The sequence below is a fragment of the Uranotaenia lowii genome, chromosome 3 (assembly GCF_029784155.1).
Source record: "Uranotaenia lowii strain MFRU-FL chromosome 3, ASM2978415v1, whole genome shotgun sequence".
In the NCBI taxonomy this organism is placed as follows: Eukaryota; Metazoa; Arthropoda; class Insecta; order Diptera; family Culicidae; genus Uranotaenia; species Uranotaenia lowii.
Window position 1 is genome coordinate 132120310 of NC_073693.1, and position 72089 is coordinate 132192398.

General features: G+C 35.3%; 3 protein-coding genes across 5 annotated transcripts; 1 reads left to right on the forward strand and 2 right to left on the reverse strand.

Moving 5' to 3' along the window:
- Positions 1-581: 581 nt before the first annotated feature.
- LOC129752627 (uncharacterized protein K02A2.6-like) lies at positions 582-2187 on the reverse strand. The gene is made up of 2 exons (XM_055748403.1): positions 1035-2187; positions 582-769 (listed from the first exon to the last, which is right to left on the reverse strand). Exons 1-2 carry the CDS (start codon positions 2185-2187, stop codon positions 582-584), a joined length of 1341 nt encoding a protein of 446 aa, XP_055604378.1.
- A 10061-nt stretch (positions 2188-12248) lies between these two features.
- Positions 12249-17271, forward strand: LOC129756207 (xanthine dehydrogenase/oxidase-like). Its single transcript, XM_055753013.1, is given in 10 exon segments — positions 12249-12326; positions 12394-12566; positions 12633-13494; positions 13562-13772; positions 13774-14263; positions 14444-14657; positions 14731-15848; positions 15917-16505; positions 16568-16640; positions 16715-17271. Coding segments are annotated over 9 exon segments (3768 nt in total). The 5' UTR covers positions 12249-12286; the 3' UTR covers positions 16639-16640; positions 16715-17271.
- Positions 16661-57905, reverse strand: LOC129756208 (pre-mRNA splicing regulator USH1G). Of its 3 annotated transcripts, none has more exons than XM_055753015.1 (8): positions 57771-57905; positions 33644-33922; positions 30576-30719; positions 30295-30516; positions 29912-30234; positions 29500-29848; positions 17012-17251; positions 16661-16941 (listed from the first exon to the last, which is right to left on the reverse strand). In XM_055753015.1, the coding sequence occupies exons 2-8, from the start codon at positions 33664-33666 to the stop codon at positions 16776-16778; spliced, it is 1467 nt and encodes a 488-aa protein (XP_055608990.1). In that variant the 5' UTR covers positions 33667-33922; positions 57771-57905; the 3' UTR covers positions 16661-16775. The 3 variants fall into 3 exon arrangements, with proteins under 3 accessions (XP_055608990.1, XP_055608991.1, XP_055608989.1); XM_055753016.1 differs by having other exon boundaries at positions 57791-57877; XM_055753014.1 differs by lacking the exon at positions 57771-57905 and adding an exon at positions 57073-57112.
- Positions 57906-72089: the final 14184 nt, after the last annotated feature.

Consider the following 72089-nt stretch of genomic DNA (forward strand, 5'->3'; position numbering starts at 1 on the left):
CGTACTGAAGCGATCAAACTGAAGAAAAAGGGTCTTATTCACGCTGTACAAACGCGGAACGGAGTCATTTTTGTGAAAACTGCGGAAGCTTCTGCTTTTGAAGCTATCCATAGAGTAGAACAACTGGTCAACGAACAAAAAACCTTTCCTAACTAGCTTTTCTCTTCCTTCCCAATATTTCCTCCCCGATTCCTTTATTCCGTCCGCTCCTGAAAGTCTTAATAAAAAATCAAACCTATCCTTGTTATCTCATTTTTCCTTCCAAGCTAATCCTTTGAATCCGATCCCTAAGCTATCCCGTGTATCCATCCTTCCTTCCTGAAAGTCATGCTGGTGCGATGCTGCTGATGGATGTTACTGATGCGATGCTGCTGATGGAGGCTGCTGGTGCGATGCTGCTGATGGAGGCTGCTGGTGCGATGCTGTTCATGCGATGTGTCTGGTCCGAGGCCAGTGCTCTCGATGGTGACGGTGGCAGTCCCGGTGTTGGTAATGGTGCCAGCGCTCTTCCCCGTGTTCGTGATGCCGCTCCTTACGATGATGGTAACCATGAGGCAGCACGTTCTTGGTGGTGCTGATGATCATGGCTGATGCTGATAGTGCGAAGCTGATAGTACGATGCTGTTCATGCGATGTGACAGGTGCGATGTCATTATTGCTGATGGTGACGGTGACAATCCCGATGCTGTTAATGGTGCCAGCGTGGTTCTGCTCTCAATTCGCATGACGAGCAGTGGTTCCTGATTGCCGGTGATGTACTTTTGCGTTACTATTGGAAAAGTTAATTCGATTTTCGTTGGATAAGAGCATCTTAACATGAAGAAGGATATGAACCTTATAAAATCAAATTCGTTAAATTTAGTAAATTGCTCTTTGATTTTTCTATTAATCAAAGCTATTAGCTAAATATTATGTTTGAACTGCATAATTTTCAAATCGATTTTGTTACGGTCATTCTATTAGAATTTTGCATTTTATTTTTATGCATGCTCGTTTTGAGACGTTCCGGATGGTTACTCGTGCGCTGAATTCACCCAAAACGTCGAGCATATTTCCGGATGCACTGGTCGCAACGATGTTCGTCTTGTTGATTGTTGGTTTCCCGATGCAAGCCCAGGTTTCCGTCGAAATTATGGTGATGTCGGCCGCACAGTCGAGTTGGAGCTCTACATTGACACCGTTCAAATTTACCTCAGCAAATTTGCGCTTTTTGGAGATGTCAACATGTTTCACCAAACTGATGCTCTTCATCTTTCGGTTGCTCGGGTGACGCTTGTCATTTGGTTTCCGCTTTGATTCGGCTGAAGAACAGTAACCTTCCTTGTGACCCCTGCGTTTGCATTTTCCGCAGGTGGAATTCTGGAACGGGCACTCACGGACGAAATGGAAGTCCCCGCAGAGCCAGCAGGGCGTCTTCGGAATCGTCTTCTTCCCGGGAGGTTTGGGATGGAGGGACACAGCGTTGATTGAGGGGTCCTTCTTCTCAACCATTTGTGTGTCTTGTTTCAGGTTGATGAGCTTGTGGCACTCGTCTACCAGCTTGTCCAGGGTAAGCTGACAACCTTCGGCAGGTGGGGCGCTTTCTTCGGCTTTAAGCTTACTAATGAGCCGAGCTCGTATGTCAGCGTCCCGTGGCGATTGTAAGCCACATACGAAACGCAGAGCTTTGAACTGGTCACTAGTAAGCCGGTTGAGTTGAAACGCCTCGCAGTTTTTGTTGATGGAAGCTGCGTATGCGGTGAAATCGTCTGCGTCGTCCTTCCTGTACTGCAGGCACTGGTACCGTGCGTTGAACAGCGATTTTTGTCGACCGAAGAGACGCTTGAGCTTTGTCACTGTTGTTTCAAAGTCAAAGTCTCGGGGGTGACTCGGCAAAATGCTGTCCAGATACCGTTCGTGAAACTGCGTATCGACTTTCCGGAGGAGCAGCCTGACCTTGGCAGCGTCGTCCAAATGTTGCCCATCTTGCCTGAAGACGTCTTCGTACCGAGCGAACCAGGAGTCGAAGAAAATTCCGCCGTCTGGGTCGAACCGGAATTCTTGAATTCCCGTTGCCAGCGACTCGATTATTTTCTCGCTTCCAGCCTGGGGAACTGCGTTGTTCTGTAGGAGAACTGCAATCTGCTGCTGCTGGTTGGCCAGGATATCGGTGAGCCGGAGGAGAGCGTTTTTAATATCCATGTCCATGATCGGGATCCTTCGAGGTTCTCGTCGCCAATTGTCGTGTTCCCAGAAGAATAAAATACTTGACTAAGCTATAAGATATGTTTATTCAAGCAAGTGCGACAACTGAATGACAGATCTTTCACACAAGGGGTGGTATTTATACCAGTAAGTACTCCTAGCGTGATGATAGCATGCTGCGACATTCTAGTAGCTTCTGATTGATGGCCTACCACACGTATTAAATTCATATTAAGTTGCTTTCGATCATATTTTATTTTAGCTTTTTGAATCTTATGTAGGTCACTCAATTTCTTAGAGCTCTGAAAATGTTTCTATTTTCAAGAGACTTAGATCGTTTCCAAGCTCTATAAGCTAAATCTCTATTGAAAATAACTGTTGGAATTTCTTGAGTAAACCATTTTTTTCACTTGAGTATATTTAAGAGGAACAAAAGGTTCATTCAATTCGGTTAAAAATATATTTAATATTTCACGAAGTATATCAGAACTATTAATACTAAAAAACGGCGACCAATCAACGTTTTCGAGAAAGTTTTTTTTTCTTGTAGGGGAGAGCCCACTACGACCAGTAGTTGATCTATTGTGGTAATTACCCCGCGTTAATATATGCTATCAGGCTCACCTGCACTATGGGTTGAAGTGACAGTTGATTGCTGACTAAGCATTTTATCCCAATCGGGTATGATATCAAAAATGTATGATATAACCTTCTTAGGGCTGATATGCAACCATATTTCTTGTGCGCTTATTAACTTTGCCCCAAGTACACGCTCTCTCCTATTTAGGAGGGCGCAGCAGTTGCATAGAAGATGCTCTGCAGTTTCTTTTTCGAGCCCGCAGAACCGGCAGTCATCGTTTTGAATAATGTTTATCCGTTTGAGATGTTGTTTTGTTGGACAATGTCCGGTCAAGAGACCTGTGTAAGTACTTAACTCATGCTTACTTAGGTTCAACATGTTTTTGGAGAGCCGTGCGCTTGGTTCAATGAATCTTTTCGCCTGAGCTGCTCCCTCTGCTGTTCTCCAATTGGAGACAATAGTGGTGCTTTCCCAGTTCTTGAGTTCCATATTCAAGGCACTCCTCGATACTCTACAGAAAGGTTCAGGTCCAACTAACAGGCCCTGAGATCCTTCCCTAGCTAGCTGGTCTGCTTCTTCGTTCCCTAGGATACCGCAGTGGCCTGGAACCCAGAATAAAAATACTCTGTTCCGTATGGCCAGGTTTCTTAGTGCAACAATACACTCCCATACTAGCTTGGAGTAACATGTGAACATACTTAGTGCCCGGAGAGCGGCCTGGCTGTCAGCCAATAACCTAAAGCCAATAATTTCGAAACCCATAGATACAAGTTTGTTTAGGAGGTCGTCCACGATCAATGACCACAACAACGGTGATAGAACTCCACCTGTAGGAGGTCGTCCACGATCAATGACCACAACAACGGTGATAGAACTCCACCTTGGGGACATCCCTTTGTTGGAGTGGCTTTGATTGTAAGTCCTCCCAAACTTGCATAGATGGTTCTATTTATAAGCATGCTACTAGTCCAGTTAACAATTGCCGAGTGGCATCCTCGTCTTTTCATAGCTGTTTCGATTGAACTGTGAGATGCGTTGTCGAATGCCCCTTCAATGTCTAGAAAAGAAGCTAGTGCTATTTCTTTTGTCTCTAGGGTCTTTTCTAGTTTTTGTGTTAAAGTATGTAAGGCCGTAACCGTTGACATACCTTTTTTGTAAGCAAACTGAAAATTGTTCAGCTTACTTGAGCTAAGATACTGCGATTTAATGTGCTCGTCAAGTATTTTCTCCATTATTTTCAAGATAATGGATGTCAGACTGATAGGTCTGAATGCCTTTGGTTGGGTTTTATCTTTTTTCCCTTGTTTTGGGATGAAGATAACGCGCACCTTTCTCACTGTGTGGGAATATGACAAAGTGTCATACTGGCTACGAACATCTCAACCAAGGCAGGTGTTACCATTTGTTTTGCTTGCTGTATTTGGATAGGTATAATTCCATCTTCACCAGCAGCTTTGAATGACTCGAATGTACTTATTGCCCAGTTAACCATTGACGGTGTAAAGATTGCGCGCGATTTGCAGAGAGCTTCATCACGTCTGACATTCCGATTGGGTTGTTCAGCCGGAGTGTCCTTAATCTCTAAACCGATGGATTCTGGGAAATGCGTACTCAGTAGTAATTGCAGGGTTTCTTTCGGGTCTGTAGTGAACTCCCCGTTGTTTTTCTTCAATTGACCTAGTCCATTTGAGTGTTCTTTAGATAGAACTTTCTGGAGCCTGGCAGCTTCTGGCGTAGATTGAACGGTTTCACACATGTGCCTCCAACTACTCCTTTTAGCTTTTCTAATGTGTTTGTTGTACTCAGTTAGGGACTTACGATAGTCATCCCAGTTTGAGTCAGCTTTTGCTTTGTTGAAAAGTCTCCTTGTTGTTTTTCTTAACTTTTCGAGTTGTCTGTTCCACCAGGGAACTCTTCTATTAGAAACACGTTCCTTCAGTGGACAGCTCGCTTCAAAAGCGTATGGGGGCATCCATAAATTACGTAACGCTCCTAGGGAGGGGGAGGGAATAAGCTCGATCGTTACGAATTGTGACATAGGGGAGGGGGGGGAGGTATGCTCATCGTTACGTAACGATTTTTGTCTTGAAAATTTCAGTTTCATTGCAACTATTTTGATGTCATGCAATTTTAGCAGAATGATATGCAAACCAAAATCAGCTTAAAATTTGTGAGCATCAATATGATTAAACTGGATTGTAACCTTTCCTTTTTAAAGATTCTGAGATAGATTCCTTAAAATGTGTATTGAATATCCGAGAAATAACCGTTGGAAAACCGAATATAGGGTACATTTATCCCCAAGAACTCAATTCAACCTTAAAACGGAAATTTTACTATTTTTTCTAAATTGATTTAAAAAATGCAATTTTGATTATTCCGACGCATATTATAAGTGGAGTATATTTTGCGTAACAAGTTATGCTCTTTGAACTAAATAAAGTAAACAAGGTAGATCATCAGTTGACAATCACAGAGCAACTCGTAATAAGACATTCAATTTAATGAGTGCTAAGAAGCGATTCTGATCGATTTTAATTCCGTTTTAAAGAACGTTAAAAAAATTTAGTTTTAAACCCTTTTTTGACCTTCGAAAATCAGTATTTAAAACCATGACAAAATCGGAGGAGGGGGGGGGTAATTATCAGCGTTACGTAATTTTCATAGGGGGGTACATCGAAATGTTACGATTTGTGACATACGGGGGGGAGGGAGTATAAAAATTGCATTTTTTGCGTTACGTTATTTATGGATGCCGCCTATATGATTTTATTGGTAAAACAGTTTGAAGCTTCCTCTAGCTGCTTTGTTGTTCGTATTTTCACATCCAACAAAGGTTTGCAAACTTCAAGTGTGTGTATGTAGAGACTCCAGTTAGTGTTCCTGGGGTCTCTATAAACCCCAGGAGTTTTTAACTTTCGAGAAAGTTAAAAACTTCGTTGTTAAAATTTGAACAGGGTCCGGCAATTGAACTGCACGCTCATATTTTTTTAACCATTAATGACTTTTCTTGAACCATTTTATGAGATTTCTGATAGAACTGCGATTATTGTTGTTTTTTAAACATAGTGTACGGTTGAATTTTAAGCATTTTCGAAGTTCTGACGAAAGATGTTGAAAATGGTTGAATTTCAAACACAAATATGTGATAAAAACAGTTGCCATCTTTGGACGCGCAGAAAACTTGTTTGTTTTTAACTGCTGTGCGTCACATCGACTGATTGTTTTAGATATTTTTTCACTCCGGGGGAATTACTTGATCATAGAGCTGGTAAGTATCTGCTCGATTGAACAAAATCATCTTTGTATCATCCTCCAAATTTAACTATTTTTTTCTCAAACAGAACAATGAAAAAACTGTCCACCTTTGTACAAATGGAAACCGACTGCTACATATGGATCCGGATGAGGAGCTTCCAGTTGAAACCTGCAGACACAGGCAACAGCAAAACCAATGACAGCGATGCGGAAGGAGACAAATCTTCCGACAAGGGCGTTTCTAATTCCAATAGGGAGGTGGTCCTGAACTTCCATCCGGGATCATCTAAACACCGAAGGGGATATGAAAACGACGGTTGTTTTGCTTGAGACCAGTCTGCATAGGTTGGGGCATTTTCCACAAGGTAAGTTTTCATGTTATAATGGATTTCTCAAAATTTCGATAGAACTAACAGTTGTCAGTATTTTTTTTCCATTACAGCAATGATGAGATAAACACTTCCCTACGCTCAGTGGGCCTATCTGGTTCCTTAGTCACCGGAAAGCAGCAAGGCTTCATCCGTTCATGGCGGCAACAGAGGTAGACGAGGCCACCAGACCAAATTCTACAATGATTTTTGGATGGACGGTCATAATTGTATCACATTGGTAAACATGTAAATACTTAAATAAAGCTTCCATTTATTAAATTCATATTTGGCTCGTCGTTCTATATTCATTTAGATCAATTTTCCCTGAATTTCTGCTCATTTTCACTTTTTTTATTATGCCTGAAAAATAACCATAATCCAAGTTCTTCTCGAAATCTCATTTCCCTGAAAACTCATAAAACGACTTAACCCACAAAACTTCGATTATGGTTTTTTTTTTGTTTGCATAATACAATTGTAAAGTTTAACAATATTTCTTTTCTTCACTTTTCATAATTTTAATTTTTCAGTTTTTGGGTGGTGGTTAGCGGCATGTGGCGGTTGTGGAGGGTGGCGGCGGTGGTGGTTGTGGCGGAGGTGGCTGGTGGAGAGGGCGAGATAAAAATGGTTTGTGGCAATTAGTGACAGTAATCTTCCAAGTGAGGAACTGGACATTTTCTGAGCCTCCAGTGAGATTACTCTCTGTTAAGGAGGCTTTGGAGAATTGGTTGATCTGTAGCTGGTACAGCGATCGAGTTTGTTTTTAAAACTTTACACTAGAAAGTTAGGTAAATTAGTCCTCAGGTGGACTGTAACTTGTCGTTTGAAACTGGCTCTATTTTTTATGAGTTTAAGGTGTTGTGGTAGACTGTTGTATTTCATTTTGCTAAAATACTCAGGAGATCTCTTCATATGCTCGGTGTTCGCCCTTATTTGTGTTAGATTTCCTCTCGAACGTGTTGGAAACCTATGATCCTGGTACAAAAGTTGTTTGTTGTGGTGGAACAGCGGATTGTGCAGCAGGTTGTGGATCTGTACGATACTCTGAAGTTCTCTTAGTGCGGCTATAGGTAGAATAGACGGCGATGCATCTTGGAACAAGCTAAGCGTGCCGAAAAGTCTGGATTTTTTATAGACCGCCTTGAGACATCTATTTTGCATAGCTTGTAGTGATCTACATCTGTATTGAACGACCCCTCGACGCTTTGTTTACATTAAGTCTTAGCTATCAATGGATGTAAGTGTTACTTTTGTAATCAGGTGTTATCCGGAAAATGGATCTCAAATAGCGCTGTGGTTGCCTTGTTCCTAGCTGGCAAACGGCAGAAGGACATAGTTCGTGAGCTGTCCGATATAAGTGTGTGCAGAAGTGTTGTATACCGTACAGTTAAAAGATACCTGGAAATCGGGAGTGCCAAAAAACGGTATGGTGGGGACGCCGACCTACTGTCGTGACACCTGCCATGGCGAAGATCGTCAAGAGAAATCATCTTCGTAGTACCACTAAATTGGTAGAGGATCTCAACATATCGGATCAAAGTCTCCGTCGGATCCTGAAAGATAAACTTCAGACCAAGCCCTACAAGATCAAAAAGGTTCAAGACCTCACGGTTAAGCAGAAACAAGAACGCGTAAAAAGAGCGAAGGCGCTGCTGAAGAGGGCCGCTGAAGGAAGGTTGAAGAATATCGTGTTTACCGACGAGAAACTCTTCACCGTACAGCAGTTCGTGATTAAGCAGAACGACAGAGTTTGGTTGCCAGACAGACCACGAAGCCATGCCGACTTGCTGACTGCCATCCGGCGACAGAAACCAGCATCGGTGATGGTTTGGGCCGGAATCACCCGTGATGGCTGGACTCCGCTGGTTTTGGTCCCTGAAAGAGTAAAGACCAACCAAAATACATATCGGGAACTAGTTCTACAGAATTTCGTCGAACCGTGGGCACGTCGACATTTTGGTTCCAGGGATTGGGTTTCCCAACAGGACTCGGCGCCGGCTCACAAAGCGAAGAAAACCCAACTTTGGATTGCGCAACATTTTCCAGGGTTCATTTCGAGCTCCGAGTGGCCGGCGAGTTCGCCAGACCTGAACCCTATGGACTTCGATGTTTGGAGTATGTTGGAGGCCGAAGTCTGCTCCAAGAAATATGAAGGTGTGGAGGTCCTGAACCGATATCTCGTGGCAGCCTGGGATAAAATACCACAAGAACATCTGCCTGCCTCATACGATGCGTTCCTCGACCGTCTGCGGCGAGTGGTTGAACTCAAGGGCGAACAAGTTGAATTTTACCAGTGAATTTATAAAAAGTAATTTGTTTTCAAGAGAAATTGAATGAATTTGAAATAAAAAGTTGTTGTTTTGATCAATTCATATGTTGATTTCAATGTAACACTTCAATTGCCGGACCCTGTTCAATCACGTTGCCAAAAACCCTCAACCCCCAAAAAGTTCAACGAAGCAAAAATAAGATCATGTTTAGAAATTCCTGGTTGGTTGAAACGTTAAACTTCTCCAGGCGAATCAGTTATCAAAAGATCCAAAAGAGAACATCCTTGGTCGTAGAAAAAGGTAGGCTCGCTGTTTATAAAAGTTAAAGAAAGACTTGCAAGTATAACTTTGAACTGCTTGAGATTTTTCAACAAATCAGTGTTAGAATCACCAATATAAAAATCCACTTTTGTAATTAATTACAAACTGCTGAAAATGACTTGAAATAATTTTTGAGCAGTTTGTTTCTAGTGGATTATAATAAACGCCAAAAACCAATTTGTTGTCGTTGCAAATAACTTCAATTAATAAATATTCTGTTTCACCAAAACCAATGTTATTGTAACTATTCGAATTACTCAGTATTTTGAATTTTAGATAATTTTTAATATAAATACAAAGTCCTCCTCCATGTCTATTACAGTAATTACGAATCAGTTTATAGCGTTCAAAAGTTATAACTGAATCCCGGATGGATTCTTCAAGCCATGTCTCCGACATGCAGATAATATCAAGTTTACTACTCGAAAAGAGGTTCATTAGTTCCTGAACTTTAGATAGACGACGCGCGCATAAACTTTTTACATTAATGTGGCAAAAACTCAATTTATTACTTGGCAGGGCGGCACTTAATACAGCTCTATATGTATCGTTGCTCGAAGAGGCATTATTTCTTTGAGGATTAATCATTGGGATCTAAGCGCATTAATGAATCGAAAATCAAAAAGAAACTTCAGATCAAGCTCACAGTCGGAATAAAAATCAGCAATATTCTACTCTCATATAATAACATATTTTTCAATTCTATGGCTTCTAAACTAGTTCGAGCTTTGTAGAAGGGGAGCAAAGTAGTAGGGGAGAGTGGGGATACTTGATCCCCTTTTCTTATGTTCACCATATCTTTTTGGAAAAATTTAGCAACTCGCCATCTTTGACATTTTCTGACAGCTTGACAGCTTGACAAGTTTCTATGCTCCAAAAATTAGAACGATACTTGAACCCGTTGATGAACTAGAAGCATTTTCGTAGGAGTAAAAAAATAACGATTTTTCTGAAGTTAGGGAAGACTTGATCCCCTATTGAAGGAGACTTGATCTTTTATTCAGGAAGCCCTAATCCTTGTACAAAAATCAAACAAAACCCCAAGATAGAATGTTTATTGACTATTTTGGTCATGTTTGTTCTCATTTCACAATTCATAGCAGACATAAGAAAAAAATTCTAGAACTTTGTCTCAACGCTAAAAACATTGCATACTTAAAGGCGCTATTTTTTATAATTAAGAGAAAATTAATTATTTTTGCTCTTTTCTTCAGACAATTGTTTGATAAATATTAGTTTTTGGATAAATATTAGTAATTTTGTAATCAGCAATCATAACGATCAATTCAAAAGAAGAATATGCTGTTTGGTAGGGGGATCAATTGTACCCATAATCAACATTTTAGAAAACTTTTTCTGAAAAAAGTTGAGAGTTTTCCATTGCTTTGAAAATATGGCATTATGAAGTTCATTGTACGCTCGAACGATTGATACATTGGAACAAATATTTTTTTCATAATTTTCCCATGTAAGGAGTGATCAAAAAAGATCTTCAAGTTACATTTTGTGAAATTTTTCAAACAAACTTCAATTACTCAAACAATTATTTTGTTAAAAAATTTTAAACTACAAGCATTGTTATTTTGCTCATTTTGGCACATTTTTCTAGAACATTTGATCTTTGTAAGAAATTCCAGTTTCGAGATATAGCTAAGGAATCAAGTATCCCTAGGGATCAAGTATCCTCATTCTCCCCTATAGATAGGGGAGAGTGGGGATACTTGATCCCTTTTTCTTAATTTCACCTTATCTTTTTAGAAAAATTTAGCAACTCGCCGTCTTTGACTTTTTAAGACAGCTTGTAACTTCAAGTTTCTATGCTCCAAAAATTAGAACGATACTTGAACCCGTTGATGAACTAGAAGCATTTTCGTGGGAGTAAAAAAATTGCGATTTTTCTGAAGTTAGGGGAGACTTGATCCCCTATTGAAGGAGACTTGATCTTTTATTCAGGAAGCCCTAATCCTTGTATAAAAATCAAACAAAACCCCAAGATAGAATATCAATTGACTATTTTGGTCATGTTTGTTCTCATTTCACAATTTATAGCAGACATTAGAAGTAAATTCTATACCTTTGTCTCAACGCTAATATCATTGCATACTTAAAGGCGCTATTTTTTATAATTAAGAGAAAATTAATTATTTTTGCACTTTTCTTCAGACAAATGTTTGATAAATATTAGTTTTTGGATAAATATTAATAATTTCATAATCAGCAATCATAACGATCAATTCAGAAGAAGAATATGCCGTTTGGAAGGGGGATCAATTGTACCCAACTCTAGGGGATCAATTGTACCCATAATCAACATTTTAGAAAACTTTTTCTGAAAAAAGTTGAGAGTTTTTCATTGCTTTGAAAATATGGCATTATGAAGTTCATTTTACGCTCGAACGATGGATACATTGGAACAAATATTTTTTTCATAATTTTCCCATGTGAGGAACATTTTAAAGTGATGACAAAAGATCTTCAAGTTACATTTTGTGAAATTTTTCAAACAAAGTTCAATTACTCAAACAATTATTTTGTTAAAAATTTTTTAACTACAAGCATTGTTATTTTGCTCATTTTGGCACATTTTTCTAAAACATTTGATCTTTGTAAGACAATCCAGTTTCGAGATATAGCTAAGGAATCAAGTATCCCCAGGGATCAAGTATCCTCATTCTCCCCTACATTTATTAGATATTATTTATTCAAATCAGAACGAAATTGTAACTAAATTCAAAATATAATTTAAATAATAAATAAAAATATAAATCAAAATTCTTGTTCTCTTTTGATATTTGGAAAACTATTATCAAAATGTTGAAAATTCATATGATTTGTGAAAAAAAATGATTAAAATTTGATATGAAATGCCGAACCAAATTTGAACAAGGATTTCAAAGCAACTTTTCATTTTCATTTTCTGATTAACTGAAAATCAAGATTCTTAAACTGGATACAGAATAAGAAATACGAAAATAGAAATACAATTTTGTTAATGACAAAATTTTGAAAATTTTAAGTTTATTTTAAAGTGAACTTATAAGGATCGGGTGTTCTGTTCTGTCCCAAACTTAAGTTTCTTCGGCGTTCAAGTGAATAGAAATATCTTCAAGCCAGACATCCAAACACTAAAGTTGAATAATTTTCCACAGCAAAGTACGGCCTTCTTCCGCCGGCGTCTGTTAATAAATTGATAATTGGTTAGGCGGAAAAACTTAACTCATTCATACTGGGTAGCCCATCACACCAGCCTTCAGTGATCGGAGAGCCTTCGCTCGGTGTTGTCTTATCGTTGGATCTCCACCATGGATATTGAGTTCAGTATCAGTGGTGTGATCTACAAAAGTAAGAATAAAAATAAAGTTTAAAGCTCGAAAAATTACTAGGCTTTTTTACCATTCGAAAATTTCAGTCAATGCTCAAACCGTGCCAATCGAGACAACCTTGATCACATTCATTCGTGATTATGCTCAGCTCAAAGGAACCAAATTTATGTGCCTCGAGGGTGGTTGTGGAGCATGTGTCGTAAATCTCACAGAAGTGAATCCGGTGACAAATGAAATCATCACAAAATCAGTGAATTCGGTAAAAGAATTTTGAAAACGTTAAGAATCGTGTTTAATTTGATTTTTTTTTTTCATTTTCTATTAGTGTCTGCTTCCAGTATACGCTTGTCATGGCCGAGATATTCTGACAGGAGAAGGAATCGGTTGTAAAAAGTCTGGATATCACCCTGTCCAAAAACGTTTGGCAGCATTCAATGGATCTCAATGTGGGTTCTGTTCTACTGGTATGGTAATGTCCATGTATAGTATGCTGGAGGCCAATAAAGGTTCAGTTACCATGCAAGAGGTGGAAAATGCTCTCGACGGAAACATTTGCCGATGCACCGGTTATCGTCCGATCTTGGACGCATTTAAATCGTTCGCCACAGACGTCGGTGAAAATGTGAAACGTTTGTGTACGGACATTGAGGAGCTGAGCGTTGATGATTGCCTGGGAAAGGCTTGTAACACCGTATGCTCCAATGCATCCAAAGTAAACATGGATCCAAAACAGATTCTTCATATACCGTGCAAAAGCAACAAAGTTTGGTACAAGGTTTCGACAGTTAATCAAGTATTCGAAATATTTAATTCGATCAAATCACGTCCTTACATGCTTGTGGCCGGAAATACCGCTCATGGAGTCTACAGACAAAACGGACATCTGGAAGTGTTCATCGATATCAATTCGGTCGATGAACTCCATCGACGATCGATTGGACCGGAGCTTGTCGTTGGAGGCAATGTGACAATACATGATTGTATAACTTTTTTGGAAAATGTCTCGAGAGAAAGTATCAACTTTCAATATTTGAAAAATTTCACCGAACACTTGAGACTCGTAGCAAATCAACCGGTTAGGAACATTGGAACTCTTGCAGGGAATCTGATGATCAAGCATCAGCATCCAGAATTTCTATCGGATATTTTTCTGCTCCTGGAGACTGTTGAAGCCAAAGTGGAAATAGGTTAGTGTTATGGTTTTTATGTGCTAAACTAAGTATACCAGACCAAGAATTTTTGTCTGTCTTACAGCTTCGGAGAATACCAACGAGACAGTTTCTCCTCAACATTTCCTCAAAATGAATATGAACAAGAAAATGCTGCGCAAAATGATTCTGCCAGCGATGCCGCCTCAAAGCACGTTTTTCAGATTATATAAAATAATGCCGGTCGCACAAAATTCTCAAGCACATGTAAATGCCGGATTCCTGCTTCAATTTTCCAGGTCTAGAACTATATTGGACAATATGCTTTGGTGGGATCAATCCTTCGTTTACTCACGCTTCTAGAACGGAAAACTATCTTGTAGGAAAATCACCTTTCTCCAACGAAGTGCTGCACGAAGCTTTAGAAACACTTTTGTCAGAACTTCAACCGGATAACGCTCTTCAAGAGCCCTCACCTTTATACCGTAAAAAGTTGGCAGCATCTCTCCTGTACAAATTTCTGCTCAACATAGCTCCAAAACAGGAGATTACACTAAATCTAAAGTACCAATCAGGAGGATTTGCCTTGGATCGAGCACTTTCCAGTGGCAAGCTGGGTTACGATACCTACCCTACGAAATGGCCGCTTACACAGAACATTGCTAAGGTAGAAGGATTGCTGCAGACATCCGGTGAGGCGGAATATATCAACGATATGCCGAAGAGACCCAACGAGCTGTATGCTGCTTTTGTTCTGGCTACCCAGATTCGTAGTCGAATTACAATTATTGATGCCACCGAAGCTTTGGTAAGGGACTTTCTTTTTATCAATCTACGATTGTCTCCTGATGCCTTCAAGGCCATTTGAGTATTTTGTATGCCATAGAATTTAGAGGGTAATTACTTTTCGGATCATTCAGAATGGTCATTCAGAAAAATGTTGAAGAAAATTTTGTACATGAACGTTTTATCTGAGTTTACATTTTAGAAAACCAAAGGAGTGATAGCATTCTATTCTGCAAAGAACATACCCGGTATCAACAACTTCATGCCAATTGATCTCGGAACACCGAACGTGGAGGAAATATTCTGTAGCGGAGAGGTTACATACCATGGGCAACCAGTTGGAGTCATCATTGCAGAGTCCTTTGAAATCGCGAACCAAGCTACAAAGTTAGTCAAAATTTGTTACGAATGCATATGTATGTATTAGGTACCATAATAGTAAAAAAAAAATGATCGCCTTACTTATCGATTGTTTTCTACTCTGCTAAGCTTTGGAATCAGTTTTTACCAATGCGAAGGATGTAGTGACAAATGGAATCTCTGATCGTATCACCAACCAAGGATTTGATCGATACGGATCACAGTTCAGCACAGCTGCCGAGGGACCCATCAAAATTCAAGGGCATCTCGATCTACGCGGTCAGTACCATTATACCTTGGAAACGCAGACGTGTTTCTGTGTCCCAACAGAAGACGGCATGGAAGTTTATAGTGCTACGCAACATCCAAACATTGTTCATGCAGCTCTACATCAAGCTCTGAATGTGCCACAAAATAGTATCCACTTGATTGTGAAACGTGTTGGCGGAGCTTATGGAGCAAAGTCTTCTCGACCATCTCTGGTGGCTTGTGCGTGTGCGATTGCAGCCCTTCTGACCAGAAGACCCGTTCGAATGGTTCTTCCCATGGAGACCAATATGTCTGCGATCGGAAAAAGAATTGGTTCTTACAGCGAGTATGAAGTCTATGTGGATAAGTCTGGGAAGATCAATAAATTAAACCATAAGTTTACTCATGACGGAGGTATCATATACAACGAGCTGTTAGCGTATCTTACTACCGACATGTTCAGGAGCGCCTACGTTACCGATCGCACCGATACGCCAACCAATACGTGGTGTCGTTGTCCTGGATCATCCGAGGGTATTGCCATGATTGAAAACATTATGGAACATATTGCTCATATGACAGGTAAAGACCCTATTGAAGTGCGACTCCAAAACATGACTAAAGATTCAAAACTACGACAAATGCTTCCCAGCTTCCGAAAGGATATAGACTTCGACGAACGGAAAAAGGCTGTGGACAAGTTCAATATCCAAAACCGGTGGCACAAACGAGGGATAGCCATCATTTGTATGGAATATCCGATGGAGTACTCAGGCACTATGAATGCTTTGGTATCGATTTTTCACACCGATGGCACGATTGGGATAACTCATTCGGGTGTTGAGATGGGTCAGGGCATCAATACAAAAGTGATACAGGTGGCTGCGAGGACCTTGGGGTTGCCGATTGACATGATTTCCGTGAAACCCACTTCTAGTGTGACCTCTCCCAACTGTACGGCAACTGTTCATAGTCGAGGCAGCGAAACTGTGGCATATGTGAGTATTCAAGTATTGTAGTGGTAATGTGTAGAATCGTGGGACTGTCATCGCCTACTCTTTTACAGGCCGTTCAACGATGCTGCGAAATGTTGATGGAACGCTTGCGGCCATACCGTGAACAAAATCCTCAGGGTTCGTGGCAAGACGTCTTAAACCAAGCCTTTTTGGCAAACGTCGATCTAACGGCTCTCTACGGCTATGCTCCGTTCGATCTTGAAGGCTACGTCATATTTGCTACGGCCTGTGCCGAAGTTGAAGTAGATATCCTAACAGGACATTTGCAAGTCTCAAGAGTTGATATTCTCCAAGACGTCGGAGAAAGTATGAGTCCCGGAATCGATATCGGTCAGGTTGAAGGTTCATTCATCATGGGACTCGGTTATTATTTGACCGAGGCGTTAATCTACGATCCTTCGAGTGGAGCCTTGGTGAACAACCGTTCCTGGAACTATAAGGTACCGGGAACGAAGGATATCCCTGTCGATTTCAGAATAAAGTTTTTGAAGAACAGCTCAAATAAGGCCGGTGTTTTGGGTTCTAAAGCCACGGGTGAACCATCGTTCTGTATGAGCCCTGTACTCACTTATGCCCTCCGATATGCACTGAGATCAGCAAGGAAAGATGCTGGGTTGCCCGATGAATGGATTCCCATTGGTTTGTTTCCTATCACTACATATTTATAAAAATACAACTGAATAAATATTTTTAATCTTCAGGAACTGGAACAACTTCCGAAAAAATATTTTTGATGGCTGGAAATAGTATAGCTGATTACAAATTCTACTGAAGGTAGGAACTCCTTGGTAAAATTAGTTTTTTTAGATTCATTTTTATTTACATTTAAAAGTTCGTTCTTTTTACAGAGATGCAATGGTATTGATAGAACATGCAAATATAAACTTCTTATCATACATTCACATTGATTCAAAGGCGACTATCCAAGATCGTTCCCGGGCTGGCCAGAGCCTCTTTACGTTCCTGGATGGCATTGCATAATTTTCTGTACGGCCCTAGTGGAAGACCCAGTGACTTGATGTCACTTTCCGTGAGGAGCATCAGTGTTTCCATATCTATTTCGTTCTTTTGGAATCTGTAAAAAATAAAACAACCAATAAAAAATCATACAATCTAAGCCCTAAAAACCGTTCCAAAAGTCTTACGTCGGATAGTAATCTTCGAGCTTGAAGGCTGCCAGGAATCGCAACACCGCCAGCGATTCGTTTTCCTCGTTGTCTGAACTGTCCTCGTCCGTGTCCGAGTCCGATATGACCAGCTGAGATCGGGGTTTAATGGGTCCGTTTTTGGGTAGAGGTTTTCCGGACCGACCACCACCGTCCGATGATTCGTTTGCTGACTGGTCGTTGTTGCCCAGCTGGGCAAGTACCGTCGAAACGGATCGACTGGAATACAAAGAAAAATTAATAAGATAGTTGAGAAAGATTTCAGATACTAAAATAAGTAAAATAGATAATTTTTATATCAAAAGTGTATTTTCAATCAATCAAATCTCTACTAGTTCCACCGATTTCCCCGCTAATTTCAAATGGAAATGGTTCTGTTTACCATGAAAAATAATCACAAAAAAGGTGGTGTTGCGAAAATGTGCACTTTTCGATGGATGAGCCTTCCAAAATTGCCAATAAAATACACTAAATGCTTTCTATAGGGCTTCAGAAACTTCTAAACTCATCATAATGTATGAGATAATTGTAGATCGTGACTTCTTACAACTTTGTTTCAAAGACAGCGAACAATTTCATCCATTCTACAACGTGTCAGGCTCAAAAAACTGTTTTCTCAAGAGATTTTTTTTGCTTTGACTGTAACACCTGAGGGTGATGTGATAGGACTTTGACGTACCGTCAACTGGGGCAACATGCAACAATTTTCAACTTCAATAGCTTCTAAAAAACTTATGTTCACAGTTAATCATATTCTTTATGCATCAAAAGTTTTAAGGATGCTGGGGCATCAAATTGGCGTAGTTAAAAAAATTATTGGTTTCCTCAGTTATTTTTAATTTTCTAAAAACATGCGATTTTCACACTCCTTAGAAAATGGGGTAACTTGCAACAAACTTTGTTTTTAATGAAAAAGCTTATGAACACGTACGAAAATTCATAGTTTTTAATATATTTGCGATGCTTTAAAGACCATTACGCATGATAACACCAATTGCAGTAGTTTTTGGGTCTGTAAAAACAAATTTTCACATTTTTTCTGAAATTAAGGATGCTGCATACATTTAGGGGTTAAATAATACTACGAAAAATTCGACAAACTGAAATCATAAAAATAAATGCTTGGATGAATGAAATTTAAATGTTTACAAACGCGTGATGCAAAACATTCATATTCCAGCACATGGAAACGAGATTTACAAGGTATTTCTTTGATTTGCATTTTGTTGCATTTAACCCCAGACACCTAACTGAATTTTAAAAATATTCATTTAAAAAAATTGGGTGATTGTTCGAAAAATATTCTTACACCAACAATGTTGGTATAACATGAGGAAACCTGTAAAAAGTTTGTAGGTAATTTTATCAAGCCGATCCGTCATACTGGGTAAAGTTTTTTCGGCATCAAAAAATGTTAAAATTTGTACATTTATTGCTCGATTTTTCAAATTTTACATAAAAATAAAAAACTCAAGACAACTAGCTTAAGATGCGAGAAATTATGTCATCATCATTTTGTTATCATTAAAAGATAACTTTATTACAATATATTAAATTAAAAATTGATTCAATGTAGTGTTATATAAATGATGCATCGAACCCCGCTGTTGCATGATGCCCCGTTTGACGGTATTCAACAAACTTATGTATTTTGATCAGATAAACAACTTCGTCGGCCTTATTGTGAAAAACAAAAAAGCATTTTTATCTCGCTACCGGTGGACCCTTCGGCAAAACTTTTGATACTAGAATATGATCCATATAAAACTGAACAATGTTGCTCAAGACATTAAATGTCTATCTCTTCATCCCTGGGCGCTAGTAATTTTGTACAGCTAGAATGATGTTCTGCACCACTGTGCATTGCATTGATTTAACGTGCTTCAAGAACAGTTAACTGAATCCAAATCTTACTGTAATGCTAAGAACATTACAGTTATTCAGTATTGTCTTATATCTATATATATAAAAAGCAATTTCGGTGGGTTTGTTTGTTAGTTAGTTTGTTTGTTTGTCCTCTATAGACTCAGCCGTCTTAAGAGCTAGAGGTCTGAAATTTGGCATGGATGCTCATTAAGACCAGGAATGATGAAAAATGTTTTCAGATTTTCGGATGACCCCTTCTGAAGGGGGTCGTCCATACAAGGCAAATATTGTTTCCGCGATATTGACGTGGTTTTTTGTCGGATTGTGATGAAAATTTGCACGTAAGTGTTTTGAAAGACGAGCAATCGAGTTAAGGTATCAAATATTGTGCAAGGGGTCATCCAAAGGGGTCTTCCATATTAACTGTTCGATGTTTTTGCGATATTGACGTTATTATACATCGTATTAAGCTGAAAATTGGTACACGATAGTTTTGAATAACGAGCAATCGATTCGAAGTATCAAATTTAGTGTAAGGGGCCGGCAAAAGGGGTCATCCGTATTAACTTTTCAGTATTTTAGTTACATTGACATCGGATTGGGATGAAATTTGCACATAGGAGTTATTAGAGGCAAACAATCGATTTCACTTATCAAAATTTATGTCAAGGGTCTGCCAAAGGGGTCGTCCATATTAACTATTCACTGTTTTTTTTTGCGAAATTCCCGTTATTATACATCGGATTCAGATGAAAATTGGTACACGTTAGTTTTCAGGGACGAGCAATCGATTTCAGATGTTATTTTTTTCGCCAGGGGTCAACGAAAGGGGTCATCCATATTAATTAATTTCTCACTGTTTTTAGCAATATTGACGTTATTATGCAATGGATTGGTTTGAAAACTTGCACACTAGAGCCACCGAAAGGGGTTTAAACTTTTGGCAATAATTGCGTTGTTATGCAACGGTCGAAACGGGAGTTGGGGCTGTCAATTGATTTATGATTTCAATATTTGTATAAAGCGAAAAAACGGGATCATCGATATTAACTGTTAATGTTTTTTTTTTGCATTAACTGTTAAATTTATTTTTGTAATAATTTGGTGAGTTTATATCGCATAGGCACGGAAATTCATATATGGGGATTTTTTGGTCAATTGGTCAATTGATTCATGTTTTCAAATTTAGTAGCAGACGACATAAAAAGTGATCTTCCAACATTTTTGCTATTTTTGCTTAACAATGATTTCGGAAGTGCATCTGGAAAATGCTTGGTAATTGACTTTCATACAAACTGTTCATAACATATTCCAAGTTTTCGGCAGACACGAATGCCACAGGGATGGTAAAGTGTCGTAAATAAAAAAAAATATTCCAAGTTGAAAGCGAAACGGAGTTCGTATGGGATCAGCTAGTAATCTATAAATTATGCTGCATGATTTGAGAAAAAAATGCGAATTTGAAAGATTTTCTGTGTTGAACTAATTAATTCAAATTAAAGTTTAAGTTTGATATTTTCTAGTGTAAGTCAGTGAACTATGTAAATATTTTCAAAGAAAAAAAGGGCATTTGAGGAAAAAGCGGGACGGCGGGACATTCAACAAAAAAGCGGGACGGATGGTAACTCTAGTTTAAGGCATGAATGATAAGTTTGATAAATTCTTGAAAAATTCGAAAAATTTGCAACACTATAAATCAAACTGTAGAAGATAAAAACTGTTTAACCTTTTGTATTCGAGATTTTTAAAATTTTTGATCTAAAAAAAATCAATTTTTCGATTTTGGACAATGAAGATTGTATGCAAGTTTGTTGCATGCAAGCTTTTATTTAATTTATTGAAAATTTTGATTATTTTTTATTCGAGGTGTTCCAACTCCAAGTGACAAAAGAATGAAATCTGACAAAAATGTTAGAAAAGCACAAAATAGGTTCTAAATTATGCCCTTATAAAGATTCGCACCGTAATCGATTGGTTAGTATTGATACAATGTTTTGGTGAGTTCAGATCTACCTTCATAGTCGAAGGTGTCCAATTTTTATACCTTTTACAAATTTCCCGGTTTATCTGATGATTTTAATTTAATTTAGGGAAAATATGTGATATAATTCAACACAGTGATAATGCAAGGAATATTTAAATAACGCAGTGCCAAGGCAACCGTGCTCTAGAATTGGTAAAGGCTGCGACGTCACAATCACGAAAAATCTATCAATTTTCATGGAAACTTGCCTTTTTCGTAGATAGCTCGAAGAATATGCTGAAAATTTTCTACCTTGATAGCATGTTAAGTTTAAGCTCCTTATTACAAAAAGTAATAAAAAAACATTTTTTTTTCAGCAAAACCACAATTTTTATTGGTGTTTTAGTAAACTGAGTTTAAAATCTTTAATTGATGTGAATTGTTCTACGTAAGAATGGCCCGACTCTCACGGAAACCGGGAGACAAAAATAATAAGCGCCACCCCCGAATATGACGGCAGTAATGCAACTTAAAAACAGCGAACACTGTTAGCAGTCAAAACTTATGTTTTGTAGTTTTTATCACACGATGGAGAAATTGTGCCAGAAATCAGGGTGTGCATTATTTCATGCGCAGCGCACAAAATGATGCTGCGTACTTCATAACTGTGGATGTTGACTTTTATGCGACGCGACATGTCAAAACATAGTTTCATTCTGTGAACTCGCAGTTAACATATTGTGGACCAAATACGAGATGGTTATCTCGTATTTCGTTTTTGGCCTGTTGAGATTTTAAGTAAACCTCATGTTTATCAAATGAACAATGAAATAATCTTCTTTATAATTAATACGGCACTTGAAGTAACTTAAAATACCAAATTTGTAGTTTTTCTTCAGTAGTTTATATCATATCGCGCTTTGAATTTCGGATTTCTCTAACTGATTTCTTTGCGATCCTTCATGACTTTTTTATTTTTCGTTAAAAATCATTTTAAACAGTTGCAAATGATGTGTACATCAAGAAAAAAAATTAAAATAAAATACGATTTCTCACTTTTTCCATACATTAATTGTTGCAAATTTGTTGCTTTATGAAACAAAGGGTTAATGTTTTAAGCTAAGTTTTATTTTTAATATTCGTTAACGTGTTGAATTGCTATGAACAAATTTAATAGAGTTTATGACGAAAAGCTTTTCCAGGAAGAAATTATTATTGTAAATTTCTCAAATAGTTTTTTCTCAAATTATGATTATCCATATAAAGTTGCGTTCAAAAAAGAATGAAATCGCGTGAAGCTGAAATTTTAAGTCTTCACAATGACGGGAATCAAAGATACAGCTGTTTCCGTAAAAATGGATATTTGGAGTTGCTTCACTAAATTGTCTGTATCTTTGACAGTTTTTATTGAAAAATCTTGAAATTTGTCTAAAGATGTAAAAATGTTTGAACTAATACCTGGCCAAGTTTGGTCAAAATCGATGAACGTGATCAAAAATGGTGCTAAGTTGAAGATGAGGTTCATTATCGCCCAAAAGACGATTTCAATCTTTTTTGGACGGATGTTTGTATGGAAAACATCGTAATCCATGTATTGTTGGATTTTTCTTTCACAAAACCCAAATTTATCACAAAGAATGTTATAAAATGTTAAAAACTTCATTCGTGCTTTGTTTCGAAAGAGAAAATGTTTCAACAGGGTTAAATATAAGAAGAACAGAGTTTCAGAAATGACCAGCCAATTATACCGATAAACAAATTTGATCCACAATTAAAGCGAATATTCTATTCGCTCATGTGTTACAATACTACCTCTGTTGGAACAATTTCTATTTCTTATCAAAACAAGAATGATGTTCCTATAAATTTACAACATTTTTTGTAATACATGTTGGTTTGTGAAAAAAGACGAAGGATACATAGATTACGATGTTTTCCATACAAACATCCGTCCAAAAAAGAATGAAATCGTCTGCTGGGCGGAAATGAACCTCATATTCAACCCGGCACCATTTTTGATCACGTTCATCAATTTTGACGAAACTTGGTCAGGTATTAGATCAAACATTTTACATCTTTAGACCAAATTTCAAGATTTTTCAATGAAAATTGTCAAAGATACAGCAAATTCAGTGAAGCAACTCCAAATATCCCTTTTTTACGGGAATAGCTGTATCTTTGATTCCCGTCATTGTGAAGACTTCAAATTTTGTCGAGTGTTAGTTGGATAGTTTAATTAGATTGTGTGAATTTTTCATGAAAAAAATATAAACCGAGAGAGAAATGGCAGCTTGTCAAAGTTGGAAGTGAGTGCGCAGCTTCACGTGATTTCATTCTTTTTTGAACGCAACTGTAAGTACAAGATTTTTATTTTTGTTGAGATTCATTATCAACTTGATAACTTTTCGAACGTAAATGTTTGTATCATCATATTTACTTATTAAATTTAAGCTTTTTCACGATTGAGAAATCTGATTGCGAGTTGCTCAATTCAACGAGACAGTTGCATATTTTTCTTCAAAATTGCAAAGTTTTATATATAAAATGATTTAAAAAAAATCAGAGTATAACTTGAATTAAACGTCATTTGTCATACACGTTACAATCAATAAACACAATTTGTGAGAAATGTTGACCTTTTCCGTCAGTAGAGTGTGCTGTTGTTTGTAAAAAGAAATGTCTGTTACAGGGGCGGTCCTAGAGTCGGCTCTTGGGGGGGGTGATTTTCCAATTTTCAAAAATCAGTCAATATAAAGGAACGTTAATATCTGGTGAAAAAAACTATCATTTGAGTGAGCGGAAGGAGAAGGGAGAGGTTGCGGGGGGAGGGGGTGGTTGGAGGGCTATCCTTTTATAAAACAACCAGTGAATCTATAATAACCACTGCGGAAAAATGTTGATATTTTTTTTTTATTTGTAGGTAGTTATATCTGGTATTTTAGAATTGTCACTTTAAGAGCTCTTTTAAAAATTTCTCGTTATAAATGAAATTTTTCCAATGAAAATAATACACACGTTGTTGAGAGATGACACGTAGAAAAAATATTCAAGTTATTTTAATTTTTTTCCTGAGCTTCTAAATATTAGCGATCTGGTATTTTATAATTTATCGGAAGTATTTTAGTTTTCACCGATATGCCCGATAAACAAATAAACAAACATAACTAACGGGCATTGAATTCTTCATTGGAGTATTTTACTGAATCGTGATTTGGAAATTTAGTATTATAATTTTCAAATTTGGAAACACAATATATAAAATCAAGACTTTAAATATACACTAAGTAGAAAAAACGATTATCAAAATCAGATTCTAAATTCTGGAACCGAATTTTATTTTATTTGCTCTTGAATTTAAAGTTTTCATTCAAAATTTTCAATTTTAATTGTATAACAACAAATAAATTATAAAGAAAAGTGATATATCTTTGTTCACCTTCACATAATTACCAATTTTTTAAACAATTTTGAATTATAAAGCAAATTATGAAATAAAGGGTTAATTCTGATTGTTAATATTCTTCTTTAACAGTCTCATTAATTAGCAATTGAAATAGCCAAGCTTTCAGATTAAGAATATCAAACCTTAAGCTAAATTTTAAATTAAAATTTCAATATTGTTGTGTAGATGAGCTGAAAGGAGTATCGGTGACATAATTGGTGTAGATCTTGAAAGTGAGTGTTGGTTAAAAATCAATAACAGATCCTCTGACTGTTTTGCATGATAAAATGCCTTGTTGCCGAAAAAATTGTGGAATGATAAGGAGATACTTTTAATTCACATGGGAAAAATTAAAACCGTGGCAAACTGATTTTGAAAGCTTTTTGCGTCTCAAACTCGATTTTTTTGTCTGTTTATCCCTTCTAATTTTCTGGCATTGAGTAATTTTAAAACTTAGCAGCTCAGAGTGAAATCGATCAATGATAATTGATGAAGAAACTAACCTGAACAACAAAAAATATGTTAAATCTTTACATTATCCTTTAATTATTCAATGATGCAGGTCAGACGGAAAAATGCTAAAAAGTAACAAATTCCCGGGAAAAAAAAACAGATTTCGTCTAGATAATCTTCGTATTTTACAAATTGATTACTTCTATAATTTTTTCTCATGGTAAATTACTCAAAGTCTTTATGAAAATTGATCATTAAGTTAATATCTTTTTTCTATTTTTTTTTTGATATTTTACACTTTTGCTGAAAAGTGCACAAATTTCTCCAATGACCCTTGTATTTTCAAAATTTATTCAGAAAAAAGGAGCTGATAAAATAAATAAAATTTGCATTTAGAGCTCCTAAATAAGTGTAAATCAGTTTCAAATTCTTTGCACTTCGGAAAATGTAAATTTAGTTTTCTTGTATTATAGTTTTGAATGCAGATTTTGGGATCTAGAGATGAATTTGAATCTCTATCTCCAACACCATTTCCTGAAACAGCTGATATAAATACTTATTTGTTCATTTTTGGCACTAAAACTAATAGGAAACGCAAAAGCCATAAAACGTAATCTCTTTCTTCGATTGATTGTTGCTTAAATCTCTTGAGAAGATTTTTTTTAAATTTAAACCCTCACTATGAATATTTTATATTCGATTTCTGTTTGGCAGTACTTGTATTTTTTTCATAGTCATCCATGATATGAATGTTTGATGTGATACATTTCAAACAGAATTAAATAAAATCAGATCTAAAATTTAAATTTTTGTTTTTGAATTTCATAATATAGGTTATTAATTTTAAGTCTATAATTCATATTTGAATGGTGGTTTAATTGAAGGTGAAAAATTCTCGCGAAAGAGAATCTTTACTGTGATTCAGAACCTGATTTTTTATTTTGCAATTGAAGGCAATAAATGTATGATGAAAGCAGAACAAATATTTCAAGTATTTCAGTGTTATAACTATTTTCACCCCCCTATATGACTTTTCCAAATTTTTCATTTCATTAAATTCAAAACAAAATCAAGAATTCAGAAGCTCTGAATTTGAAGCAAATACTAAAATTTGATGCGATTTGCTCGTGATAATTAAGGCATATGAGAGAAATTTGTGACAATTTAAAAAAAAAAAAGTTGTCCCTGCATTTTATTAATAGCAAATTCCAAATCAACACTCAAAAACTTACTTTTGTTGAGAAACTTATCAACAAAAGTTATTTGGTATAATTCAATCTAAGCAATCCTAAGTTACAGCTGCTTGAGTTTGATTGACCGACTATTTTCAATATTGAGCCTTTTAAGTGATAAATTAACTTTTTTGTTGAAAAAACTCCCCCACGGAGTGGAAAAATTTTAAATTTGGAAGGCACATCTACTAAGAAAAGTTCCAACTTTTTATAAACATTAGAGCTTTTGCGAGTATTTTGTAACGGATTATTGCCGCTTGGGGGGGGGGGGGGGGTGATCACCCCGATCACCCCCCCCATAGGACCGCGCCTGGTCTGTTATAATTTATATGAAAAATGTAAAGAGTTGGGAATCTTTATATCTACTATTTTTGCATCTAGATCATGGGTGGCCAACATTTTCAACAAGCGGGCCAAATTTCAGAAATGAGATTGGCTGGCGGGCTTTAAAATACAAATTTTGCTGGAGTATTCAACAAAAAATTACAGTTTTTTGAAAATGCTATAAAAACATTTGCCTAGGTCACATCCAGTAAAGATTAAGCTTGCCAGGTTACTCGGTTCTATCCAGGTTTGCCTGGATATTTTAAACAAAATTTCGGAAAAGTTTGGTTCTTCCCCGATTGCATTAAAATGCTCGGAATTATTCATCATTTTAGCCAAATCGAACAAATAAAAAATAAATTGTGTTGAATTTTTATTTAATTTATGTATCTAAAACGAGAATTTTAAAGTGAGTTTTATAAAAATAATAGTGAAAGGTTTAGTGTGAACCTAAAATAAGATTTAAAATCTGCTGATAACTTTTGATGGACATTTTTTCAAGTTTTTTATGCTTTTGTCTGGAGTTCCTTTGAAAAATAGTAGCTATAAATATTTTGCAATACGAAATTAATTATCCCTACCAACACCCTACCAATACATAGGGGAACATGCCCTATTATGCGCCACCTAAGCGAATTGCTGATTTTCTATGAGTTCCACGTACAAAATGTGTTAAAAATTGGTGTAATCGTTGAAGAAAAGTGTTTTCTACAAATGCCTATGATTTTTTATTACTCAAATTGCTATAGTTGTTTCAAATACTTGATTTTTAAAAACCATATTCAAAGCCACAGAATAAAACTGTGTTGCAAATACGCGCCGCTATGTACAAAATTAAAAAAAATTAAAAGTAGAATTTTTGGGCTGAATTAACGCTCGAAATATGGTTTGAGACTTTTTGTTGATTTTCAATGAAAATTGGCCTTTTTGAAAAATTAACGTTATTTTCAGCCTACTACGATTGGCGCGTTATAACGAGCGCATGGGCCGTGATCAGGGGGGTGACAATCTGGTTCTTCTTGCGAACAAGAATCTTTTTCTTTTTTTTCTATCCATCGGGAGAAAACGTTTATTGTGTTTTCCTCTCAAAACAGTACAGAGTTGAAAAGTCAAACTTTCAACCAATGAGGAACCAGAATGATTGTTGTGTTAGTGTGCAATCATTCATAATTCTCTAGGATTTGACATCTAGTCCGGTTCCTTGACAGCAAAATGTCAGGTTTGTTATGGGCCCACAAAATCGTGGGCCCGTAATTTTGATGGTTGTCAAAATCAATGACAAAGGATAGGGATTTCACCCCCCTGGCCGTGATAGAACATACCCATAAAAAGCATACCTTAGGGAGTTCAGTATGATTTTTTAGCATAAAATCATAGTTTGGATTCTCCTCTATCGATGTGTCAGAGAATATTGTCTTATTCGTTTTTCTCTGCTTGGTGACACCTTATTGAAAGTGTTTTAAAATTTAGATCGAAATGAAGAAAAACCTAAACTGTGAAATTATTACGACACAGAGGCATTTTAAGAAAAAAATCATACTTACCATGATCAATCACAGCATTTTAAACAAATTGGTAATTGGTTGGTCTGAAACATTTTAAGACTACAAAAGTCTTAAAATGTTTCAGATTCTTTAAAACAAGGGTGGCGTGTATTAGCCACATGGGGCGTTATATGAACTTTTCCTACGTCAATCTTTTCAAGAAATTTAAAATCTCTTCCGTTCATTCATCCCTGAAATGTCAAATGATATGATCACAATGGACATGAAGTAAATTTTATGGTCTAAAATTCAATAAAAATGATCGCCCTTCTCCAAAGTTTTTAAGTTCACTGTTTTCTTTAGATAAATTTGATAAGCAAATAAAAAAAACGCAGGATGGTATTGTTGAAAAAAAATAGCGTTCACAAGCATTTGATATATATAGGATAATTTTTTCGAAGAACTTTAGTTATACCATAAATATTATTGATTTTTCAAAGTACGGACCTCAACCTCAAACGCGATCCAACTCTTTCCAAATTTTTCAATATCTCGATTTGACAAGTGAATTTGGAAAGCCTTCTATGAACAGGATGAATACGAATTTCGGTTTTTTTAAAGTCAAAATTTTACTAAAAAAAGTCGTACTTCTGAGAGAATTGAAGGTACCGGAATTTCGATGTTTTACAACTATATGAGGCCCGCAGAGCCAAATGGATATAGCGCAAAAATGATCAATTTTAGTAATTTAGTAATTAACAATTTTCCATGTTGATTTTTTTTAAATTTTTTAAATTATATTCGCATACTTCAACGCTCGAAATAAAAATTGCAAATTCAAGAAAAATGTATGGATAATGGCCAAACACAACAATTTAAAAGCGTGTTTTCTCTAAATTAGTTGAAATACACTTTTACCCCTTTGGCTTAAACAATTTCAAAGAAATTATCAGATCTTTGTTTTGAATTTAATTAGAGTAAATTGAGATATATTTTTCCATATGATATACACAGACGAAGAAAACCGATTAATACTTAGAACATGTAGGATGGCTCAAAAAACTGATCTGTGCAAATTTCAGCTCAATCGGATTTGATTTAGAGACCCAAGTAGCACCAAATTGGTTCGTTGTACTGATGCTGAGATTTCGGGTTCAAGTCCTGTCGGTGAACAGTTATATCTTTTCGAGAAATGTTCTTCCTTTTCTTTGGACCTCATGTTTCTCTCAAAATTTTCCGTCTCTTTGAAAATGCTCATGTATTTATCTTTCACTATGTTTTTTGAATTTTTATAAGAAATTCCTGGATTTTGGCCGGTTTTAACCGGATTTTGCCAGGTTTATTAATTGAAATTTGAAATTAAAAATTTTGAAATTCGGTTTACCCGGTTTTTGGTTAAAAATGCCAGTTTTTTCCGATCCGCATACCTTCAGAAAAAAAATCTTGTATTCTTATCATAACCTTTAGCAGCAAATATGAATTTCAGGCTGTACACTATCGAACAAAACGACTCTTTCAAATTATTCATCTCATCATCATCGTACGCATCTCATAATGTATTAAAAAGGGTTATGGGTTTCAACCTGATAAGTGATAGTGTTATATATCTAGTGTTTTATGTCGTCATCCCAGGAAATCTCTTCTGAGGAGAAAGTTAGTGAATTAGGCATCTCGAGTCCAAAATACTTTGTTGAGGAACTTACGTCATTGCCAGGTTTCCCGATGGCCTGTTGAAAATACTGGGTCGGCTTTGGAGCATCACATCGTTGGTGAGGTCGTCGTTTAGGTTGGCAAGAAAATCCGGCTGACTAACCGACCGGGATATGGTATTGAACTTCACGTTGGATCCGACACTTTCGTTGTCATCCTCCTCCTCCACCTCTTCGTAGTCATTGGAATCGATGTCAAACACATCCTTGATTTTCCCACGCTTTCCACCCTCGTCGGATGAATTGTACGTTCCCACGTACAAAATTTCCGAATCCCTCTGCACTCCCTGAATCGATCGAACGCTTCTCTTACCCGTAGCTTCCATTTCACCTATTTTGAATCCTATAAAAATTAAATAAACTGAAGTTTAACTCATATCACCATATAATTTTTAAACAATCTTACCACCATTCTCCATTTGTTGCCTCAACTTGGTAGCCTCTGCTCGCTTTTTCACAGCTCCTCTCGGTCCCGTAATAGTTCCCCCAACCAGGGCACTAAATTTGGTCGAGTTCATGTTATCCTTCTGGTGGGCAGCCTTCAAGTTACCCTGACTACCGGACCAAATTTTGTGCTTCAATATTTGCAACACATTGGATGGCCGATGCGGTCTAACGCGAATATCGTCTTCGTTTGCCAGGTCATTTTTCTGCTGCTTCTTGGAAAATTCCCGAGCACGCTTTTCCGACTTCTTTTTGGCTTGATCCTTCAAGTCTTTTACTTTTTTCCTAATAAAATACTTTTTTTAACAAAATATTCGAATAAAAAAAATGAAATCAGAAACATACTTATCGACAGCTTCCAAGTTTCCGGCAGCTGCATCCAAATATCGTAAAATATTATCCCGATTGTTGATGGCAGCCAGGTCCTGAGCAGTGTGATTGTCTATGTCCATGGCATATAGGTTTACCCCAAACTGAACCAGAAAATCGACACATTGCATGTGTCCTTTGGCAGAAGCTAGATGCAGAGCTGTATTTCCGAATTGATCTGATTTGTCCGGATCACCTCTGTAAAAATTAAATTACAGAAAATTTTGAAGATCGAATCTCACAAAACAAATACAAACCCTCGTCCAACAAGCAACTTGAGGGCCTCTAGGCGACCCTCGAAGGCTGCCCACAAAACTGGAGTCATCCCATCGGCATCTTTGGAATTTGCCTCAGCTCGTGTGGCCTCCTTCAGCACATCCAGCAAGCCGTCTTTGGCCGCTCTGAAAGTATCAAAGCAAAAACGAAACCTTTTATTAATCATTTTAAATAAGCTTAAGCCTAATTTTAATAATTAGTTGTAAGATTCGAAACTGATATCTAGGCCCATTTAGACCTTCTGAGCTTTGAGTTGCAACTTAATCTCTGAAAATAGATTTTAATAATGATTTCTGTTGTATTGTACCTACTGAAATTAATTTTTATTTTTTTCTGACGTTTTATTTTGAATAAAAGAGGTTTTAATTTAGAGTTTTACAAAGATTAGCGTGGCAGCCAAAATGGCCACGTCGAATTTCGAAAACAGATCATATACATTATGTAGCTTGGCCTAAAAAACTGATCTGTGCAAAATTTTATCTGAATTGGACTTGAAGAGCCTAAAAGTGTCGATTTGTTAACATAAAACAATCATAATCGGAGAAACCAAAGAAAATCGGAAAATTCTGAATGTCGTGTTTTTACGAATCTCGATTGAGAGATTCACTTAGACACGTCTGTCACTCACAAGAAAAGATCAATGACTGACTTTGTTTTGTTTGTTTGTCTAGTGGTGCCAAAATAGCAACCGTTGCCATAGAAATCTATTTTATTTTATTTACCTTCAGTGTTGCCGAATACAACTAGCATTTTATTTTATTTTTGATTAAATTTGATTTATTTTCTGCATATCCTTCATCTCATCCCTACATTCCTTATTACCTGTATTCTCAATTAAAACTTCTTTACTTTTGTTTTTTTTCCTTTAGAACAAAATTTAATTTACCAAATATCCTTAATTTTTATTTCATATTCCACACCTTTATTCTCCATTTTACAAATTTTATTTAATTTCTGTTTATCTTTCATCTCATCTCAACATTCCTTCTCAACTCTATTCTCAATAGAATCCTTAAATCACAGACTTTTGTTTTCCTAAAATACAAAATTTTATCAATGACCTCAATGACTGACTTTGTCTTGTTTGTTTTGCCTAGTGCTGCCAAATCAAAACAATCAGCAGCAGCAGCCTTAAATATCTGCGCTTTTAATGCCCATCCGTCTTATTCCACCGTGAGGCCAAATCAAAACAATCAGCAGTAGCAGCCTTAAATAACTGCGCTTTTAATGCCAGTCCGTCTTATTCCATCGGAAGGCCAAATCAAAACAATCAACAGCAGCAGCCTTAAAAATCTGCGCATTCAATGGCAATCCGTCTTATTCCACCGGAAGGCCAAATCAAAACAATCAGCAGCAGCAGCCTTAAAAATCTGCGCTTTCAATGCCAATTCCGTCTTATTCCACCGGAAGCCAAATCCAAACAATCAGCAGCAAAATGTCTTATTCCACCGGAAGGCCAAATCAAAACAATCAGTAGCAGCAGCCTTAAATAACTGCGCTTTTAACGCCAACTCCGTCAAACAAGCAGCAGCATCAGCCTTAAAAATCTGCGCTTTTAATGCCAATTCCGTCTTATTCCACCGAAAGGCCAAATCCAAACAATCAGCAGCAGCAGCCTTAAATATCTGCGCTATTTGTGATTATTCTACCAACCACGCCATTGACGTGATTTACGAATCTCAATTGAGAGATTCACTTAGACACGTCTGTCACTCACAAGAATAGATCAATGACTGACTTTATTTTGTTTGTTTGTCTAGTGTTGCCAAAATAGCATACGTTGCCATAGAAATTTGTTTTATTTAATTTACCTTCAGTGTTGCCGAATACAACTATCATTTTGTTTTATTTTTGATTTAATTTGATTTATTTTCTGCATATCCTTCATCTCATCCCTACATTTTTCATTTTTTTAAAAAAGACGAATTGAATGACAAAAATAACAAACAAGACATAAACGAAAAACACAGGCAAAAGCAGGCAAAAATGACAAACAAGATGAAAATTACAGAAAATAAAAAATATATAAAAATGCCACTCTGGACTCTGCTGTCTGAATATTTGAAAGTAAGAATAAAACATTAATATTTCAATTTATCTGGAAACAAAAATAGTTTTTGTGTTGGAGAGTAGAAATGTTTTGTAAAAAATGTCGAAAATGAAATGGTTTTTGAAAACTGATAAAGCAGAAGAGCGCGCAGAGCTCTAAATTCAAGACTATGAAGTCTGTACTCCACGTATTTTAATTTTATTTTTTTAAACTCAGCGAAACAGCGATCGATTTTTTTTATAACCTTTGATATTTTTTAGTTGAAAATATATTTGAATCAAGAGTTAAAATCACAAAATAAATATAATCATTTCTAAATTCAACAATAATATTCGGTGCGCTCTCAATATGAATTTAAAATAAATATTTTTTTTTGTATTTTGTTTTGTTTCTAAATTTCTACAGAATTTCAAATTTTGAAAACATTTTTACCTCAACTGAACGTTCAACGATGAATGAAACATCTTTTATCTTAATCATTCAATCAGCATTTTTAATCCTTGGACAGCTTTTTGTTGAATTTTCTGCTAATAGACTGTAGGTGACGAATATGCAAAAAAAAAGTATCCAAATTTTCTTCTTAGAGTCATGAAAAACGTCCAATCTGAAAGAAAAACAACTTTTGAAAACTATAATTCACCTCGGTACAAAAATGACCACTTTCGGGTTATCCTAATGAACTGAAAAATTGAGCCTTTTTTCATAATTTTTACTCTCCTCGGGACAAAATTATTTTTTCAGAATTGTGTGATGTTCACTTGAATATATCCAAAAAATGAATTGAATGAATGAATGTAATTGCATATAATCTTTAGATGTTCTTACTAAAAAAGGACATCACTTTTCGCCGATAAGGCCGATAAATTAAGTAACAAACATAAATTACGGTGATTAATCTCTTCATAAAATTTTTGAATATTGTATTCTGGATTTCTGTTTCAAAAATCTTAAAACATATCACTTAGATACATTAGAACAACCTACACAAAGGACACTCACCTGTGAATCCTATCCGAAGACATCCTTTACGATCTACTCAGCTTCCAGCTAGCTGGCCGTTGCTGCTTTCATTGATTCACACTAAACGGCTGGTAATTCAATAACGCCCACGCACCCCTTAAACACTGGTTTCATTCATGAGCAGACTCATCACAACTCCGTCGAACCGTAGCACACCTCTTATTTGTTCGATGTACTTTTACACACTAAAATGTTTTTGTTTATCTTAACCATGCACTGTTCAGCATCAGTCCCAGACACTTATCATCGGCGAAGAATCTAAGAAGTTAGTAAAACAAAAAATAGGGAAAAAATATATAACACTGATTGAGCATAACCAACCGCGTCAGGTATCAAGTCTGCGCATTTGTGGGTGCTGTAATAGTACCTAACTATGCGCGCATTGTTTGCTTTACACACACTTCTCGGTTGCCCTATGAAGTCTCTAGAGAGGTTGCGTATTACAATAACACTTTTCTCTGAACATAGTTTTTGCCCTCAGCTTTTTTAAAAGGTACATTTAAAATTGTTTCTGTTCGATGGATTCTTGCTGATCTACCTATGCTAGCAGCTGGTGTGAAATAATGAACCAAACTACATCCAGAGTCGGAGAAATGAGCCCCGATTACGACGATTACCTATGAATCTGCGAGACGCGGGCAAAATTTGATTTAAAATCGTGAAACAAACAGCATCCATCATTGTTTGGAATGTTGATACAACAAAAACAAATAGCGTTTGTTCATGTTCGGCGGCGCAACAACACACATTTTCCCACATGTCTCGTCAGAAAGTTCGGGGTAACACAGATGAATTTAAATAAACATAGCAAAAAAAAGAAAATAATGAAAAGGTGATACTGTTTAATTTTGAAAAAAAAAACCTAAGATTAAGACATGCCTTTGAAATAATCGGTGCTTAGAACATCATTGTTTTGTCCAACAAGTGCGGATGAAATTTGAGGCTACCAATATACCATGCCTGACTATCCATAACAACGTGAGCTTGTTCTCCATGAATAAACTAAGATGAATAAACTTTAAACTTTAATAATATTGCAGAAGTTGGTATTTACCCAGTAGGCTCAACATACAAACAAAGAAAAATACTCTTGCTTTTCGAAACAGATAAACTTTTTTCAGATAACCAATTGCTGAAGATTAGAGATGATGAACCGATGAAAACCGTTAAGCCGAATATTTGGCTCTCCGAATAGTTGAGATAAGTATTCGGCCGAATTATTACAAATTATTATTACAAATTATTACAGAATTACAGAATTATTACAAAAATTTATGCAAAACAGAATTTTAAAAGTTTTCAAATGATTTTGGATTATTTATAAAATATCCAAAAGTAATGTTGGAAAAGCTACTCAATCATCAAAAACGTATGGTTTCAGTAATACATCTTAGGTGTATTCATGGCCGTCGGAACGGGGGGAGGGAGGTTTGGGGGTTATTTAAACCCCTCCCCATGAGGATCCAAAACAGCAAGCGAGGTATTCAACTCTACACTCAAAATCTTAAATTCAGAACCAAATTATGATAATAGAGTAAGGTTAATCAAGAGTAACAATCTATCTAGACTTAAAACTAATGCCAAAACCTCAAAAATCCATCCCAGGTCCAAAGTTATGCTACACTTTTTAAAAATTTTCTCACTTGTTCATCGAAATTCGGGTCTGAACATTAAATTTAGAATAATTCCATTAAATCCATTTTGGAGGTTCTGATTCCATAATTCCCATAACCAAAATTGTATCCCTATTTGAGTATTTTGGATTCTGTATTTAGATCAGAATTCTTGATTTTCAGTTCTAATAAATCATAAGAAATGAGAAATGAAAAGCTGTTTTGAAATTCTGGTTCAAATTAAGTTTTGCATTTCATATATCAATGTTTTGATAATAGTTTTCCGAATATAAAATAGAGAAATTTTGTTTTTTATTCAAATTCGAAGTTTTTAATCTTAATTCTTACACAAAATACGCAATACAGATTAGAATTAAATAATTGAAATAGTGAATTCAGATTAACCCTGAACCACCTGAACTACAGAATTTAAATAATAGATTCATGAATGATGACCCTAAAACTTGGTTTATAAAATTCTGATCTGTAATAAGATTCGGAAATCGTAACTTTTGTAAATTTCAAAAATCGTGTGGAAATTCCTATGCAGATTCAAAGCGCAATTTTTGAATTCAGATTCAGAATTCAGTTTCAAAATTCAGAAAAAGGTTTAACTTGTAAATCAATTCAAAAATCAATATAAATCGTTAAGGAATTCAAGGGATCATGAACTTAACACATTGCGGACCAAATACGAGATATCTCGTTTTTTTGCTTGTCAACAGTGTGCTACACTTCTCGCTTAACAAGTATAACTCAAATGGACTGAATTGTTATGATAAACTTCATTCGACAAAATTGAACACAACATCTGCCGTAAATTAAAAATGCTAAATTTGTAAAATTTAGTCCAGGTTTTTCTGAGATATAAATTCCGAATTTCGGTGTTTCTAGTCATAGATTTCTTCACGGTCCTCAATGTGTTAAGATTACTTGTCAATTCAATTTCCAGATTTAAATTTTTTTAACAAAACTTGTTTGTAAAGACAGTTCAATTGAAAATCACAAATAAAAGGTGAAATTTGAGTTCTTTGTTTTATCCGAAAAACCCCAATTTTATATAAAAAAAAATCATCCACTGGATTTTCATTATGGAATTGATTTTTAATGAAAAATATTTGCCGTTAAAGAAACTTGAACCTAATTTTCACCTAAAAAATCTACAAAAAAAATTATCAACACGTTGAGGACACAAAAATCCGGCATATATAGTTTCAGAAATCAATAAACAAAATTCTGCTAATTAAATATAGATATTTGAGTAACGGGAAGAGTTGTGTTCAATTTTGAATAATGGTGTTTCATTATTAGATGCATAACATTTGAATTATGATTTTAATGGAGCATGCTAGCGGCAAGCGAAAAAACGAGATATCTCGTATTTGGTTCGCAATGTGTTAATATTGCATTTTTTTTAAAGCCAAATTTCATTAATTAAATCATTAAATTTGGTTCAAGTTTGCGTCAAGAAAATTTGATCCGAAAATCTGATGATTATTATCTTTGAATTTACAAAATAGTTTGGAAGAATGGGCTTGTTTGATTAATATAGAATAAGTTTTATTAAGAAATGGAAGACTCTCCTAAAAAAGCTTAATTTATGCCCGAATCAACTTAGTTTGATCTACCAGCCTCTTGACAAATTCAAAGATTTTTACCATCTATAAAAGCGAATTTAGCTTCATCCGTGTATCTTTCTAACAGAGAATTCTTACAGGTATCGCTTTATACTATGATTATCGTTTATTCCAGTTTTTTTTCATATTCCTTGCCCGTAAATCCAACTAGAAATCAAGATAAGTCAAATCGAACCGGATTGCCCTGATATTATTTAAAACTTCCCGAATTTCACCCGGGTTTGTTCAGATTATTTGCTAAATCAGATAAAAAAAACTTCAATTTATTTATCGTTATTTATCGTTTAATTATATTAATATCTTAATATCGTTTAATTAATTTATCGTTAAAGTTTAAGTTTTTTTTTTAATTTCAAAACCATTTTTTTTCTTTTGTATGTTTGTTCAGAATTGCCTTTTTTACAAAATTTTCAAAAATTGTCCTGAATTACCTAGTGTTCATACTTGTGGTAAAAAGTATGGTATACTCAAGGTTAAAGACCATCGTTTTTTCAACAACTTTTTTAAGATCTTGTATCTTGCTCAAATTCGACCTTTATCTAATTTGTATCAAAGGAGCAATTTGAAATTGCTTGACACTGGTTTCGGCATGTTTTGTTCCAGATTTCACAGAAAGCCAATCTCTTTGGTGATCGCTCTAGAAGCGACAAGTAATCTGAATTCATTTCAGTTATTTGTGACATTTTGAAAATCTGATAAACCCCTAGTTGAAAATCTGATTGTAAATAATCGAAAAGAATGAAGGAAATTGAAACAATCGCTTTTATTTTTTTCATTAAAAACTCGACAGAATATTCGATAGAATGTTTAGCCGAATATTCGTTTGGCCGTTTGGCTTTTATTTGATACATCTCTACTGAAAATAGACCTTTTTCTGAAGACAGATTTATTTTGGTTTTTTTACCTAGATTATTTAAGGCCTTGTACATAAATCATGTACACTGGCACACAAAAGTTTGGGATCACCCCCTCAAATACATGAAAAATTTGATCGGCCATATCTCAGCCATCTTATTACATATTGGAATTCATTTGATCTTATTTAAGAGATCGTGTTTGCAATGTTCTTTAAATAAATAAAATCGCTACTTAAATTATCGTCCAAACGATGTCCAGTACGATGTAACGGACAAATTACGCGTATCTCTGTTATCAAACAACGTGTTGTTTATCTGGTAAGCTGATTTGGAAGCTGATGAATTAAACTTGCTTTAATTCATTTAGTTGAAATATTTTTTAAGACTGTTTTCTCTGAAATTTTAGCTAGAGTTTTGTCATTTTCTGGTGATTTTTATGAAATAGTCCGATCGTTAATAAAAATTTGCAAATTTGTTTCGACCATAACTTGGAATAGTTATTAAAAGTTCATCAACTTCATTCAACTTCATACTCATTTAAAATCTTATGTTCTAATTTTGGTTAACGTTCTGATGATAATCATTTGTGGTATATTTTTTAAGCTGAGCCTTCCAAATTAGGTGCAATTTATAAGCTCGCAAATAGGCCAATCCGATCTGCAATAGCTTGTAAGACAACTAATTTATGATCAAAACAAACTTGTATATTTTTTAACGGTCGAAATATTTGTTGAATATCATAAACAAAAATGTTGAAACTTTGGCTAAAGTTCTATAGAAGTTAATCTTTTTAAAAATATTTCAACTAAATATCCACAAAGCCAGTTTAACTCATCAGCTTCAAATCATCTTACCAGATAAACAATACGTTGTGTTATAACAGAGACAAGCGTGAATTAAAGAGCATGTTTTAAAAGGCTGATCCCAAACTTTTGGACGATGACTTAAGTAGCTATTTTACATATTTTAAGTACATTGCAAATTTTTCGCACAAAACTAAACAAATGTACTTTAATAAGTATGAAAAAAAAGTTCGAATGCAACTCGAATATAAAAATTTGGTCCACCCCACCCTGAGATGATCGGGTTTGAATTTTAAATTCGATATTTGAAAAATGTCCCAACTTTAAGGTAAATTAAAGTGATAGAAGCTAAATATTAACATTTTGTTGAATACTTACAAAGATGGTTTTTTTCACGATCCCTTGAATGAGATCAAAAGAATTCCTATATATAATAAGATGGTTGAGATATGACCGATCAAAATTTAATTGTTTTTGGCTAGCTTTTGGCAAACTTTTGGCTAGCAGTGTAGATACCTACATATAGGCCCATGTGAAGGACTCGTCTATGAAAGGGTGGGGGGGGGGATGATTCCGAATTTCAAATTATGCTACAAATAATAATAAGGCTATGATCAATTAGAATCCGGGCAGTTACAAACGTGTGTATTTTAAAAACTATTCATTTGATCGAAAAACTGTCTATGGAGGAAATGAAGGTGTTAATATGATATTTAATGTAAAAATATAAAAAAAATATTTATCAATGATTTCAAGAAATAATCTAACTTTTTCATAAAATCTCTTATTTATGTATGTACACTTTTTTCATTCATGTATTGATTTATTTTTTTTACCACAGAAGCAAAACCTTTGCAATATCATGATATTTTACACAAACTCACCTAGAAAAAGCAATTGGAATCTGGTTGGAACCTTTTCATGAGTAGGTATTTCGAAGAATCTTTGGAACTGATCATTATTTTCATATGTGATGAAAGAAATTAGAGAAACATGAACTATCAAAGAACGAAAGAACATAAGCCGTAAATATCATGAAAATTTTCGAAAAAGATACAACGAAGCAATCGACCATGTGCTCGCTCGGCTAAAATCCCGAGTCGATGGGTGGGGTTAGAGAAACAAGAGAGATCAATAGAGGGAAAGATCACATGCGGGATATACATGGTGTTTCGATAGAAGGTCCAGCAGTTGATCGGCAGAGCTCGATTGCTCGTGTTCGCCGGTTCCATCACGTTCACCGTGGTGGAATTGGCTAACGCGCCGTTGTACCGAAGCGGAGATTGCAGGTTCAAGTCCTGTCGGTGAGCCGTTGTATCTTTTTCGAAAATTTTCATGATATTTACGGCTTATGTTCTTTCGTTCTTTGATAGTTCATGTTTCTCTAATTTCTTTCATCACATATGAAAATGTGATCATTTTCAGGTACAAAGATGTACCAAGCGATTTCATAACATCAGTATTGATCATTGTTAGTTATTTACTTGGTGTCTACTAGCGAGGCAACACTTTTTGCCTGCCGGAAATTTTCGAGGCGCAAAATGCTTAAAATGAGCAAATTTGTGCAAAATTATTTTTACCATGTCTTTTTTCATCATAAATATCTTTAACACACGTTAACCTAAAAATCTATTAAAAATAGGCGAGATAGTCCTTTTTATAACCAACACAACGCTACTTAAGTTTTTCATATCCGAGCTCTATTAACGTAGCTATAACCGAAATAAAGTGCCCGGATACTAAATGATCATAGCCTTAAAACCAATAATTTACAATAAATAAGGAAATTGATTGATTGGAGTGGTCGTTTAGCGTAATGGCTAGCGTGTCTAGTTTATAAGTCAAAGGCCAAGGGATCGATTCCCTCCACCCGGAATCTAGGTTAAGGCAATATTGTTACTCTTCGGACTAAAAAAGAACACAAACCCTACTAAGAAAAAAGGATAAACTTTGTTATTAATGAAACATTAAATGAAAACGTTTAAAAACTCATAGTTTTTAATATATTTGTGATGTCATAACGTCATAACGCATTAAAAAGCGCCAATTGCAGTAATTTTTTGTTTCGTTCGAATTAAATTTTACATTTCTTCATGTCAAAAATATTTTGAAAAAATAAATGCATAAGGGAACTGCATATATTCAGGGGGAAAAACTACAAAAAAATTTACTAGCTGAAATCATAAAAAAATGCAGCAATACAAATTTGTGCTGGAAACCAGCAATCGGTTTTCTGATTGCTGTATTTTTCAGTATTCGGTTGTGTTCTTGTAGTTTTTTGCTGAAAAATCAGCAATCGAGTTGTCAAACAGGTGTCTGTTTGTTTTCGTACGCTGAAACAAGGTGAGACTTTATTTCACGAACTGTATTTCAAATGTCAGATGATTTACACTTTGGCACAAAGCTGCCACCCCAGAGCCGGTGTTAGTTTATTGAAAAAGACATAAAGTTCTGGAAATGAATACTTCATTGAAAAATGGAAGAAAATAATTGTTATTTATTGCTTATCATAAGCACAGCCAGTTTTGAATACTTTATTTCGAATTGAAATATAAATTACAAATACAGACGAATATTTTTAAAGGAATAGCTGGTTTCCAGCTATTTTTAATTGCTGAAATCCAGCATTAATGTTTGCTGATTTTCCAGCAATTCGTTTTGCTGGAAAGTCAGCAGGACAAAAACCAGCAAAATTTGACTGGTTTACAGCAAAAAAAATTGCTGTGTTATGACTTGAGCTTCATGGAAATCGGTTTGAAAAATAATTGTTTTGTAAATTAAGCTAATACTTAATGTTTCCATAATTTTATAATATAAATAAATTTTATTGCAATTCATAAGAAATTGGAATTTATTATAAACTTAATTCTATGAATGAGTTGTTTAAAGCAAGGTTGCCGAAATCACAGAAAAATCTGTTATTTCACAGAATTTTGAGCAAATTTTTATCACAGAATCTGTGTCATCGAACACAGAATTTTAAAATATTTCAACTAAAATATAGAAAGACCTAATTTATCATGAATTTTCAATGAAACTAATGGAATTAGCATCACAGCAATCCATACCAGATTTTTTGGATAAATCACAAGAAAAAAACAATTTTTTTTCTCAAAAACACCTTGATTTAAGGAATATACTTTTTATGCATAATCTGTGATTTAAATCATCTTCTTTTGTATTACTGACTTTGTCATTACATTCAAAAGTTGTTCGAGGCAATATGACCCTTAACGCGCACATTCAAATAATCAATCAAACATGTAAAAGAATTAGATTTTTGAGATTAAAAAAACTTAAATCTGAGTTTAGATAATTGATTCTTTCAAAATCAGATACAATGAATCAAAGTGAAAGTTGGATTTCTTTTTTTGAGTAAGAAATAAATTTGAACGGATATTTTGATAACAACTTTGGGAGGCTAAGTTTCTGTTATTTACGTAAAAACAATAATTTTCGAACTTTAAAATCTTTAAAGATGAAATTTATTTGAAGTTTTCAAAGTTACACAAAGATTAGGAAGGAGAGCTATTAAAGATGTTTACAGTACAAAATGGTTCAGCTCAAGATCATATCTGTACCAACAGGTAAACCAAAAGTAAACAAAAACCATTTTCAGTACCTCATGGCAGGCCAACATTTTTGAAAAGACATACACCGTCTTAGCCGATTTTAGACTTAACAGACTGATTTAATGACGTGGACAACTTAGGATAAACATTTAACACCCAGTACCAAGATGGGAATCGAGCCCATGCCATCAGTGGACCAGTAATTACCGTTTTACCACGCTAACCACTTGACCACCGAGACGTGCACTACTTAACGGTAAAACCCTTTTGTGAAAATAATATTCCGTTACATGAAAAACTCAATTTGAGTAAAGGATCTATAAATATTCTAAAACCAGAAATGCCATCACTTTGATATACACCTTTTACTCCAGTACAATTTTTCGCTAATACTCCGCAAACAAACCCAAAATAATCAATTTTACTCTTGTCTTTATCTAACATAAAAACATAGTAGCAAACGAATGAGAGCTTATAAATAATGCTAAAAATAAAAAATAGCAAAGGGTGTATAAACAGGTTATACAAAATATTACGTGAGCTAGGTTCTATCTACGACAGTGCGTTTTATTTTCATGAAAATTGATATTCCTCTATTCTAACATATAGGGGATGCTTCTAAAAATCGTTTGTGTTTCAAAAACAGTAAAAATTTCAAGTGATTTTTAATTAGCGATTTAAAATAGGTTGTATTTTTTTCAAACGCGTTTTTCTCGATTCGCCATCCTTTTCGTGTGTTGGTACTGATATTTTAGTTAAGCTCAAGATCAGAATTCTTTCTTCAGTAAAACAGCTCTAGAATTATAAGGATTTACTCTAAAATTTTCTACAAATCATCATTAGAGAGCAGAAACCAACCAACCGCTGAACTAAAAAAAAATTCGTTCGGATATAACCCCTATCCATACCGCTTGATCAACTGTTCCAAGTTGCGTCGAACTGAACCATTTAGTTCCTCTCAATATAATTGACCATATTTTTTAACGATAAACTTATTGGAATAAGTTATAGTCGAATTGCTCCGTTTGACACATTCTTCTAGTTGATAAATGTAAGTAAAAAATTTCGGCTACAAGGTATAACTGAGGAATCAAGTCACACCAGGGATCGAGTCTCCTCGCTCTCCCCTACATATGTATGTATGTAGTACACAAATATTATGTATGTATCGATTTGTGGTCCTATTTTTGATCCTATTAAGATGGTTGAAATTTCTGGACGAAAACTGAAAAAAATCATTCCAAAATATTTTTTGGATTTTCAACTCTGATTTTAGTAATTGAATTCGATAACAGTTCATATATACTAAAAATTCAACCAGATCAGTTTTGTGGTATAACTCCGGTAACAAATAAAATAACCAACTCATAATTACACCCCATAACATCGTTTTTGTTTCATTAACCTTCCAGCCAAGCATAATCGGAACCACACGCGCTCCAGCTCCATGATGATTCACATTTGCCTACCACACAGACGACGGAACACAGACAAAAGGTTCAAAACACCAGAACCATCATTCCATCCAATGAGAGAGAAATAGGTATACACATGAAGAGAGAAAAGCGGAAGTTTAAGCGAACGCGTTAAAATAAGCACTTCCAGTTCGGCACACCGACAGACTCTATAGTCTAGTCGATCGTTCCGACCTAAGGCGGACTGAAAAAGCCATACGGTAATAGTGTAATGATAATGCCGATCGGTTCATACACCCTCCCCCATAGGCGTAGGACTGATGATTCTTTTTTGTTGCGAGTTTGGTTGGGCTGCATATACATATGGTGGAGATCTCAACTCAACCGGTAGAATGAACGAGGAACTCGAATTTTAACTGTTGAATTGGCGCGAATCATCTCTTTCATAGCATATGTAGCTATGCTGTTTGGTTTGGTGGTCTGCCAACAACAACAGAACGCAGCAAAAACGGTATAATTATTCGCTCGCCATCGTCAGAATCCAACAATAGTTAGCAACAGCGCACAACTTATTTAGCTGCGGTTTAGTTTCACCACAGCAACGTTGCTATACACAATTATTGACCTCTGATGAGATGTTCTTTGTTAAGAGAATTCAGATGAGGTGGACAACTGGACATTTTATAGAGAATTTTTGACTTTTTTAGTTACATAGTGTTTCCAGTCTTGATTCAAGGTTCCGGTGTTATATCAGTGGTTATACCGTAAATAGTAAATAGTAATTGGATGTGTTGTAATAGTCAATCGAAATGTACTTCCTGAGTCGTAAACAGTATGCACACTGATTAGTCTTATCTACTTTCGTAATAAAACTTCTGACTGACAAATAGGTACAATCTTACAGGTAATCTTACAGATAAACTATCTAAAGGCAAAAGTACATTTTCATGACTGCACTTTTGATGAATACACTGCCGATCTAAGCCAAATTGTATCATGTGCTTTGTTTTGGGATGTTTTTTTTTATATCAGTGAGATAAATAAACACAAAAAAATATACAATATTAATTGAAAAAACAAAATTCCGCTTTTTCACAATTTTTTTTCTAGGTAGAATCTAGTTTTTTTCATCCTACCTATCCAAAAAATGATATCAGTAAGGTGAAACACTACGTTAACATTTTCAGCTAAGATTGTTTAATTTTATAAAGGTTATGATTCCTAAAGGGTGTTCTCGATGAAATTGCCACACTATGGAATTGCTCTAACTTTTTAACCGTCGGGTAGAATTTAGTGAAAATTTGGGTGGATTTAGTTCACAGTGCATTGTAAACACCCTGTAAGTTTTAAGTCCTGCGATCAAAACTCGCGGAAATGGAGTCGAAAGAACAACTCGTGCGTGATAAAATCTTGCGCATTCATCACGAGAACAAGGATCTCTTGAGAATAGCGAATTCCACGGTGTCGCGAGTGATTAAGCGGTTCGAGAAACGATTGACCACCGATCGGAAGCCCAGGAGTGAAGGAAAAAGTATTCCGTACAACACCAAAAATCACAGCCGCGTAGTTGGAGCCTTCAACCGAAACCCGAACGCCTCCGTTGTCCATAAGGCCAAAACAAAGGCTGAACTTCAACGTTCAAGGTACAAAAGGCCCCTAATCGCGACGAGAAGCAGAACAAATCCGCCAAAACCCGTGCCAGGAAGTTGTACCTCAACAGCTGTTTGTCCTACTTACAATATAGTAATCTTTATGCGGTTTTTATGAAGACTAATGTTTGGCGCTGTTATAGATTTTCCTGTTCGGACTGTTTGATTTTGTTAATTGGAATTTTTATAATGTAATTTTTAACTAATCTTACCAATAATTAAAAATAATGATAAATTTGAAACTATCTCACATAACATTGCAATAGAAAGGAACAAAATTATAAAATAAAATCTCTTTCTAAAATTGTTGAAAACACAGATTCTCACCTTCCAATACAAACAACAGACAACAATCAAACAGATAACCAACTGATAAACGCAAGCAAAACTTCATTTTGAAAAAGTCGTTCAAAGTTTCAAAATCACCGTTGCAAAGTTCTGTGAGAGTTTTAAATTTTGCGATATTTTAAATAATTGGTAAGATTACACTGAAAAAAAGTAATCTTACTTTACAAGTGTCTTTACATTTCTACTGAAGTGCCGATTTTAAAAAGAAAATCAATATCAAATCAACAAATACCAAACGAAATCAGTACAACATAAAAAATATAAAGAATTGTAGAAGAAGATTGATAGCCTTTAAGAATTCTACTCAGATTTCATCTCTCACCTCTAATTTAGGTGATATACCGTATAAAAAAGCGAAAATTCATCAGCGAAATCAGTAATTGAGAATTGTTTTTCAATAAACGTTTCGTCCACAAATTTGATCAATATTATGCTTCACAAACTAAAATATTTAAATAAGGTAGTATCGAGAGCCATATTGGATTTTTTTGTGACGTCACAAAAACGAATGTATCGAAAATTTATATGCGAATGGCAGAAATTTCAAATAAAAATATGTTTTAGAACGAAAAGGAATTCCAATTTCATTTTGATTGTGTTGTAAGACCTCTATTTAACTGTTATGAAATTTTCTGGTACTTTGAAGATTGCATTATGTTTTTTTTTCTCATTTTAATAATGAACGCAATGTCATCTTGAAGCTAAACCGTTCAAAAACGAAGATAAAATCTACTTAAAAAAGGTCTAGCTGGTAGTTATTGAGTGTTCAACTGATTGTCATGATTTTTATCCAATCGGTTTACCATATTCAATTCTTATGTAGAACAATTAACATCAATTGATTATTGTTAACTCGATGGTCTATTTCATACAAAAATTACTCGAAAATCCAACTTTTTTCGTACCAATCTTGAAGAGCAAGAATCCTTCTAGAATAACAGGTAATAAAAGTGGAACATTTCCAGCAAATTCTTCAAATTATCAACGAAAAAGGCAAATTTCCTAGTAAATTAACAGATTTTTCGTGATTGTGACGTCGTAATGTGTACTAATACTAAAGCAGGGCTGCCTCGACACTACCTTCTTTAAATATTCCTTGAACTAAAACTAAATAACCTCAGGGAAGAATGCCACGATGTGGTAAATTCCTGGCAAAAAAAAAACAAAACTAAATAACCTCAAGAAAGTTGTATAGAAAAAGTGTCAATAATTTCTGGCATCACTTGAAAAGGTTTCTGAGTTTTTTTTTATATAAAATTCATATTGAATTCAAGCAATCGAAGATTCCCTAATTAAAGGAAATCTTCCGATTGCTTTGATTCAATAGAATTATCCAACCAAGCAGGCTCACAGCACATATTAGTATCAAATTTCAAAAATTTATTTAACAATTTGGTTGAAGATTTAAAAACGTTTTAATTATAGTTTAAAAACAACAAAGATTTGATTTACCTAAAATTTACGTATTTACCAAACGAGAGAGAGAAGAAAAAAACTATATCTATGGGTGGCTCGTTATAACGAGCGCATGAGCCGTAATAAACAATACCCAGAAATATCAAATTTAAGCGTGTTATGTATGATTTCCGAGCATGAAATCATATTTTACATTCTCCTTTTGTCACGATTAGAAAATATGTCCTGATCCATTTTTTTTGCTAGAAGACATTGGAAGTGGCTGAAAAATTACACGGAAATGAAGAAAAAACTTATTTGTAAATTTTTACAACGCAGGGATATTTTATGAAAAAAAACATGCTTACCATCGCAAATCACAGCATTTAAAACAAATTGGTAATATTTCAAAGGCATGAAATCTTACGATTTCTTGAATACACGAGTAGCGTATATTAGCCTTTTGGGACGTTATAAGAACTTTCCCGTACGATACTGTAACTCTTTTCTCGAAAACTAATTACTAATACTGAATACTGAAGAATAAATCAAAACTTTTAGAATAAAAGGCTGTGTATTGAGGTGGTTTGGTTTTTCAAAAGCCAAAACTTTGCAGCTCCCACCCCTAAAGTTGATCCATTAGTCGAAAACTGTACAAAATTTCACTCAAATAAGGTAACTGTAAAGCGGCCCTCGACTGCCTTGAAATTGAAAAATGTATGAAAATTTCTACTAAAGGATCATAATTAATTCTGAAAACACTGCAAAAAAAAAAAAAATTTCAATTCAATAAAGGTTATGAGGTCAGAGTATGATTTCTTAGATGGCAACAAGTAGTATTGAACTAAGCCCAACAAATTACAGCTCACTTGAATAATATTTTTCAATATATTTTGTATGAGAAATATGTACAACGTACATTGGACTTGGTAAAGCAAAAAATAAATAAATCTTTTCATTCACATCGAGGTGAGAAAAATAGAAATTCACTGCAAGATTTTTGCCGCATTTTTTTGATTTTCGACAAAAAATTGGGCACTATAGTTTTATGCTCAGTTTGATGAAATTTGCAAACCTGTTCAATGAAAAATTTTCTTAAAGATTATAAAAAAAATTTTATGATGATCACCTTTTAAACATAAAATTTGTTACTCACTCACTGCCCACTGGTCGATGATTCAATCAGACCAATTTGACATTTCAGCGTTTCAATTTATCTTTTTCTGTTTTCCAGCCCTGGATCTACATCTTTTTTCTCTCGTTTTGATGTAATATTTCAATAACTTATTTTCATAAACTAACAACATTTTGGTTAGTTGTTTTCTTTATCTTCTTTCTTCATTTTTAATCCACTTCAACTATAATTTGTATATGTAAATGTTTTTCGACAGATTAGAACATTATCATCAAATACCGAAAAAGCCGCGGTTTCAGGAGCCAAAGATGATTTGAAAATGTCTTAGTCTTATTAGATAAGTTCGTTGAGTAAAGCCGGAACAAATATCGAATTCTTTTTTGCCACCCCTGCCTTTCCTTTTTCCGATAAGATCGATGCATGAACCCGTAGATGATCTTAAAGCATTTTCGTGGGACTAGAAAAGTTGAAATATTCTGAAAGTTAAAGGAGATTTTATCTTTTAATCAGGGTGCCCTAAGCTACGGCAAAAATCATGCAAGATCATCTTAAGATAAATGCTTCTTCGACTTGTTTGACCATATTAGTTATCATTTCACAGTTCATAAGTGTCAGACAGAATGAGTTCTAAAAGTTTGTCTACTACCCTATTTTATTTATTTATTTATTTATTTATTAAGTCAAACTATGTAGACTACAATACTTAAAACTACTTAAAACTAATGTAAGCTATTTTGTTGTTCTATGAAGTTGTTTTTGAATGCCTTTTTTAATTGTGTTTTGTTCATCGCTACGTCTATAATTTCACTTTGTAAATTGTATTTGTACATCATTTGATTAATAGGTTGATGTTTTGCATAGTCTTTGTCGTAAAGTTTAATGTACAACAAATGTTTATTTCTTAATGGACGGGAGGGTGCGTAAAAATTTAGTTTTGAAAGTAATTCAGGACTGTCTATTCTTTGTGTAACAACATCATTTACAAATGCAATTTGGGAAAATTCTCTGCGTTTACTGAGAGGTTCTATATCAATAAGCTTACAACGAGATTCATACGATGGCAGAGGAAAAGTGGTCCAATTTATTTTACGTAGCGCATATAACAAAAATTGTTTTTGAACTGATTCGAGACGTTGCTCGTGAATATTTGAATAAGGATTCCATATGATGCTACAATACTCCAGTATCGAACGAACATAGGATATATAAAGTGATTTTATGGTGTATGGGTCTTGAAAGTGTTTGCTGAAACGTTTTACAAATCCTAGCATGCAATTTGCTTTATTGATGATATTGTTCTGATGTTCTACAAACGTGAGTTTTGAATCCAGTATGACGCCAAGATCCCTTACAATTTTGCATTTTTGTACTGGTTGATTGCCTAATTTTGTTTCAATGATGGGGTAACTTTGCTTTCTGCTAAATGATATAGAGTTGCATTTTTTAACATTCAATTGAAGTAAACTTTTGTTGCACCATTCAAAGAAAACATTGATTTCGTTTTGAAATGTTTCAACATCTTCGGTTGTTTTTATTTTCAGAAATAGTTTAATATCGTCGGCGTATATTAGGTATTCAATCCGTTTTAGAATAAAGGAAATGTCGTTAACGAACAGTATGAAAAGGAGAGGTCCTAAATGAGCCCCCTGAGGCACACCAGAGGTCACAGCTACAGATTTAGATAATTCGTTTTGGAAACGAACGATTTGTGTTCGATCAGTTAAATATGATTGTAACCAGGAGAGAAGATTTGGATGAAAGCCAATTTTTTTTAATTTGAAGATTAAAAGGGGTATGTCAATGCGATCAAAGGCTTTGCTAAAGTCGGTATAAATAGCCTCAACATGAAAGCCTTTGCTCATAGAATCGATAACGTATGTAACGAATTCGAGAAGATTTGATGCTGTAGAGCGCCCTTTGAAGAAACCATGTTGTTTACTCGTTATAATATTTTTTACTTGTTGATAAATTTTTTCATTTATTATTGATTCAAAAAGTTTTGGGATGCAAGACAAAATAGCTATTCCTCTATAATTTCGTACATCTGATTTTTTTCCGGACTTGAAAATCGGAATTAAAAAAGATTTTTTCCAAAATTTGGGTACTTTTCTATAATTTAATGACATATTAAAAAGAATCAGAAGAGGCTCTGTCAATTCGGCCGCCAAGTTTTTAAGAAAACATGGGGGAAGTCCATCAGGCCCTGCTCCTTTGGAAGCATCAAGTTTTCTAAGTCCTTCGGAAACATTATTGTAATCAATTTCATTGACCTGAATGTCACACGCTAAATCTGGAATGATTGAAAAGTATTCCCTATCTCGGTCAGCCTCAGTGAAAGAAGTGTACACTTCTTGAAAAAATGTTGCAAATAAGTTAGAAATTTCCAGTGGATTATTTCCAATGCTTCCGTCAAGTGTCAATTGAGTAGGGAAGTTTGAATTCTTCATCTGCTTTTTAGTATAGCCAAAGAACGCTTTTGGGTTTTGTTTAATTTCTTTTTCAATTTTCTGATTGTATTTTTCAAAAGAACAACAGCTTTTCCTTCTGTAGACTTTATGAGCTTTTTGCTTCCTATTTTGTAAGTTTTTCAAATCCTTGTTATACCAGACAGGGTGTTTAGAGCTGTAGGACCTTCTTTTAAATTTTGAAGGAACATAACTGTTTATTAGATTAATCATTATGTTATAAAAGGTTTCTACTGTTGTATCAACATTTCCTTCATTCTTCAATACACTTGACCACTCTATATTAATTAGTTCTAGTTTCAATAGTTCGAAGTTTGAATTCTGATAGTCTGGCATTTCCTCGTATTCCCAGTCGCGAGGTTTGGCACAGTTATGGATAAAGAGCGAGTATTCTATCGCTTTGTGAAATGCTTCGTTTTTCCATAGTGGATCAGCCGATTCGTTTACGCAAAAGTCTTCTGTACAGTTAGTAAAAAGTAGATCAAGATAATTATTGTTACTATTTTTAACATGATTTACTTGGTTTAAGCCTAAAATAGAAGCTTTGCCGAAGATTAATTGTAACGTTTCGTTTTCGCCTACGACTGGAAGTAGAATTGCTTCATTGTCATCATCCAAAATAAAGTCAGCGTTGCGTTGATTGAAATCGCCATAAATATGTAATTTTGCTTCCGGTTGTTCAGCTTTTCATTAAATACTCCGCAATTTTATAATTTTAAGATAAAAGCACTTTTTTATTCCTATTTTTTCTGAAAATTATTGGATACATATTAGTCATTGACGAAGAATAATATATCTTTTTGGACTCGAGGAATCATGTGAACCATACATACATATTGAAAAACTTTTTCTTACAAAAATATAGAGTTTGATATTGCTTTGAAAAAATGGCATTTAGAAGTTAATATTATACTCTAACGATTGACGTATTGAAATAAATTAATTAATTAAAAAAATTTCTTGTGAGAATCATTTTAAGGTGATATAAAAAAATCATCGAACCACATTTTGTTAGATATTTCAAACAAAGTGTTATAACTCAAAAAACAAATTTTTGTTTTTTGCTGTTGTTTTGTTCTATTTGGCATATTTTTCTAGAACATTTTATCTATGTAAGACATTCCAGTTTCATGATATAACTGAGGAATCATGTATCCCCAGGGATCATGTATCCTCCCTCATTCTCCCCTATACATTTTGACACCCATTATTGAGAGAATGGATTCAACCAAGATATTTGCATTCTGAAACAAGTATTTTTTTGATTTATTCTTATTATTTGCGTGGCGTTCATATCTCTGTATTATCTGCAAAATTTTCGGAAGAGGCTCTTTTTTTAACACATAGTTTTTTCTTAGATAGTTCACAAAATCGCTAAGTCAACAAATCAAAGCATTAACGTGTTGCTATCTCGATGATCACAAAACTAAATTCTAATAATATTAAAATTTAATCAAAGTGTCATGTTTAATTTTTTTTTTTAAATATATCGTAAAATTAATTCTTTTGATAGTCAGACGGGAAGTAAATACAGGGTATCGTGAAGTTGGTCCTAAATCAATCAAGCAATGAAATTTGCCGATTTTGATTAAGATTAAACCGTTCATTAACCTTATAAATAAAAAAAAGTGTTTTTAAAAGATCAAATCATCTAGATCTCTAACCCTGTCATTATAAAGTAACAAAATTTTAGAACATGATTAATGAAAAATTTTAAAAAATCTTTATATAATCAAATTAAATTAAGCTAAATACAATAACAAATATTATGTAATACCAAGTTTTCGACAGTTTTTGCTTCATTGGTCAGAAAGTCAAATCTAAATACATAAAAATGAATGTTTGCTTGTCTGTCAGTCCCCCATAGACTCGAAAACTCGTGAACCGATCAATATGAAATTCGGTATGTAAGAGTTTTTGGGGTCAAATATGGTTTCTAAAATACTTTCCAACAACACCGACTTAAAGGAAGGAGGGCTCCTATACAAAATTGCTAAAAATGTGATACAATTCGAACCATTTTTGGAAACTTCTGAACCAATCAACGTTATATTTGGTGTGAAACCGTTTTGAAGATCGGGAATGGTTTTTTCAATACTTTCAAACCCTTCCAAATTCAGAAAAGAGTGGCTCCCATACAAAATTTACAAAAAATTGACACAATTTGAACATTTTTTGGAAACTACTGAACCGATCAACGTGAAATTTTGTATGTAGCCGTTTTCAAGACCGGAAATGATTTCTATAACACTTTAAAACCCCTTCGAATCTAAAAAGCTGGGGCTCCCGTACTAAATTTATAAAAATATGAAACAATCCGAACAATTTTCGGAAACTACTGATCGAATCAACGTGAAATATGGTATGTAGCCGTTTTCAAGACCGGGAATGGTTTCCAAAATATTTTCAAACCTCTCCGAATCCGAAAAGGGGGGGCTCACATACAAAACCAATTGTCATAATTTTAACACTCTTCAATGGGGTTTTGTTAAAAAATGATAAACGTTAGCGTTTTGACTTAGTGAGATGATTTATTGAATTGACAAATAAGTTTTTACAAAATCAGATGATATAATGTTTTGATAGACGCTTCCTATTTTAATGATTTAAGACTCTCATAGTCAATAAATGGAACATACATGTAATTATCAAAACGAAAGTCTTAGTGTTTTCATAAAGTTTGGCACTTTTGGACTATGTACAATTTTCCCTTAATCTTGATACTCCTTCTTTCTCTAAAAAATTATGTTAAATTGTACATCTCACCTATTTTTTTCTCTAAAGAGAGGCTCCTTCAACCTTCCAGTTATGTTACGACTCAAGGCAATCTAGAAGCTCAGAAATCATGAAAAATTGTTCGCTTTTTAATAGTGATGAAATATTACTAAAAAAAAGATTATTTTAATAATACTAATTTTATCTATATTATTTTTTTCCATAAAAGGGGTAGCAAAGCACACCGGGTCAGCTAGTAAGTAAATAAATAAATTGACATGAGTTTTTCATCTCAAATGTGATTGGTTCTATGAATCAGACTTCTTTTTCATTTTTTATTGATAAAAAGTCTCAAAACAAAGTTTTTATCATCTTTTTACTAAAACCTTTCGATGGTCTAGTTTTCGACAAAAGTTTCAGTTTGGAAATACTTGTCTACTTCACGGCGTTTTTACACCATGGAAACAGTATAAACATGCACAGGAGTTTGGGTGTCGAAAAATAGATTATGTATTAGGTGAATATTCAGCGCTGGTTTTCAACAGCTTAAAAAACAGATGATATTTCATAAAATATTAGCAAAAATACAAATTCAATTACCGAAAACACTTAAATTAGAACCTTATCCATTAGACTGCCCCAAATGGCCCGACTTTTGAAAAAGTTATACGCTGCAGGCTAAAATTGATCCTGGGCCTAGTACAAGATCTCATGCCAAATTTGGGCCAAATCGGACCACGGGAAGGGGTCGCTCAACGAGCCTGAAATTTGTATGGGATTTTGAGACATTTTGTTCGAGAGGAACATGAAAAACCAGTTTTTCGTCAATAACTTTTGTCTCCTTCGACCGATTTCTTTCAAAAACGGGTTTTCTTCAAGCCTAAACTATGACAAATATTTCATCCGAAGGTTACGTTTCAATTAAAGTTAAGATAAAAAAGTTATTAGGCTTCAAAAATTGGCTAACTTTTTTAAGGGTGATATTCATCACTGTTTTAATGAGGCGACTGAATGTCCGACCAGAACACTCAATGTGAAATGCATGCCGTTTCGTCAAATAATGACCGATTTTAACCATTTTTGTTGCGCTCGATTGAAATTTTTAATGCTTTTCTAATATTTGAGTTTGGATGATATTCACTTGATAGTTCGGAAAGAAGTAAGGGCGAAAAAATGCTAACCTTTTTGAAGAAAAATAACCACAGGGGCTTAGGAACATGACTGGACGATTTGTGATGCCAATAAGAGATAAATTTTTGAAAAGCAGGTCCATTTACAGTCTCTTCACGTTTTTCTATAATTTTAGCTGTAGTTAAAACAAAGTACTTCATTTGGTTAAGAGTGTTTTTTATTACAAAAAATAATGAGGTTGACACGTGAAGTTTTTTTCCTTGTAGGTTTTAAACTTAAAAAAATTATTAAATTTAAAATCTTTTTTCTATTCATAGAGTAACTAACTAAGTTCAAAGTTTATGCACAACATTTCAGATCAAATTATTTTTTGTTGGAGATTTGAATTTTTTTCGATGTGCCTCAACTAACTTCAATAAATATTGCAGTTGTTCTTCATTTTTGGTTATTTTACCACTAAATCCGAAATCAATGCAACACCTCTTTCGACACAGTCGTTCACTACGGTTACCATCTTTAAAGCTGTTTTTGAAAGAAATCGGCCGACGGGAACCAAAGTTATTGATAAAAAACTGTTTTTTTTATTGGCATCACAAATCGTCCAGTCAGGTTCCTTATCCCCTGTGGTTATGCAATTTTATTTTAAATTGTCAACCATTTTTCCGCCCTAACTTCTTTCCGAACTATCAAGTGAATATCACCCAAACTCAAATATCAGAAAAGCATTAAAAATTGCAATCGAAGGCAACGACAATGGTTAAAATCGGTCATTATTTGACGAAACGGCATGCATTTCACATTGAGTGTTCTGGTCGGACATTTAGTCGCCTCATTAAAACAGTGATGAATATCACCCGTAAAAAAGTTAGCCAATTTTTGAAGCCTAATAACTTTTTTATCTTAACTTTAATTGAAACGTAACCTTCGGATGAAATATTTGTCATAGTTTAGGCTTGAAGAAAACCCATTTTTGAAAGAAATCGGTCGAAGGAGACAAAAGTTATTGACGAAAAACTGGTTTTTCATGTTCCTCTCGAACAAAATGTCTCAAAATCCCATACAAATTTCAGGCTCGTTGAGCGACCCCTTCCCGTGGTCCGATTTGGCCCAAATTTGGCATGAGATCTTGTACTAGGCCCAGGATCAATTTTAGCCTGCAGCGTATAACTTTTTCAAAAGTCGCGCCATTTGGGGCAGTCTAATCATCATTATATGAAACTGTAAGCCAAAATACATGACAGATGAAGTTTTTACACACTACGGCATCATTCTTCACTTAAACATATGAATTCATTTTTTTTTAATTTTTGGTAACATATTTTCTTAAATCAGGCAGTTATTACAAAGGTGTTCTATTTTCTTTGTCTTATAACTTTTTCAAAAAATAATGTTTTCAACCAAACTTTGTGTAGTTTTATTATATACTATTTAAAGAACAAATCTGCTTTCTTTTATTTTCTAAATAAGCTAAATTACAATAGTTATTCAAAAACAACTCTAATGCCACCATTTTTGGCCCATTCTCACCCCGCACGACGATATCTCCTAATTATGAAATTTTGTTGACGAAGTTTCACTAGAAATTGGATCGAAACATTAATTTCAAGCAACTGAAGATCGTTCTGGATTTTAAGGTTTCCAAAAGTAAAGTTCGAGCGAAAATAAACGACACTCCCTGCTGTTACCGGTGTGGATATCCGCATGGATGCTCATAAATTTCTGTTGAAAACGTCAAAATTCAGCTCACAGCCTAAATCAAGGTCTGGGAAGCTAACACGATCGCGGCTACCTCTTTGAGAGCGGATGCATCTCAAGTGAATTGTTGTAGACAGAGTCACCACCATTATATGAATACAAAACAATAACACGAAAAAAAAACAAAATGCTAATTGGCCTAAAGAAAGATAAAAAAATAGCACAAAACGCGAAGACGACCATATGTGAGGAGGAGTAGCTGCAGCCATGAACAAATCTAATTACGAAGGCATCTACCTACTGCAATCATCCAGCGGAAAATTGATCAAAATCACGAGTGAGCACCTTTTCGCATTGCCGAAAAACAAAAGTAGCAGCTGAAAGAAGGAGTGCTGTGTAGTCACTCTAATTGTTCATCTCCTCAATTGATCGAACCAAGGTGTTTTGCTGCTGACGAACGGATTTGTTTCTACGATTTATGGCGTTGTTAGCCGCACACGCACAGCCGTCTTCCATTTCGGGAAATTTTCCGGTCCACCAATTCTGGTCTCTGGTCTGGCCGGTTATCACGAGGAAATTTTTCAGCAGCATCTATCTAGTTGTGAACGTATCTGTTATTACCTGCATAAATGGAACTACAGGTTGGAAATTTCACTCGGTTGTAAACAAAACTGAATCATCTTATGGGTGAAGATTGATGAGCAAAAGAAGCTGCTCTTGCTACTATTCCTCGATTATCCAAGAGCAGCGCCAGTTGCTGTTTTGAGGTCACCTTGTCGTTCGTTAAAGATATCGATCTGAAAGACTTCCGCCTATCCACATGTGAGCTTTCATTTGTTAATCATCAGCGTCCAGTTTGCGCATTTCGGCATGTTTGAAGCATTTTTGTTTTGATAAAACGTTATTTTCAATTAGGAGATGTTGTATCTTCTGAATCACTAAAACACTCCACGTTTGATGAAAGCATAAAACATGTACCGAAAACAGGAAACCTTAATTAAACTCGAATTTTCAATAAACCGTATTTGTCACTGGCCAGACATTCTTCTGCTATCTGACATTCGATGGGCAATTCGCTTCACAATTGGCCCTTATCAATCCACAAAGGCAAGCAAGGAACTGATAAGATATCGATAGGAAAATACTCGAATACTTTCAACACCTTTCACGATAGGTATCCGTCATTAGCACCAATTGAACAGATCCGCCTTTTTTGTTCTCGAACCAAGAAAAGTTCTTCATTTTCCAGCATCAAAATAACTGATCGTACATTCACTGCCATTCCCATTACTCCCCCAAGAGAGTTGCTTGTTCCATCACGATCAGCAAGCAAAAAGCAGCAGCACCAATGCAAGGGGCCATTTCGCAATGTGTTTGCCACTTTTCGCCCGGGGTAGCAAATTCTTCTAAAATCCGAGAAACGGCACAACCATTCCAATCGCAAATAAATAGCCTTCTACAAATTAGGTTCAGTTTATCCGTGGACAAATTAACTGCGACAAGACAATTGAGCCACCGTCGAAATGTTGAGCCTATGGGCACTAACAACCACGAAAAAAAACACCAGCCGAAGAGAGAGGATCCACGATGCCCAGCCCAAATACAGCAACTCAAAAAACTTCAGCAGAAGAAAAAAAACGCATTCACAGATGAAGTAGGGAAAAGTAAGTAAGTACCCCGAATTAAAAAAGCACACCCAAACGCGATCGGCACCCCGAAACGAAATGAAACGAACAGCTGCGAAAGAACTCCTCCACGCGCGTCAGATGTCCACGCGTCCCGATCTAAGACTAATGGACTGGTTCGGTTCGGTTGAACCCTAGGGGGATACCTTGAGTCCAGTTGTTGTTAACTATTCAGCGCTCCCCCTTTTAAGCTTACTCAGCTGAGCATGAGAGCCGCGCTTTGCACGCTTGGGTGGTTCATTGGCGCGTGTAGGCTTTGAACACATGTTTTGAACGAATGACTTTATTTTAAAGACTTAACTCAATAATCATGACAGTTATTTTCTAACAAAAGTGCTTTTAATTTCGTTCAGAAACTTGTTTATCTTATATCCTGTTGTAAACAATACGAATTTAACTAGGGTTGATTTCGATCAGTCATGGAAAGACAAAACACGTCAATCAGGAGACAATACTGGAATTTTGTTGGCACCAGAGAGACAGAAATCATTGCGATTTTTGTGGTACAATCTTATACTTGCTTAAAGTTTACAAAATTGATTACGGTTATTACATATTTATTTAAGACTCTTGAAAAAATGCAGGTAAACAAGAACTTCAAACTACCATAATTGTTCGAATCACCCTTATTTTCGCCAGCCAATCGAAGCAGTTTTATTCTCTCCCGTCGACCAATCAAAGAACTCAGAGATAGCCGCAGTACAGCATTTGTTTCAAGGTGTGTTGAACCATAAGCCGGGGCCGGTAGATAAACCCGTGTACGGTTAAGCAAAATTTGTTTACAGTCAGATGCTCGCTCCCCAGAGTAAGAAGCACATTGAGAAAGCTAATTGGAAACCGCGCGAGCACAGCACCAGAGAGAGAAACACCTCAACGGTTAAAAAAAGTTCAACTTTAGTCCGACTTGTTTCGAATGTAGACTGAAAGCACACTTGAAAGCTGGAAGAAACAAGCTTTTATCAAAACTTATTTTTCCATTCATAAGGCTGTGTAGAGTTTATAATGCCTTATTTTATTTAAGTTACATTAAAAAAAAATACCAGAAAAATTTCGACAGTAACTATTCCATGGGTAAAGTTATTATCAAAATAAAATTACCTTGTCAACAATGAAAAAAAAAAGATTTTCAAAAATGTTATGTCAGAGAATGTATTAAAAAAAAACTAATGTTTTTTTTGGTGGGACTTATTCCATGTAACCAGCCATAAGTCGGTCTGCATTTTACATTATTTAAAAAATGGCACACTAATTTTAAAGTTATTTTTAAGCATCTCTTGAATCGTAAGGTTTTTCTTCCAGGATTTTTGAACAAAAATCAAGTTTTCGGGAAATCCATTTTTATATCCATTTTTCGTTATTGTTTAATCTTGTATCAGACACATTCAGCACTTTTTTTGTTTTGTTTATAAAATATTTGTTAATTTTGTTTTAGTTATTCTGTCATTAGCTGACCCGGTATGCTTTGTTACACTTTTGAAAACTAGCTAATTTCGTGAAAATTGTGAAAATTATTAAAATTCTATTTTATTTATACATGCTTCTGAATTAAATCTAAAATTAATTCAGACGGAACCCTTGAACATGCAAACAGCAACTTATCTAAGACACAGTGTATTGTTATGGACCTTTAAGAATAAAAAATGGCATCTCTGAAAATTTGACACATTATAGAGGAGACTATCCCAGTGGTCGGCAACCTTTTGAGTCGGAAGAGCCATAAACCACAAATTTTCAAAATTTCAGAGTTTTAAAGAGCCACATTAAAGATTCATTGTTTTTGTGTTTAACAAAAATAAAATCAAGATATATGAACGATCAATGAACATTAGTTTTACGAAAATAATTTTAAATCCATTAGAGCAAGTTCACTGGTCTGGTGTTGGGAAAAAGTGGTTGAAATTTTGACATGTTGAAAATGTCACCATACAAAAATGTTTTCAAAATATTGGGGCGTTGTATTTTTGTACAACACTGTTTCTATTTCAGCCGTATGTGATAGAAATATTGCTATTTTTGCATCACATCATGCGAAAAAAGAACACGTGTTGTAAAAAAAACTAGAAGTCCACAGATCTTGAAAATGTTTTTGCATGGGAAAATTTTCAAAATGTGCCGTAAGTGTCAAAATTTCTACCACTTTTTCCCAACACCAGTGAACTTGCTCTTAGAGATTTTTCTAACGCTTGGTTTTTTTTTTCTTTTTCAATCTGTTTTTGTTTACCATTAAGTACATGGATTTTCTTCTGGATCGTCAACTTTTCCAACATGGTTTGATTGTATATCATATTATATCGTGTTTAACTGTTGACAAATATCCAGTCATGAAAGTTTAAAGTGCATATAAAGCTTAAATGAATACTTTGCATGATGTTAGTGTCAAAAATTTGAAGCAGAATATTTATAATTTCTTCGGCAAAGAAAAACTATTAAAATAACAAAGTAAAGGGAAATATTTTTTTTTTAATTATCAAGCTTTTTTAAGACATTTCCCAGATTTAGCTAATCCTTTCCTAAATGTAGAAGTATGAGATAAAAATCAACTAAAATTTATGTAGTCGAAAAATTCAAGCTTCAATAATTATGCTCATGACAACTGATAGAATATTAAAAAATCCTGACTAGCAAACGTGTCTTCAGATTTATATGGATCTGGATCTGGAATGAAAATATTGCATATACCTTGTATATTATCCATCAATGCTTGCTTAACCTTAGATTATTGGAAAAGAATGTGGTTTGACCAGTATAAATCTGTAATAATGAAATTTTGTGGTTTCCATAGAAAATTCGTACGAAAAATAAAAAGAACAGTACATTTGAACTGGCAAAATCCGTTTAAGACATTCTCAAAGATTCAAAACTAAAATTGGTAAAAATAAATTAACGGTGATTAATTCTAAATTGAAAATGACAAAAAAAATATGTCCGTTCTTGAAACTTTGTTTGAATTTTGTGTGCTTTCGGTAAATAGTGGCTGCACGCATCACACTTGAAATTTTAAATATTCAAAAAAAAACTGCTTCGGGGTGAAGATGTCAATTTAGATTGATAACAAATATTTAGCCTGTGATTAAAATTTGAATGGATTTTCAATATTGAAAGTTTCGTTCGTTGTCAATGCTGATTCGAGTTTTTTTTTTTAATTAATTTATTAACCAAATCTGACCTTTACGTGTACCGCCTTAATTGGTCAAGCGTTGTTTGTTTTTTTTTGTGTTACATATCAATATTACAATTCATTATTATTTGACACACACTTTTATAAAGATTGTAATTCTTCTGTTGTAAAATACTTTTTATATCTGGAGGAACACCGAATTTCCTCAATTCAATCCAAAGAAGTCGCCTGTCCCTCGATTCAAAGTTACAGCATTCGAAGATCATGTGATTCGGTGTTGCCTCTGCACTCCCACACGAACAAGATGCTGAAGTAACAATGTTGTTCCTATACAGGTGTGCTGGTAGTTTCGAGTGATTGGAGATTAGTTTCGATAGGATGATAACTTCTCGCCTGGTAAGATCATACGTCGCGAACCATGGATTATCTTGCACTTCAGGAATGATGTCATAGCAGAATCTTCCTTTACTTCCAGTACTCCACTGATGTTGCCACTCATGCAGTGCATTCCGTTTAGATGGAAAATGGAAATCGAACTTTGACAATTCCGCTGTGTTGAGAGTTCCATGCTCAGCTGCGTATTTCGCAGCCGTATCAGCCGATTCGTTTAAGGCAATTCCTTTATGTGCTGGAACCCACAATAGAACAATTTCGTATCCCAGGTCTGACAGATTAGCAATACATTTTCTTATGCGAAACCACATTTCGCCCATAGCACTAACAACCTTATTATTCTGTAGGTACATTAAACTGCTTTTACTATCTGACATAATCAGATATTTGCTTTGAGGCTGGGTTGAAATGATTTCAAGAGCGCATTGAAGCGCAAACAACTCACCGTTGAAGACTGAAGCCACTTTTGGTAGTTTGTAGTGTATGGGATGAATACCAAAATTTGTCACTAATCCTGCTCCGACATTCTCTCCGCTCTTGGATCCATCAGTTGCAATCTGCCTAAAATTTTCGTATTTTGAAAGCACCAACTGGCTCAAAACACGATTCCACTCATCGCTGCGTAACACTCGTTTTTTAGTAAGTGTAAGGTCGATGGTCGGGGTACTATTACTAATTTCTCTCTCGTAGATGAAACAGGGTAATTTCGGTAGTATATTTACATTAGGTTCGTGGTTATTTATTTCCAGTATGCTACGTTGTATTTGTGTAACAGGCGTTGTTCCCAGTACAACAGGTCTGACATACTCGTTGTGCCAGTTTTCAAGAGAAAATCTTTTGTTTACGAATTTGTCCGAGGAAATGATTCGCCTATGCCTGAGAGGAATCAAACCAGCGATAACCTCTAGAGATGAAGTGTGTGTAGTTTTGGTAGCACCTATGCACATTCTTATACACTTCCATTGGATACGGTCAAGTTGAATAGTAATCCATTCCGGGCAGTCTGCCAGTAAGAGGCCTCCGTACTCTAGAATTGCTCGGATATTTGATTTATAGACCTTCAGAAGCACAGATGGATGGGAACCCCATTTCTGACCAGCCACACTTCACAGAAAATTTATGTAAGGAGCTGTGCGTTTTTTTAAATAGCAAACATGTCGATTCCACGATAAAGTTGTAGTTAAATACATTCCATGAAATTTGGCAGATACGTCATACTGTGCAACATATGCATTGATTCTCAACACAGGGAGGTGGCCTGGTTTTCTACTTGCAAACATCAATGCTTTGCATTTCTGAGGAGAAAGCGCTAAGCCCAGATCGTCTATCAGATTGGAGAAACATGAAATTCCGTCTTGAACAGTCGATTCGATTTGTTCAATATCAGTTCCCTTTGCAATGAGCGAAACATCGTCGGCATAGTTCACCACAATGAGTCCAGGAATAGCAGCGGTTGTCCGGATTGCATTGTTGATGAAAATGTTGAAGCAGATTGGGCTCAACGGAGAACCTTGTGGAAGTCCAACCCACGTAGTCCTGTGTATCACTGTTGAAGCATCCAAAGTGACTGCCAGACGCCTTTCACGAAACAGTTCGTAAACCGCTCTGACGATTTGTGGAGGAATCTCCCACCTTAAGAGCTCATCGACTAGTTTGTTTATGTTCACACAATCGTACGCACTTTTGATATCGAGCATACAGAAAAGAGATCGTTGTCTGGTAGTGAGAGCTTGTTTGGCAGTATTTACAACCACATGTAAAGCATCTTGAGTCCCCCGCCCCTTTCGAAAGCCATACATCTCGTTAGCAAAAAGACCCCTTGATTCCATATGCCACTCCAGACGAGATTTTAGCATACCTTCGTATAGTTTCCGCAAACATGAAGCTAAAGCTATAGGTCTGTACGATTTAGCTTCAGTAGACGGCTGATCAGGCTTTAAAATAGTCACTATGCGAAACGTCTTCCATTCTTCCGGAATAAATCCAGAGTTGAAAATTGCGTTGAACGTTTGCAGCAATGTTCTCTTAGCAGCATATGGCAATTTCCGAATGGCGATGTATGGGACTAAGTCAAGACCAGGAGAAGTATTTTTGGTTTGGTCTATAGTTTCGTAAGATCACTCATCGAGAATATGTCAGATGTTGAGGCTCGTTGTCCTATACACGACATGTGGTAGGGTTCAAGAACTGAGGGGGGAGCAAGGTTATTTACTATTCGTTCTACTAGTAGAGGATCTCTCAGTTTATTGGATTCTCCAGTTCTCCCTTTGAAACGTTTTGCCATTCTCCAAAGACTCGATAGAGAGGTTTCGCCTGTGAGAGAATCACAAAAACTTTCCCACGAAGCTCTTTTCTTTTTCTTGGTGAGGATTTTCAGCTCCTTTTCTTCCTTTTTATAACTTTCGTATAAACTGTATGTGTATCCATTTTCTCTCCATCTCCTGAACTTCGATTTCACTATCACTACTTTGGATTCCAACTCTGAATCCCACCATGGTTGGAGTTTTCTCCGAGTATTGTTTTGAGTTGGGGAGATGGAAGCACCCATCATAGCGTCAGTGATCACACCCCTAAAGCCCTCGTAGGTCAGTTCACTGTTTTCACTCACTTTATCGTTCACTATTTCACTGTATTTGTTCCAGTCAATCTTCTTGAAACTGTTCACATAGCTCATTCCAACTAAACTGTCAGTTTCGATCAGGATAGGGATGTGATCACTACCATATGGAGAATCCAGAGTATTCCAGGTAAACTGCAAGCTAATTTCCGGCGACACCACCGTTATATCGATAGCGCTGGGTAGATGTGATCGGTCGAATCGGGTGAAGTTTCCATTATTCAGCACCACAAGGCCTACGTCGCACAGTGGGCCAGGAACCACACTTTTGCGGTCAAAATTGACTGCAGGCCAGAGGCTTCGTTGTAGCTCATTGGTGTCTTCGACAAAGTTACTCGACTATATTTGCGCTATCTATTGATAGATTTGAATTAGTTCTATTTTTCTCCGCAAGATGGCGCCAAAATCTAACTTTTTACAGAAGCAAGATACAGGCATGGTTTCTTCTACAAAGTTGTTCATTATACCTTTAACATCAACTTTGTAGAACATTGTTAAGCTCTATGTTGTGTACTTAACTTGCAAAAATAATAATTTAAGGAAACCTTGCAAAAAATGTTTTTTTTCACCTATTTTTGTGTTTAGCTATACAATACCTCAAATTTCCACAGTATTCGATTGGAATAGACTTAAATGAGATATTCTAGTGGAAAACTTATTCGTTTCGCTGATTTTTTCTGTCAAAATTGCAAAAAATTGGTTAAAATTATACATTTTTCAAATTGCAATAACTTGCTTGCGAGCAGTTTGGCGCACCTCATTTTTCGAGAAGTGACAGCTGTGATTATGATCTAAATGCATGTAAAAAATTTCGATGGGTTCTCGTGGGTTCCTTGCCAAATGATTTAATAAAGTTGGTAGATTTACAATACAAATCAACATATTTTAAGACCTTTTTCAAAAAAAAACATCCACATTACTCGTAGAAAAGTCGAATTTTCGTCGTTTTATTATTGCTTTAGTCCATTGCGATGCTTAATTAAGCGATTAAGAACATTTGGTAAAATTTATTAAAAAAAAAAAAAAAATTTAAAACTGTTTTTATTTAAATTAATTTTTGAAATTTTTTATTTTTTTTTCTAATTAGATTAAAAGTGCGAAAAATGTGCTGAATTATTTATTCAAGCAGCAACTCCAATAATTGAACGATGAAAATTCGACTTTTCTACGAGAAATTCGGATGTTTTCTTTGAAAAAGGTCTTAAAATATGTGGATTTGTATTGAAAACTTACCAACTTTATTAAATCATTTGGCAAGGAACCCACGAGAACCCACCGACATTTTTTACATGCATTTAGATCATAATCACAGCTGTCACTTCTCGAAAAATGAGGTGCGCCAAACTGCTCGCAAGCAAGTTATTACAATTTGAAAAATGTTTAATTTTAACCAATTTTTTGCAATTTTGACAGAAAAAATCGGCGAAACGAATAAGTTTTCCACTAGAATATCTCATTTAAGTCTATTCCAATCGAATACTGTGGAAATTTGAGGTATTGTATAGCTAAACACAAAAATAGGTGAAAAAAACCATTTTTTTGCAAGGTTTCCTTAAATTATTATTTTTGCAAGTTAAGTACACAACATAGAGCTTAACAATGTTCTACAAAGTTGATGTTAAAGGTATAATGAACAACTTTGTAGAAGAAACCATGCCTGTATCTTGCTTCTGTAAAAAGTTAGATTTTGGCGCCACCATGCGGAGAAAAATAGAACTAATTCAAATCCATCAATAGATAGCGCAAATATAGTCGAGTAACTTTGTAGAAGACACCAATGAGCTACAACGAAGCCTCTGGCCTGCAGTCAATTTTGACCGCAAAAGTGTGGTTCCTGGCCCACTGTGCGTCGTCTACAGCCTCATGCATGATTTCACCCCTCCTGTTGTTCTCTCTGTTGCCCCAAACCGTGTGTTTCGCATTCCAATCGCCACCAATGATACATGGCTTAGGTACAGTAGTTAGAAATTCGGTCATTTCATGGCTGCTAACAGTAGCTTGTGGGTGGATGTACAGTGACACAACATATAATTTCCCAATGGAAGTAGTTATACTACTGCAGACAGCTTGTATTGTTCTTGGACTAGGGATGGTCAACGCAATTGGAGATAAATTGTTTCTTGCAGCGATAAGAACTCCCATCGAGTTTCTTCGGTTGTCCAATCTGAAAACGCAGTGATCTTTGATGCTAAAATTTGTGGTGGTGTCAAGGTGTGTTTCCGAAAGAAGAAGTAAGTTTGATTGCTGATCGTTGATGAGACTTTCAATAGCGTTTTTCTTGGTTAATGCTCCCCTGCAATTCCATTGAATGCATCGTATAGGAACAGAAACAGCTAGGGTGCTTTGCGTGACCATTATAACCTATTGGGGATTGTTTTTGGATCAGTTCTCTCCTCGTTCTCTGTTTCAACCAGCCACGTCTCCACCACCGGCGGTGGATCGTCGTTATCGTTGAGCTCCTGAGCATCGAATTCTACTTCGTTCTCTTCTACAATCATCTCCTTTTCTGTGGAGTTGGTAGGAAACGACGTTCCACCACTACACGCATTTGCCTTACCAGCATTAGTATTGACGTCAGAGCTTACACTGATGGTATCTTCGTCTACTGTACGTATCTTTATCGGCGGGAATTCCTCATCATAGTCACTTATATCTTCGGTGCGATCAGCGCTCTTCCTCTTACTTGCGGGCTCGATAGACACGGTTGTTACAAGAGAATGTTGTTGAGAAGTGGGAGTTAGCGCTGCAAACCAGTCAGTTTTTCCTTGGGAAAAACTGCTCTCACGCTTTTTCTCTTCTTCTTTCTTTTGTGCAAAAAGAGGGCATTTACTCCGATCGTTGGCTCTATGGTTACCAGAGCAGTTGATACAGATCGGATTACCACCGCACTCATGTGTTTCAGCAACTTCTTTTTCTTTGCAGGAACTGCATCTTTTGTTACTCTTGCACTGATTTGTCACGTGACCGAACCGCCAACATTTTTGGCATTGTCGCACAGCAAAAATATATTTTCTTACTGGATATAGAACATTATCCAGTTCAACATGGGATGGTAGTTCATTGCCCAGGAAAGTAAATACAATCAGGGAAAGAGGCTTGAACCCCGATTCTTCTTTTTTCTTCATCCGCCTTGTTTCGACAATTGGTGGATTGTAGAGTTGCATTGATTTTGATTTTTCGAAAACTTTTACACGATCCATATCCGCGTCATCTACGCCTTCCATGGACACTACCCCAAGACATTCGACAAGTCTTTGAGGGATGTTGAAGGTAACGTTCGGATACACTTTTTTAACCAGTTCATTTGCAGCAGAAGCCGATGCCATGAGCACTTTCATCTTTTTCCGCGACATACTAATAGCTTTCACATATGAATGATTAAAGTCTTTTATGATACGTTTCGAGATCTTAGATTTTCTAGATTGTCCTCAGTAGATTCCGCGATTACTATAAACGGTCTAGTATGCAACTGGCCGTATTGACGAATCCGGCGGGGCTTTTCTCTTTCGACGCTAGACATTATCTCAAGGTCACCGATTGGAAACGAATGTAAAAACACGTCTGTCTCCTAAGAAGGTTCGATAGAAACTGTGCTGATTCGAGTTTGAAAAGTTGTCAAACTTTAATTTGTAATTCTCAATTCTTAGTTTTGTAATTTTGTATTTGAATGTCATATGTCTGCATGTTATGTTTACTTTTTTTTAATCCGTCATTTATCGAGTAAGCTTTCCAGGCCGGACACAGAGTTTCTAAATTTAAACCTTAAAGCCGGTTATAATCCGGGCAAATTCAGCCGAAATCTACGTATTTTCCATGAAAAGGCGTGAAAAAGCTAAAAAATAAACACACGAAATCGTTCAAAACGAAGGCGTTCAAATCTGAATTTTGTAAAAATTGTGAAAAATCCTGGAGAAACCCGAGCCTTTTTTCTCGATATCTGGGTAAACGGACCGGACCTGGCATCTCCCAATTTGTTCTTTAAAAATCTGGGAAACTGAAAACCGGGCTCTTAATATTCGAGACACTGATTGGAAAAGTCGCTCGGAAGTCAAAAATTCGTAGTCCGTAGTCGTTGGATCTACATTTATAGAATCGGAAATCTGAAAATTGTTGAAGCTGTTATTCTTGTGCATTCAGTTCGGTTAACGGGATCTTTCGGGTAGCGGAAGTGCCTACTGGTTGTTGAACCTGGTCCTTGGAGGCCAATTGAAGGTCTGCGCTAAGACGCTGGGCGGAAGTGATTGACGCGTCGTCGGTAAGTTTATTTTACTTCTAAAATTTGTTTGTATTTCTTCCGATATTTCCCTTGAGATTGCCTAGTTTCAACAAACGAGATCCGCGCAAATTTAAATTGTCCCCCCCTGGGATAAGAGTCCGGGCTAACTGATTGATGACCGTTGGCACATCTACTCTTAGTGGATGGCGCTTAAGTGCCGACGGTATAGTTTGCGCCTTTTAACCTCGTAAGATAATTTTCGATTCGTAGCAGTTTTTAAAAGATAGATAATGTTTCGAGATCCTGGTTCATGCATGTCATACAAAATTTGATCCATGAATTTCAAAATGCATATGCATTTTCAAAATTTAAATGATAATTTTCAGAGTTTGAAAAAAAAAAGAATATTAGAAACCGCCCTGAGTATTTGTTTCGTTTAAAGATTCTAAATTTCAAAACATTAAAATATTAAATATAGATGCATGGTTGAGGGCTCTGAAACATATTTCTCATTTTGGTTAATTATTTAATTCTGATTTGGAATTAAGATTTAGAAAAACGTATTGAAATTCGGAAACAGAATCAAAATTCAGTTTTTGAATGCAGATTCAGAATTCAGATTTAGGATTGATATTCAAGTTCCGATTCAGATGGTCAATGAGTTTTACAATCAACATAAAAATATCAAGATGACTATTCCATTGAGGTACTCAAATGGCAAGAGATTGCAAACTTATAAGGGTAACGTTATTTCAAAATTTCGGTGTATTGATAAGTTTCAGATATTCAAATTTTGAATTAAAATTTTGAATATAGATTTGCGAGAATGAAAGGCAAAATTTTGATATGATATGAAAATTTCAACTGATCAATTTTCAAAGAGAGCAAAAAAATGATTACGAGTACTTAAAATATTAAATTCTATGCGGGTTACGTTGTTTGATAAAAAACAGAGGCTTCCAGAACTAATTTTTAGTAAATGATAAACTTTAATCTTCGTGTGTTTTGTTCGATTGATTCAAACAGGAGGTGCAATTTTGAAATTCTGTTCAAGACCTATGAAAATCTGTGTTTTAGGTCACAAGACTCAATTATCGCTTCAGCATGGTTTTATAAACATTTTATTCAAAAATATATAGGTAAAATTTGTGCAGTTAACTAAAGAGCCGCCGCTGTACATCAAAAGAGCCGCATGCGGCTCGCGAGCCACAGGTTGCCGACCTATGCCCTATCCAATGCATAGAGCCGTTATACATAACTTCATCAGATTCTTGAATGACATGAAATATTGAAGTTATATGACAAGATTCCTTTCTCCTGTGTCAATACAGAAATAAACCTTAATCAACGGTAAATATTGAAATTCTATCTAGACGCAGTGTTTAGATTTGACACTCCTCTAGAAAAACTTAAATATTTTTTTTTTAAACCAATAAATTGCATTAACTTTCAAAAAATCAACTGAATCTAAAAACAGATCTATTTTAGATCAAATATTTGAAAAAAATCACGAATAAGAACGGTGAAATTAATCCATATTACAGGGCTTGTTTTTTGCTCTTGAAATTGTTTGGTATTGTACTAATTTATCGATTTTTTGCATAACATTTTTTGAACTTTATTTATTTCTCCCTCCGGTTTTTTTTTTCAAAAATTTCGAAGGAAAGGGTGAAAAATAAGATTTGCAATTTACATATTTCAGTCTAAGAACAAGACCAGTAGAGTTTTTAATCAACAAATATTGTCTCTAGAGTTCAATAACGTTTTTTTTTATTTTGATGAACCTAATAAATTGAAAAAAACTTAATTCGATCAAAAAACTAAATTCGATTGTTTTCAGAATTACTTCAAGTTCTCTCTGCTGATTTATTAAAACACGATCTCAATTTTGAATTCAGGTCATTACTTTTTTCTCAAATATTTTATTTGGGAAGCTGATAAAATTTCAATGTATTTCATGTGCTATTTTATGATTTCCGATGAAAAATAACAGTTATGCGCTTTGGAATTCACAAAAAAAATCTAACCGAATCTAACTCAAAAAATACTTGTGTGTTCAAGTCGCAAAAATAAACCAAATTCTCAATTTGGGGTAGATCTTAAGACCTCTGCACAGTGGTTTAAAACTCGAAATACGTGATCAAGGGCTTTTTGAAGGCTTAAATGTTCAAATATCTTTATGGTATGTTCTACGATGTTTCATCTTTTAAAAGGCTCATATTTTAATGTAAATTTTTTCTGATCAATTCGCCTATAAATGTTATAATTTTTCTATTTTTTATATTTATCATTTCATCACTATGGCGTCTTCGAATAAGTTATAGATCATCACATTTTAAAAAACTTTGTTGAAGACTTCAAAGCTCTCTTTTGAAAAAACATGCTTTAAAGACATTTTTAAAAAAACCAACCTGAATAAACGAAAAACAGGTTTAACTTTTTTTGAAGTGAGGCGGGCTTCACATATGTTTCGTCGTCCATGATGCAGCATTCAACTTTCGTCAGCATGTTGAGGCACGGGTTTTGGCGAACTTGTTCTGCTTCTCGTCGAGGAGCCTCTCAGGAGCCTTTTGTACCTTGAAATTCGAAGCCCAGCCATAGTTTTGGCTTTCTGGGCAAAGCTTCGGCTTCTTAGCCACATCCTGAACGGAGGCGTTCGGGTTCCGGTTGAAGGCCCCAACTACGCGCGGTTGTGATTTTTGATGTTGTACGGAATACTTTTTCCTTCACTTCTGGGCTTCCGATCGGTGGTCAATCGTTCCTCGAACCGCTGTATCATTCGCGACACCGTGGAATTCGCGATTCCCAATGTTTTAGAATGGAACCATGCGAGAGATCCTTGTTCTCATGATGAATGCGCAAGATTTTATCACGCACAAGCTGTTCATTCGACTCCATTTCCGCGAGTTTTGATCACAGGACTTAAAAACTCGCAGGATGTAAACAATGCACTATGAACTAAATCCACCCAAATGTTCATTAAATTCTACCCGACGGTTAAAAAGTTAGAGCAACTTCATAGTGTGTCAATTTCATCGTGGACACTAGACTGAGTCGATTTGGGGTCATTTTTGAATTTCTCAAACCCTGGGGTCTCAAAAGCTTCGTTTTGGTCCAAAACTCATCCATGATTTTTTTCAGAATTTTTAAGTAACGTTTACATGAGTAAATTTGGACTTTTAGGTTTGTATGGGAAAATTGAATATTTTGTACTGAAAAATCAACATCATTTTTGTTTCTTCTGTGCAACCGAGCCTGCTAATGGTTTTTGTGCCAATTTATAAATTAGCCAAAGGAAATCTTCCGCTGAACAACTTTGTCGAGGACCGAAAATTCGTATCTTATTAGACAAAAAAGTTATTAGCTGTTCAATAGAGGTATTTCTGGTACTGCTTCAAGCTTAGCCTACTCTTTTTTCTGAATTTTGAGCATGAAAGACCAAAGGAGTTAAACGCAAAATTCAGTGTAAAGGATCAATGGGTCGTTCCACAAAACTCCGAATGCTAATTGTTTATCGACTTGATACATTTTCATTAAAATATGTTGACAGTTTAAACAGATGATCGCCTTTTGTGACTGAAATGAATAAATGATTCGCATTTACTCTACATTTATCGCAACATCTGTTTGTTTGGTGAAACATTTTAGTTTTGTTATGTTCAACCATTTGCCATCGAGCTGTTCCCTACATTTTTGTAAATTCCGTATAGAATTTACTTTCCATTGAACTACCATTTGGTTCAACACAGATGTTGTTGTGTTTGAGAAAAAAAAATCGAAACACAGATGTTGCGATGCTAATCGACGCTTTTTTTCAAAATAGCCTTCAACGTTTGAGTACAGTTTCTGTTTGATTCTAATTGTTTACAGGTTTCATGCAAGAAAATCATTGAGTAATTGTTTTCGGTCTCAAAAATTACAAACATTGTTTCTATAAAACAGAAGCTTCATACAATCTTAATGCAA

What these genes read in the sequence shown, in the direction of transcription:
- LOC129752627 (XM_055748403.1), bottom strand. Translation starts at nt 2,187, where the DNA reads ATGGACATGGATATTAAAAACGCTCTCCTCCGGCTCACCGATATCCTG. An exon ending in AAATATGCTCGACGTTTTGG is followed by an intron (nt 770 to 1,034) that starts GTGAATTCAGCG and finishes CTTTTCCAATAG; the next exon opens with TAACGCAAAAGTACATCACC.
- LOC129756208 (XM_055753015.1), bottom strand. Translation starts at nt 33,666, where the DNA reads ATGTCTTCGGATAGGATTCACAG. An exon ending in TCTTCGGATAGGATTCACAG is followed by an intron (nt 30,720 to 33,643) that starts GTGAGTGTCCTT and finishes TGATACTTTCAG; the next exon opens with AGCGGCCAAAGACGGCTTGC. An exon ending in CTCGAAGATTACTATCCGAC is followed by an intron (nt 16,942 to 17,011) that starts GTAAGACTTTTG and finishes TATTTTTTACAG; the next exon opens with ATTCCAAAAGAACGAAATAG.